The 64,970-nt window shown below is 40.5% G+C and overlaps 1 protein-coding gene and 2 pseudogenes across 1 annotated transcript; all 3 read right to left on the bottom strand.

Annotated features, from left to right (window-relative positions):
• Positions 1-12,972: 12,972 nt before the first annotated feature.
• Positions 12,973-31,379, bottom strand: LOC140851458 (uncharacterized; annotated as a pseudogene).
• Positions 31,380-37,016: 5,637 nt separating this feature from the next.
• On the bottom strand, positions 37,017-39,516 carry LOC105051778 (uncharacterized). The gene is given in 2 exon segments (XM_010932376.4): positions 37,017-37,641; positions 37,644-39,516. Coding segments are annotated over 2 exon segments (2,079 nt in total). The 5' UTR covers positions 39,289-39,516; the 3' UTR covers positions 37,017-37,207.
• Positions 39,517-51,265: 11,749 nt separating this feature from the next.
• LOC140851457 (uncharacterized) lies at positions 51,266-56,880 on the bottom strand (annotated as a pseudogene).
• Positions 56,881-64,970: the final 8,090 nt, after the last annotated feature.

Raw genomic sequence — 64,970 nt, 5'->3', positions numbered from 1 at the left:
CTACCCAGGACATTGGAGGGGAGAATGGAGTAGCTTTTTCGAAGCTTTTTGTGGGCTCGAGGTTGAGAGGCAGGGGTGGTGTACATCTATTGGTGTAGGAGGTGGTGTATCAGCCACTGAGGGATGAAGGCATCGGGCTTCAATCTCTAACTACTAGACAGGAAGCCCTCATTATACGACACGCGGCTAAATTTCTTCTGGATTCGAAGAGCCTTTAGAGTACGATGATGAGGTCCAGATATGGGATATGAACTATGGATAGGGAGATTCATGCTAGTCAAGGTGCTTCTTTCTTATGGAGGGAGATTTGTGCATACGCTCCGAAGGTGATATCCTAGACATGATGGCTAGTTGGTGATGGTCAATCGGTGAGGCTCCTGTGTGATCAGTGGGTCGATGACCTTCATCTCAGTCGTGGCTGACTTTCACCAGTCATGAGGTGATGGACTCCATGAGGTTTGTGACCTCCTCAGAGATCCTATGGCAGTTGCCCATCTCTTTGGGGGGCAGTTGGGGGAGCGGGTTCTAGCCCTTCCAGCTCCGATTCATAATAGTCCAGATGTAAGGGTTTGGAAATATTTTTGTTCTTCAAGAGCGGTGATGATAGATCTTTATCGCTTATATTGGAGCGGACCGACAAGGCAGATGGATGCCGGATAGATTTGGAGGATGGGGGTACACCCATAGATGAGCCTTTTTCTTTGGAAGGTGGCTTGGGGCTGACTTCCACGAGGACCATTATGAGGGGTCGAGGTATGAATATCCTGTCGACCTGCCCATAGTGTGATCTGGAGAACGAGACGGTGAAGCACATCCTGATTTTGTATTCAAGAGCCAGACAGGGCTAGATTTTGTCGGGTTGTATCAGTAGTTTGCTCAGGTTGCCGCTCTTATTCAGGCACTTCTAAAGTACTTACGGTGATGTGATGGAGGATCGAACCATGATGGGGGAGGTTCCTGGGCAGTGTATATGGCCTATCACATTTGGCTTGCTAGGAACAACTTGGTGTTTGAGTCTAGGAGTACCGCAACAAGGATTATTGTAGAAAGAGGCCGTATTCTGACTACAAAGATGATGGATGTGACCTCCAGACCCTCAGAGATATGAGATTCCATCCTTCTTGTGCAGCAACCCAATGGATGTTTATCACTTTGGAGCCCCCTCCTTCGAGGTATCTAAAGATCAACTTCCACGGTGGCATACGGCATGGATAGGGCAGGGCTAGTTTTGTGATCCGTGGTCACGATTCCAGATTGATTGCTGCTGGGAGAAGCCATCTCTTTGCACCCATAGTTCCTAAGGTGGACTTGCGAGCTGCTTGGGTTGAGATTTTGCATGCTAGGCGAGTCTTGGGGGTTGACCATCTCATCATTGAAAATAACTCGATTGTGGTGGTGACTTGAATTCAGGGCTATACTCGCGATAACTATGCTTACCCTCTTTTGAAGGATATATTTGTATTATTATCTGATTGTCGGGTGTGTATCGCTAGGCATGTCTATCAAGATGCAAATACTGCTGCTGATTGGGTGGCTACCTATATCATTGACCATTTGGATGGTCTATTTGGGTAGGGGGAAGGACAATCTGGCACCCGTTAGGGATATTTTGTTTTCTAATTCTTTTGATTGTATTTTCACTAGATTTGTTTGAATATACCTATTGGGATAATTCAACTGACTCCTCTAACTCACAGTCGGCCAATCAGATATCTATCAATTATGAACAACGAGCCATCAAAACTATATCACAGAACAAGTATCGTCTCAATTTCAATGTCATTTGACTTTCAATCGGCTTAATAAGCACAAACCACTGACTATCAATTAGTTGGTCAATCAATAGTCGGCTATTCTCAATCTCCTCGACAAACACCTTAACTATGTGACTCAACTGACTTCAAATCGATGACCATCGATATATCAGAGTTGGCGATCGATGGTCATTCAGACTTCTATATTTACCGACATATAGTTGATACATGCAGACTGCCGATATAGAGTCAGTATACCAGAAATCGTCAGTGTAAAAGTGTATAATGACCACAACATGATCAGTGATGGGTATAACCATCCACCCCATGATCACGTAGTATCGAAATAAGCAGGACCCATGTGTCTAATCATTACAAACGATTACCAATAACTCATCAATAAAAGAAGATATATGAACAACATTAGGTAAGAGACTTTTGGGCTGATGCTCTATCTCTCTAAAAATTATACCTGCTGTTCATCATTTTTCACTGACTTAAGCATCGAAAGTTCTTCGTCGGATATATTTCTGGTCAGTGCAGACTTTTTTTATTGGTGTTCTTCTCTGACGACGGACGCAGCAGGAGATTGGTTGCAATAGATTGATATGCCAGGTAGGAGAAGATAATAAAAAATTATAACAAAAATCAGAGCTCAAAATAATTCCACAGGATCCGCAAGACAATCTTCCCGTCATAAAGATCTTCCTCTTCCACCTTCAATGGCAGAGTCCAGCTCTTCACATCCTGTAGTTACTATGGATGTGCAAATTACTGTTTTGATGTAGCAAATGAAGGTACTAATGGAGATGGTACACAACCTTCAACAATAATAGACACAATAGCAGTAGCAGCAGTAACTGGTGGAGGAGCCGATGGCACATTCAGTGCATCTAGGCACAGCCGTCATCCTCCACAACACTCATCCTCTCTATCCCTAGAACAACGATCGTCTCGACATTCTCATCATGTCAAGCAACCATTTTTTTGGTATTCTCATCATGTCGCTCATTATTCGTGGTGATCTTTTTCTCCTTCCCATGTACATAGTATCAAGAAAGAAAAGAGACCACGTGCACCCTCTACTTCTTCATCCTCAAGTTCTTCAAGGAATTCTACCTCTGAATTTTTCCAACAATGGTGGCTCGATGACTACGAGTGAAAATTCAAGAAGATCGATTGCCAACTTGTTCGACTCCAGGTGAAAAGTAAAAAATCCTCCAATGACCTCGACTTCCACATTGCTCAACTTCTCTCTTAATGGATCTTGGATGAGCCGATTCTGTCTCAGTTCAAGATGCCACAGATGAAGCCATATGATGGCTCCACTGATCCAATTGATTATTTAGAGGATTATAAAGCTCTCATGATGATCCAGGGGGCAACTGATACCCTCCTATGCGTTGGCTTTCTGGCTACTATTTGGAAGGCTGCTCGAGCCTGATGTTCTAGCTCCAATCAGGGAGCATTAATTTTTTTGAGTAGCTGAAGCATTTATTTGTGATCTATTTCAGTACTAGCCGAAAGGTGCCACGAACATCAGGCAGTCTCTTCTTCATCAAGCAAAGTGAGACAGAGACATTAAGAGACTTTGTGGCTCGCTTTGACATGGCCACACTTAAGGTCAGAGATCTCAATGAAGATATGGCCATCTCGAATATGAAAAGAGATCTGAGAGAATCCAAATTTATTTATTCTCTAAACAAGACTCTCCCTCAAACCTATGCTGAATTTTTGAAGCACGCATACAAGTATATTTGTGTGAACGAAGGTGCTTCTAATCGATGTCAGACAGAAGAAAAAAGTTAGAAAAAGAAATAAAAAAAAGATGGAGTTTTGACTGAATTAAGTCGGTCGATAACTAATAAAGGCGCTTCACCCCATCGATAGAGTCCAAGGCCGAATAATTATGACAGTAGGTATAACTCCTATACTTCTCTTTCTGCTCCTCATGTGCAATCCTGATAAAAATCCAAAGAGAAGAGTATCTTCGACATCCCCCATCGATGAAAGCACCACCAAGGAGTCATGATTAGAAGAAATATTGTCGGTTTCATCGTGACCACGATCACGATATCGATCAATGTATTTAGCTCAAGGATGAGATAGAGGCCCGAATTCGATGTGGCTACCTCAAAAAATTTTGAGGAGATCGTCTGACTCAACTTCTCACCGATTGACAGCCTCAGCCACAATCTGAGGAGACGATCGACAATCAATCAATGATGAAAGTTATCAACATGATCTTCAGGCGACCAAAGGATTGGGGGCAACTTCTGAAGAACAGTCAGCAAAGAAGCAACGACTCGACAATGTCATCTCTTTTTTGAAAGATGATGTTTGAAGAATACAGACTCTCCATGTTGATCCTATCATCGTTTTAACGATGATAGCAAATTATGATATAAAAAAATTTTAGTTGATAATAAAAATTCAACTGATGTTCTTTTTTATTTGATTTTCTTTCGAATGCGACTACTGACTGACCGACTCAGAAGAATCTTGACGTCATTAGTTGGTTTCACTGAAGATGCAGTTATCGTAGAAGAAAAAATTACTCTCCCACTAATTGCAGGAACAGATCCACAATAAAGTATCATTCTCTTAACATTCACGATCGTCCGAGTTTCTTTGACTTACAATGCCATACTTAGACGATCAAAACTCAATGCCTTGAGAGCGGTAGTATCAACATATCATTTATTGATTCGATTTCTGACAAAAAATGAAGTTGAAAATTTACATAGAGATCAACAACTTGCTAGACATTGCTTTATGGTCTCTACGAAGAACAGTCAATCTGAAGATTCTTTGTCGGTTGATAAATTGGATCAAAAAAAAATGAAGAAAGGGGTGAACTAACCAAATAATTGGTTTCTATCCCATTAAGAGAAGATGATCTTAAAAAGATGGTCTAAATTGGATCGCAATTATCTGATCTAGAATAAAGACAATTGGTGAATCTGCTAAGGGCAAATATCGATATTTTTATCTGATCGGCAATCGATATTTCAGAGATTTCTCTGAAAGTAATAACTCACCGATTGAATATTGATTCCAAGGTTAGATCGATGAGGTAGAAGAAAAGATCTTTTACCCCTAAAAGATAGAAGATCATCGATGAAGAAGTCGACAAGCTCCTTGCAGTTGGCTTCATTAGAGAAGCTAATTATCCAGATTGGCTCGTTAATATAGTGATAGTGAAAAAAATCAATGAAAAATGAAGAATCTGCATTGACTATACTAATTTAAATGAAGCTTGTTTGAAGGACAGTTTTCTTTATCAAAGATCGACCAACTAGTTGATGTAACTTCGGAACATCGACTTTTGAGCTTTATAGACGTCTTCACAGGCTACAATCAAATTCAGATGGTACTTGAAGATGAGGAGTATACTGCCTTTATAACCGATAAAGGCATCTACTATTACAAAGTGATGCCATTAGGTTTAAAAAATACCAAAGCTACTTATCAACGGCTAGTCAATAGATTGTTTAAGACACAAATTGGATGCAACATGAAAGTCTACATTGATGATATACTGGTGAAAAATTTTAAAACTTCTAATCATGTTCGAAACTTAGAAGAAACCTTCGACACATTTCGACGACACCAGATGAAATTGAATCTGACTAAATATGCATTTGGAGTAACTGTCGGAAGATTTTTTGAATTTTTTGTATCACAATGAGAAATCGAAGCTAATCTCAAAAAAATAAAGACTAACATTAATATGAAGCATCCGAGCTCAAAAAAAGAGATACAACAACTCAATGGAAGGATCGCTGCACTCAGTCGATTCATTTCAAGGTCAGCAGAAAGATATCTATCCTTCTTCAAGATCTTATGACAAACAAAAGATTTTTCATGATCAGATGAGTACCGACAATCCTTTGAAGATTTTAAAAAAAATATTTGACATCTCCACTACTACTCACAAAATCAAAAGTGGGAGAAATATTGTATCTCTATCTGACAACTTCGACAGAGATGGTTAGTTCAGTACTTATCCAGGAAGACAAAAATCGAATTCAATGGTCGATTTATTATACTAGTAAAGTACTTTACAATGCCGAAGTATGATACTCAAAAGTGAAAAAGATGATCTACACTTTGATCATATCATCACAACGACTTCGACCATACTTTTAGGCACATCCAATAGTTGTCTTAACAAATCAGCCGTTGAAGGCAATATTGTACCGATCTAATACTTCTGATCGAATGATAAAGTGGGCAATAAAACTCAGTGAGTTTGTTATTCAATATCACCCATGACCATCAATGAAGGAATAAATTTTCACCGACTTTACCGTCAAGTGCACCGTGTTGGATGATAATTTTGAAGATGAACTTGATGGCAAATCAAAGTAAATTGAAACTCCTAAGGCCAATTTAGTATCGGTGTGGGTGCTACATGTTGATAGAGCATCCAATGCACAAGGTAGTGGAGCCAGCCCCATTTTCATCAATTTTGAAGGGATCATGACTGAATATGTCTTTGATTTAATTTAAAACCTCAAATAATCAAGCTGTGTATGAAGCTCTTTTAGCTAGCTTGAAAATTGTTAAAAAATTTGATATTGACAACTTGAAGGTCTTCACTGACTCACAACTAATTATCGGACAGGTCAAGGGCGAGTTTGAAGCCTGTGATCCCATTATAATGAAGTACCTTCCAGAAAGTAAAAGATCTTACATCAACCTCAAAATATTTTGAGATCTCTCACATCTCAAGAGCAGAGAATGCTCGAGTTGATGCACTTTCTCGACTCGTAACTATTTCATTCAGCTTGCTCGATCGAATGTTCATTGAATATGTTGAACGTATAGTCGAGTATTGATAAAGTTGAAGAAGTACTACAAATCAATAACGAACCAAGTTGGATGGACCCGATCATCCAATATTTGACTGATGGAACTCTATCTGTAAATTTTTTAGAAGCCAAATGACTAAGATGGATGGCCTCATAATATGTTTTGATGAATGGACAACTCTATAAGAGGTCATTCTCTCTTCTCTTACTGAAGTGTCTGAGACCTACAAATGCTGACTATGTATTTCGATAAGTTCACGAAGAGATTTGTAGAAATCACTTGGGGGGCAAATTATTGGCCTACAAAGTCTTGCGACAAAGATATTATTGGCCAACCATGAAGAAAGATATAGTTGAACTTATCCGAAGATGTAAATCATGTCAGAAGTATGCCAACATACAACATCAACTGGCTAGCCAGTGGACATCAATTATTGCACCTTGGTCCTTCATGTAATGGAGAATCGATATACTCGATCTCTTTCTTCCGGCATCTGGTCAGAGAAAGTTTATAGTGGTTGCCATTGATTACTTTATCAAGTGAGTAGAAGCTGAACTCTTGGCACAAATCATTAAAAGTAAGATGGAAGACTTCATTCAGAAATCAATCATATATAGATTTGATCTACCACACACTATTATCACCGACAACGATCGATAATTTAACAATCAAAATTTTAAAAAATTTTATGTGAAATTTCATATTATGCACAAGCTCACTTCAGTCGGCCATCCATAATCTAATGGTGAAGTGGAAGCGACAAATCAAATAATTCTACATGGTCTCAAGATCAGATTGAATGAAGCTAAAGACCTCTAAATAGAAGAATTATATCCGATCTTGTAGACATATCGGATAACTCTTTGTATACCGACAGGAGAATCACCATTCAACTTGACCTATAGAAGAAAGGCAGTAATCCCACTCGAGATCATATTGCCATCAATAAGAGTCAAATAATACAATGAATCGAGTAATTCTGAATGTCAGAGAGCTAATCAAGATTTACTCCTAGAAGTTCGACAATAAGCTCAAGTTCGGATGGCAGTGGCTCAATAGAGAGTATCCCGGTACAACAATACAAAGATTAAGTCAAAGGTCTTCCATCCAAGAGATCTGATCTTAAGAAAAGTAGAAGTTTCAAAGCCTCTAGACCAAGAAAAATTATCTTCAAACTGGAAAGGACCTTACAAGGTGACCGAAACACTTCGTCCGGGTGCGTATCAACTAGAAACTCTCGATGGAGTAACTATTTTTCAAACTTGAAATGTTGATAATTTGAAGATATACTCTCAATAAAGTTGTTCACATGTACGACATGTTCAGAATGAAATATTGAAATTCTGGATCTTCTTAAAATTTTCAATTATCTACAAGTTAGCTACAAAAATGGCATCAGACCGATAGATAGTCGGCCAATTTGTACCGACTACATCTTAATTTTTTACTACAAAAATAGACTTAGATCGAATGATCACTTATACCGACTTGGCTTTAGCTAAGCAAAATTTTATGTCGACTCGATTTCGATCGAGTAAGAAATATATTGACTTGACTCCGATCCGTCGAAAGATATTCAGCTTGCCACCGTCTATTAAATATCTAAAAAAAATTTACCTAAAAGCTAAGTCAGCTGACATCTGACTGGTAGGCAAACTCTACTACGACAATTAATCGATATTCAACACACCGATTGATAGTTGGTAATCCGATTGATATTCAATGACGTCGACAACACAACGAAATTGAGAAGGGATTTCATACTTAGAATTTTTTTTTCATTTAATGAAAAAATATTATAAAATTGGATCCAAGATCGATTATAAAATTAGACTATCTGATTATAAAAAATATAAAAAAAGAGATATTACATCGATCATCAGTCGGCTTCTTCTTCAGCTGTGTTGGTAACCGCTGCAGCTTCAATTTTGTGGCCCTTGGCATGCAGCAGCTAGCTCCGGTATAGCTTGAATGGCTGGAGTAGATTTTGGTGCAGTCGGTGTGATTTTAATTGGTGCAGTCTCCTCAGCAGTCTCTTAGACAGCCTCTTCTCCCAAACTAGGAGGGACGATGCTGCTCAGATCCAAGTTCGAATATAATTTTCTAATTGTATCGCTACCATCTTCGTACTCGACGTAATAGGAGATGAATCCATCCTCGAGAATTTCATCCTCATACTCACGTGATTCTCTAAAATTCTTGATGGCCAGATTCAAACATTCTTTACCGACTCTGCTTCTTCTCTAGCAGATGCCGACTCTACATCGGCTTGTGCCAACTTTTCCTTAGTGGCCCGATGCCTCCCGCGCTCATACTCTAATTCTTCAATACACCCATCCCTTTTCCTCCGAAGTTGATTGATTGTGTGCTTCTTGCTTTTAATTCGAGATTCAAGGGACTTAATTTTGTTAAACCGACTCCAATTCGGCTCTAGTCAACTCCAGTTCGGCTTTTGCACAGGAGATCTCCTCTTGAAGTTTCCACTCCTGTTTGGTTGCCATCTGGAGTTGTTCAACAGTGGCAGCTTTCTCGGCATTTGCAGCTACAGTTTCATTCGCCCATACTCGACGAAGCTCGATAATTTTTCGATATCCGCTTTCCAAAGGCATGCACGTTATGTGCGAACTGAAAAGAAAAAAAGACAAGTCAGATTAAAAAAAAGGAAAGAAAGAAGTATCGTCAACTTATGCCGAGTATCGTCGGATAAAAGGAGAAAAATATCTCGAATACGGTCCAATCTTTCCTATTCTCCCTATCAGTCAAGAGAAGAGTAGTCTCGATGAGCCGCTTGGCCAGCATCGGAGTGGCCAAGGCCAACACACCGATAGGAATTTGGATGTCGAAGAGAGTGGGGAGACCCATCGACGATCCATCATTGGTAGAAGTGGCCGGTGTCTTTCTCCTCTCTCCAGTTAGCGGTCGTTTGCTCGAAGCCACCATGACATCGAAGCTTGATGGTGCTCTAGCTAAAGGCACTGGAGGAATGGTTTGCATGGCAATAGATGGTTCTGGTTTGACCGCGACTATATACTAGGCTTGAACCCCCACTGTCAGAACCAAGATCGACATCGTCTCAGCCACTGCAACTGGCATGTTGACCGTGACATCCCCATCTCTCATCGGCTCTATCCCAATCGATGGCACTTCAATAGGAAGAAGAGTTGTTGGAGCCGACAATGCAATCACTGGCTCAGTGTCAGGAACCACCACTGATGGAATGTCAGGCTCTCTCACCGGTACCGACTGTGAATCAATCTGACTCTTTTTTGTCATTCAGGATAGTCCAACATTGGTCGCTGCTCTCTTCTTGGCAGCATATTGGCGAACGTCGACGGCTGAGATTCATGCTGTCAGAGGCATAACTGCAATCAAAAAGCAAAAGTTCAATTATAGAGTTCAAAAATAAATGACAAGCAAAATGACCGACTATGTTATACCTAAAAAGGTCATCAAACTAAGTCTGACATCATAGGGAGCTTGCTTCGTCATTAGCTCTCGCTGTGCTAGGACTTCCATGTCCTTTAGTCGGAGAAAATCTTTTCGATCAATAATATCGACCCGATTATATTCATTAGGGCCGATTCTTGGATTGCTCCAAGATGAAGGAAAGCCCCAAGATGACGAAGAAAAGATAAAGAAAAATTGATTCTTCCACCCATGAATATGGAAGATCGAAAATAAAAGATAAACCCTTCCTCGGGTTAAAGAACCACCAGTCCTTAGCTTTCAGATGGGGATGAAGGACAAAGAAAGCTCAGAAAAGAGAAGGATGAGGGTTGGTCAGGATCAGATGACACAATAAAGCAAACTTGATAATTAATCGAATGGAGTTTGGGGCTAATTAAGGAGGGCAAAGATAATAGTAGTCAAGGAAATTCCAGACAAACTCAGAAATCAGGAAGTAAAGACTAGCCTGAAGGTCCTCCACATAAAATGCTACCTAGCCTGAAGGAGAAGAGTTCATCTGACCATCCGGACCAGGAGTAAAGAGCTGAAATTACTTCAGAATATGATATTGTTCTCGGAGTCGATCAATATTGGATTCGGATAAGGAAGAAACTTCTATCTCCGGATTCGAAAGAAAATCATCAACCAAATTTTTCGGTCGACTATCTCGAGAAGTTGAAACCCTCCCTTTCCTACCCCTACTTGCCATTAAAAATGGTAGAAGAAGAAAGAAAACCTAGAAGGAAGAGGAACGAAAACTCAACCCGGAGCTAGAAAATGATGTGAAAAATATAAAGAAGACTTCGAAAAATCCTGAAGCTCTCAGCACCCAAGACGGAGCCTTCTGTTGTTGAGGAAATGACAAATGCAGAAATGAAAGATCCAAATGAAAGTGATATTATATATATAGAACCTTTCAACTGTCAGGATGAAGTTATTCAAATTAAGACCGCTCCAGATTTTGATATGTAGTTATGTCAAAATCGATCATCGATCGGACGGTTCGATGCACCTACCTCCAGATCATGCCACCTCACCTCTATCCATGTGAATGGCTCAGAGCCAATGATATCTGGATATGTGGCTGAAATCGACTAATCAGAATCAAATCAATCGGATTCTTCGAACGCAAACTATCTTTTCGAACCGACACCCCAATGATGGTCTCACGGTTATCGAAACGACAAGACGGCTGGAGACACTTCATTTTTCAAAGAAATCATTAATGTCTACAGTCGAACTGGAGCTCGAGATAGCATGTGATAACTCTCTTTATCCAACGTGTCAGACCATGTTACAATCCACATATCAGGCCACCTTGAACTTGGGAGAGGGGGGCAACTGTTGGGATAATTCAACTGACTCCCCCTACTCACAGTCGGCCAATCAGATATCTACCGGTTATGAACGATGAGCCATCAAAACTATATCGCAGAAGAAGTACCATCTCAATTTCAACATCATCCGACTTTCACTCGGCTTGATAAGCACAAACCATTGACTACCAATCGGTTGGCCGACCAATAGTCGACTAATCTCAACCTCCCCGGCAAATACCTCGACTATGGCGACTCAACTGACTTCAAACTGATGACCATCGACATATCAGAGTTGCTAAACGATGGTCATTCGGGCTTCTACAATTGCCGACATACAGTCGACAATTTAGACTGCCGACATAGAGTTGATATATCAGAAACCATCAATGCAGAAAATACATAATGACTACATGATTAGTGGTGGGTATAATCACTCACCCCATGATCACGTAATGCTGAAATAAGCAGGACCATGTGTCTAACCGTTACAAACGGTTACCAACAACTCATCTATAAAAAGAGACAAATGAACAGCATTAGATAAGAGACTTTTGGATTGATACTGTCTTTCTGAAAACTTTATCTGCTGTTCACTATTCTCCATTGACTTAAGTATCAGAGGGTCTCTGCTGGATATAATTTCGATCAGTGCAGATTTTTTTTGCAGGTGTTCTTCTCTGATGATGGGCGCAGCAGGAGTTGGCCGCAACAATACTGATTTTTATCCAAAAAAAAAAAAAATAGATGTCTTTCTCCTGAAAGTGTTTTTCGCTTGGCCCAACTTTTAATGGACTTTTTGAGCCTGGAATTTTTGGAGTCTTGAAAGTTGGTTTCCACCGATGAGAAGTTCATTGTGCACGCGTTGTGCACCGCGGGAATTTCTCTCCCACCGATACTCTGGGACAAGTATACCACCCCTTTTGATGCTTGGAGTTTTGAGTACCATTGAAGAGCATTGCTTCCTCTGTTCCCATTGTTGTGTTTTAACTGACAAGTGGCAGACAGGCCAGGCTTGGTCCTGCATGATGGACGTATATTATTTGTTATCTAATTGATGATTTAGCTAATCCAGAGCTTGGAAGTTTTGGAAGATTGTTTGTTTGAGAATAGAGGCTTTGGGAGTATGTATATATGCACATATATGTATATTTGTATGTATACGCGCGCATGTATATATATATATATGTATGTATTTATGTATGTATGCATGCATGCAGGTATGTGTGTATGTGTGAATATATATACAGTTTTAACATTTTGAAACATTTTGTTATTTTTAATCCTTAAAATCAACAGCGTACTTGGTAGATTAAAAAGGTTTTCTGAATATCGGATTCCAACCATACTCTTAGGTTAGGTCTTCTTCCTCGATTTCTCATTGACGGGCATTGCACTAGAACGAGTATTTTCTACAAAGAGGTACAACGTGATTGGCTCATTTATGCCAAGGTACAATTATTTATTCTCTTTAATTGAAAATATCCACCAAGAGTTAATGATTTGGAAATGTGGTACAAGAAGCGGTGTAGCTGGAGCTTTCAATACACTAAATATCCCGTGAAAAAGAGCAAAATTGCTTTTATTGGATTGTTTCTACCTTTACATGTGAACATATTCATCATATTTTTCATTTGTTAGCTTAGGTTTCTGGCGTATCGCCAGTGCTGGAACCTTCTCAATCTCTCAATGAGTTTTCAGGGAGAAGTCTGTTGGAGTGGAAAGCATGTCTCCTTGCATTTTGGCGGTTGCTTTTCCCCTGATTCAAGCACTGTTGAATAACTGCAGCCGCTGAGACTGAAACAATGAAGCCTCCAACAAAAGCCACAATCATAACCATAATAATGCGTAAAATATTTTGTTTTCCTTTCATTGGGATAGTTTCAGTGCTTGAATTTGAGATGATGAGATCCTTATTTCCAGTGGTTATGACTCTGACAAACGAAGGAAAATTTGGAAGCACTCCAGAAAGCAGATTGTCAGAGAGATCCAATTCTATCAAGCTTTGAATTATAGTAAGAGAAGTTGGAACTTCAACACTAAACTTATTGTTTGAGAGGTCGAAAATCTCCAACAGAGATAAATCACCGAGATAGGAAGGTATGCGACTGTTGAAGAGGTTGTAGGATGGATGTCTGGCCAGGATACAATTTTTCAGAACTTTTTCGATATCGTGCGATGCAGCAGGAAGAAAGAAGAAATAAAACAGAAAATAATCAAATATGGATCAGCCAAAAAAGGTCTCGTCTCTACGGGACATGCAAACTTTACTATAAGAAAAAGAAATATTACAAGAAGAGATCTCACCCTCAATCTTCGTACACCCAATTTCTCTCTCTCAGAAGTTCTTCCACATAAAAGCTCTCTCTCTAAAAAAATTCTTCTGCACCTCTGAAGCGACCGCTGTCCGTTGTCCAAGAGTCTCTCTGCTCCTTCTCTTCTCAGCACCGTGGTTCTCTCTCTCTTTGTAGGTTCTTCTTTGGTCTTCGGCCTGATAAAACCGCACCCACAACCACCAAAACAGTTTCGTGATCAAGCTTTAAAAAGGCTTAAAAACCCAATTAGATTAGGTTAAGGACTCCTAATGACACCCAAATCAAACTCCAGACCGTTAGATCATGATTGGGAACTACCCGTGCTCTTCGATCGCACGTTGGTCCACAGAACAGTACTGTAGACCACGAGAAATACATGAAAAATGCCCATGCGGTCCACAAACCTCCCTGTGCACCTCCCGATCCACCGTGGACCAGGCTGCGAGCTCCCAGCAGTGCGCCTGGGCTTGGGCTGGCCATGCGCTCGCGAGCTTGGGCTTGGGCCGGCCCGCACGCTCGGTCGCCTGGGCTGGCCAGCACGTGCTGGCGCCTGGGCCTGGGCCCAGGCCCAGGCACGCTGGGCTGCACTCTGTGCGCTCGGACCTCGCGCAGCCGCACCTGGGCCGCACCTAACTGAAGCGAAAATTCAGTGCAGGGGCAAAATGGTAATTTTAAATCTTTTTCAAAATTATTATTTTACAGTGAAATTATTAATTAATCTCATTAATTAATACTAATTAACCCTACACTAGGATCTAAATATGATACAACAACATGCATTTAAATTTGAAATTCAAATTTGAAATAGTAAACATTTTACTGTATTGTGTTCAGAACACATCACCTTTTGCGGGTAGTCGATCACCATAATCTGATCACTGTCGGAGGGCTCTGATCATCACATCGCAGCCACACTAGTGTCTGGCCTCTGCGGATCGTCCACACAAAGCTCCCGTCTGATCGGCTCCTCACGAATGCTAGTTCGTGATTTCACCCTTTTGATGGCCGATATTGATCGAACTCCTTCGATCGATGTGTGCCGACTCCTCGGATGCTCTGGATCGTCTGTACGATTGGTTGAGAGGCTGATGGATCTCTCCCTAAAATTTGGTGGACTCACGACACTCGTGGCACACCAATCTCACTTCCCGAACCCTAGGTAGAAACCCTAGGGTACACACCAAAAACCCTGCACCCAATTTTCTTTCTTTTTTTTCTTTTTCTCTCGAAAGTTTTGGACCTTCACATCATGCACAAGGCTTCCTCATGCCCCACTTTCTTTCTCAGAATTTTTCTACGCACGCTCCAGCTCCCTATCTCTTTTAAAATAGTTCAAAACGTGTCTTATCCATGTGAGAGGATAAAGACAAGTGGTTACACATTTGAATTCAAATCAAACTAAAATCAACTCATCCCTATCCACTTGGGTGTGACAAGAGAAGGTGCGAATCTACTTTGTGCGTGGAAAGGTTTCATGAGAAACTCTTTCTCGTGTGAGATGTGGGGTGCTAAAGTGGATAATGTCATGTATGCGCAAGAGATAAGTTATCCATTCAAATTCAAACACGCTTTGAATTTGAATGGCTAACTAATCATCTTTATCCAAATATTGGCACACAAGAGTAGGTGTGAGAAGGGCTTTGCGTGAGAAAAAATTTATGAGAAGTTTCTTCTTGTGAATTCAAATGGGCACAGAGATTTAAGGTGGTGTAGGGATTCAAATTTAAATGGTGGTTTGATCTTAATTGAACCAATCTAATCAAAATAGGTTAAGCACAATTAGACTAAATTAAACCCAACTTAATTAGGCTTAATTAAGCTCAATAAAATTTTAATCAAATCAAAAATTGACTAAGTCCAACCCCTGATCAAATCAGGGACTAAACCACCTTAGCGATTAGATCAACACTTAACCTAATCGGGTCAATCCAAACTAAATCCAATTCAATTGGACTTGATCCGAAAATAATTACTCAATCAAATTGAGTTAATTAATGATCAAATTACTAATAAAACCTCTCATAATTATTGAGTCCAAATTCGATGGGCAATCGGGTATCAAAGTCCATCAATATGAAACCTTGATCGAAGAGTTTAAATTTCAAATTCAAATTTGAAATTCAAAATTTTGACCCCGGTACCCAAAATGTGTGGAACTCATGATCAGAGAATCCTAATTCTCAATCATAGAGTCCATACACATAAGACTCATAATCAGCCATCAGATCAGAAAGGAACCTCTAATGTGTTTGACCATCAGGTTCGAACCTAAGCCGGTAGCACAGGAACCAATTCCTGTACTAATCGAAGTGACCATCTAGTAATGGTACTCGACGACCGGATAGGTCGAATAGTCACAATCGCAACATTCAGAACCTACGTGAATATGGTTACCATATAATTCATCCCTTTTGACCCCTGTGTTTAGGACGACTCAGGGTTAAACTGTCAACCCTGATGAGATCATCCGAATCGTGCTCAACTCAATCAGTCCTGTGACTCCTCACTAGGACTACCCTGGCCAAGATTTTGCTAAATTGAAACACGACTGTACACAGCTCCTAAACTGGAGTGGTCAATCCCATCTTGACACACGCACTGACAAGTCAAATACTTGACTACACCCAGCAGCCTTCCGTCACTGAATTAGAAATTCAGGTAGTCCAGTGCCTAAATGCAGTGAGTTGCTTGCAAGTCACCGTGGCGGTCTCAGGTCGGAGGGACATTTATACCCATATCCCATCGGAGCAAATCTTGACAGCAGAAATAGCTCCAGAGTCGGTCACGTTCAGTACAGATGTACCATTACATCTCACCTGTATGCCATACCAGTGTCTCCACACTCCTTGGTTATGAGGACAACCAACCCATATGGCACACAACGACCTATGCTCGATAAACATTGTCGTCCTTGGTAACAATTTATCATTTGATCACGAACAGATTTAAGGACTAAGCGACAAATCCTCCTTTGTCGAGTCTAAATAGTCCTAAGGACTTCACCACAACACAGGAGTTCATTAGAAGATGAAACATTTGTGATGAAAAAATACCAAAATAATTTTTATTTATTTATAATTCATATACTAATACAAAAGGAGCACTACCGTCAACAGGCTGACGATTGGCTTTGGGACACTATTCCCAACAATCTCCCACTTGGCCTAAAGCCAATCGGTGCAGTATCTAATACCCATCTTCGACTTATAGTCGTTGAACTCCTTCACTGCAATGGCTTTAGTGAATGGGTCGGCCAGGTTCTCCTTCCGTCGATCTTCTGAAGGTCGACGTCACCTCAATCCACGATCTTCCGGATGAGATGGTAGCGACGCAGAATATGCTTCGTCCGCTGGTGTGCCTTCGGTTCCTTCGCCTGAGCAATGGCTCCAGAGCTGTCACAGTAGAGCAAAACTGGACCAACAAGGAAGGGTGCTACTCCGAGCTCGGTGATGAATTTTCTCAGCGACATCGCTTTTTGGCAGCATCTGATGTAGCAATATACTCTGCCTTGCATACTGAATCAGCCACAGTGTGCTGCTTGGAACTCTTCCAGCAGACAGCCCCACCATTAAAGGTAAAAATAAATCCTGACACACTCTTACTGTCATCGTGATCAGACTGGAAACTAGAGTCTGTAAACCCTATAAGTCTCAAGTCCGATACACCATATACAAGCCACTGGTCCTTTGTATTTCTTAAATACTTCAGGATGATTTTAACAACCTTCCAGTGATTCTCCCTGGATCAGATTGGTATCTACTCACTACCCCTAGTGAGTATGCCACATCTGGTCGTGTACATGTCATGGCGTACATGATAGATCCCACTGCCGAAGCATATGGAATCCTACCCATACGCTCTCTCTTTTGAGGTGTTGTCGGATAATCCTTTTTCGAGAGAGAAATTTCATGGCCTATCGGTAGATAGCCTTTCTTGAAATTCTCCATGCTGAACCTTTTCAGCATAGTATCAATGTACGTGGACTGGGATAAGCCAAGCAACCTTTTGGATCTATCCCTATAGATCCTTATCCCTAGGATGTAGGAAGCTTCTCCCAGATCCTTCATGGAGAACTGTGACGACAGCTAAATCTTTATTCCCTGTAATACAGGGACATCATTCTCGATTAAAGAATGTCATCCACATACAATACAAAAAATACTACTACTGGACCATTAGCCCACTTATAAATGCAGGGCTTTTCTCCGTTCTTAACGAAGCCATACATTTTGATCGTCCTATCAAAACGTATGTTCCAACTCCGAGATGCCTGCTTAAGTCCATAAATGGATCTTTGTAGCTTGCATACCTTAGACTCATCTGTGGATGTGAACCCTTCAGGTTGTATCATATACACCTCTTCGTCCAGCTCTTCGTTTAGGAAAGCTGTCTTCACATCCATCTGCCAGATTTCATAGTCTAGATGGACAGCTATCGCAAGTATAATCCGAATGGATTTGAGCATTGCCACAGGAGAAAATGTCTCGTCATAGTCTATACCATAACGTTGACGATATTCCTTGGCAACCAGACTGGCTTTATAGGTCTCCACCTTTTCGTCTGCGCCCCTCTTCCTCTTGAAGACCCACTTACACCCTATGGTTTCACTCCTTCGGGTGAGTCAACCAATGTCCACACATCGTTGACCTTCATGGACTCCATTTCGAATTTCATGACCTCTAGCTATTTCTCAGAGTCAGGTCTCTGCATTGCATCCATGTAGGTGTTCGGATCCTCATCATTTTCATCAAGTTCGACAGGATCGCCATCCCGGACCAAGAAACCATAGTATCTGTCCGGTTGATGTGGTACTCTACCAGACCGCCTTAAGGGTGCATAATCAATGGACTCCGGATCTGATCTAATCAAATCCGGTTCAGGTTCAGTAACATGTGTCGGATTTTCCACCTGTCGAACTTCGTCAAGTTCGACTTTAGAGGCAACAGTTCCTTCACTAAGGAACTCCTTTTCTAAAAAGATTGTCTTAAGGCTGACAAACACCTTTTGCTCATCAGCAAGGTAGAAATAATACCTTTTGGTCTCTTTTGGGTACCCTATAAAATTACACTTGTCAGACCTAGGTCCAAGCTTGTCTGTAATTAAACGTTTAACATAAGCGAACACCCCCAAACCCTAAGGTGCGAGAGTACTGGCTTACGTCCTATCCATATCTCATATGGCGTTTTGACTACAGACTTACTCGGAACTCTATTTAGAAGGTAACAAGCCGATTCGAGCGCATATCCCCAGAGGGAGATCGACAGACCAGCAAATCCCATCATGGATCGAATCATGTCCAATAAGGTCCGATTCCTCCTTTCAGACACACCATTATGCTGTGATGTTCCAGGAGGAGTCCACTGAGAGAAAATCCCATTCTCCCCTAGATACGTCAGAAACTCATTGGAAAGGTATTCATCTCCTTGATCAGATCGAAAAATTTTAATACACTTCTCAGTTTGTTTTTCTACTTCATTTTGGAATAGTTTGAACATTTCAAACGACTCCGACTTATATTTCATTAAGTAGACATACCCATACCTCGATAGGTCGTCTGTGAAGGTTATGAAGTAGAAATATCCACCTCTTGCATTTGAGCTCATAGGTTCACATATATCAGAATGTACCAGACCCAAGAGTTCACTGGCTCGCTCACCTTTTTCAGTAAAAGGTGACTTGATCATCTTTCCAAGAAGACAAGACTCATAGGTTGGAAGTGATTCACAATCACCAAGTTCAAGAATTCCTTCTTGAGCCAACCTGTTTATTCTGTTCTTATTGATATGACCTAGCCTACAGTGCCAAAGATAGACTTCTGACACATCATCTATTCTAGGACGTTTACCGAAATTTTGAACCACATTAACAGGCTGTGATAGTAAGTAAATTCTATTATTTAATTGTCCAACAAACATTGTAACACCATTCAAAATGATATTACAAATATTTTTTTTTATTAAAAAATCATAACCGTACATGGCCAAAAGGCCTACAGAAATAATATTTAATAAAAAGCTTGGACAATAGTGACATTCACTCAGAATTACATTACGAGAATTGATTACAAAACTCATGATTCCTAAAGCTAGAACTGAAACTTTGCTTCCATCTCCAACGTTCAAGAACCTCTCGCCTTCATCAAATCTCCTACTGACCTGCAAATCCTGCATCGAATTACAAATATGATAAGGGCTTTCGGTATCCAATACCCAGGCAGTAGTATCACAAATGGAAAAGTTGCAAGGAGTTATCATATAATTACCTTGCTTCTTCTTCGGCCTGTTCGGTCCAGGGAGGCAATGTATTGAGGACAGTTCCTCTTTCAATGCCCCTGCTTCTTGTAAAAGAAGCACTCCACCTGGCTCTGATCGGGCTTGCGCTTCTTGGTCTGACCCTGTGCAACCGTCCTAGCATGAGGCTGCACCTTCTTGTTCTTCTTCTTCTTGTTCTTCTTCTCCTTCCCAAAGGGTCGACGACGAGAAGTAGACCCTCCCACTACATTCACCGACTCCTTATGGAGCTGGTAATCCTTTTCAAAGTTCTGCAGTAACCCCAACAACCCGTGGTAGTTTACTGCAGGCTTTGTCATTCGAAAATGAGTAAAGAATGGGAGGAAGGACTTGGACAAGGAATTAAGGATCGCATCCTTATCGAGCTGCTCGTGCAGAGAAAAACCCAATTTGCTTAGGCGCTCAATCATCTCGATCATGTACAGTACATGATCAGTGACTGAGGCCCCATCCCTCATCCGAGTATTGAAAATGGCACAACTAGTTTTGTGCCTTTCAACATCGTCAGGCATGCCAAAGGAGTCGTTCAACATTTGAAGCATCTCCTGTGGCTGGGCGTTCTCAAACCTGTGACTGAACTCGTCATTCATTACTGCCAGCATAATACATCGGATGGTAGTGCGATCATTGAGCCACTTCTGGTAAGTGTCTCGGATCGCCTTACTAGCATTCAGAGCTGGCTCCTCATGTGCTGGATCCGTTACTACATAAAGGATCCACTCATGCTCAAGGATGATTTTCAATTTTCGATACCAGCTATCGAAATTAGGTTCCATGAGCTTGTCATTATCTAATAATGATCGGAGCGACAGAGTAGTGGCCATAGCTGTATAAAGAAAAATCAGACCTCTATTAGTACATAAATTAATACTAAAACTTGAACTTTAGTCTAAAGTTTTTTCCAATATTTTTACGAACTGGTAGCCTCAACCTCCAATTCGAGAATTACTTTAATTCCTTAATGGGTACTAGAATCCACACAGACTACACATGAGCCCAACTTTGGTTGGTCAACCCATGTGCATCTATGGGTAGGTTCTTAACCAGTTGTTTCTCTAAACAACTTCTAGTAATTGATTTTGTCCCAGAACCTAATCAGTAGGCTTTGGCCTCCACTGAAAAGATCTGGTTAGGTCCAACCATTAACATGACTTGATTTGGTGAATCAGACCAATAAATGATCAGGCCCGACTTTGGCCGGCCAACCTAACCACCATTAGAAAGACTCAACCAAATTATCATATTATGAATGATAATTTCATTAGCCAATGAGCACCAGGCCTTTGGGCCTCCAATGATCATTGAACTAATGGACTCATTATCACTCACTTAATGGGAGGCATTGACTTAGTTATCATTATAACTTAATCATTTTAGGGACCTAATAATTTTTGAAGATTTTATTAAAGGATAGTAGAGAAGAAATCATCCAGCCAATTTCAATCCTCCCACTGACTTCACCAAGTCAGATTAAAAAAAAAAGATTTAATTAAAGCTGGCATTAGGAGCACCTAAATCAGTCACACTGATTTACCTAATGACATGGGTGAGCTCTAATCACCAAGTGATCTAATCAAAATCTAACTTACCAGATTGGCCAGGTAAGTGAGATCAGTGGTGGAGATTTGTCATTAACTCGTCAATGATCGAATCAATGCGAGTAGCTCCCGCTGAAGAACCACTGGTCAAAACTGCCGAACTTACCTTAGACACCAACCGGTTCATTAGTTTTAATTTTGATCAACTTAGTAAATAGGGCTCCACCGCGTAGCCATGAATTAAGTCCATCTTGGTTTAGTTAAAGACATGGACCCATTCAACTACAACTATTGAAGTTGAGTCTAGAGTATCCTTGACCTAATCTAATCCAACTTTTGATTAGATTTGACTAATTACTCCATTTAGTCCATTTTTTAAGCTAACCTTAGGTCTAACCCAATTATAGACCTAATTCATCTAACCCATTGACCCACAAGTTTATGTAATTGTCTTAGATCTTAATTCACAATTCTAGATCTACTAGACAACACTTAATTCTTTTAATTAAGTACTTGGACTGATGGGTCAGGGTTTGGCATTTCGAAAATAATTTTCAAATTTTGAAAGATTTTATTTTCTGTTCACCAAATGTGTTGACTCATTTCATAAACGGGTCAGCACAATTCATAAACAGCAATCCTATTGCTCATTTCATAACAGAAAATAACTCAAAATAAATCATGATTTTTTTTTAGATCTAATCTTACACATTCATGATAAATCTTATAATTAAGTCCTTTCGCTGCTTCATCGGCATGGGATATAATTACATCGGCACCCCTACCGCCATAGGAGACCCCATCGAATGGGAAGAGAGGGCCTTTAAACCCTACTTTTCTCCTATGATCGGACGGCCATGGCAACCAACCCAATTAGATTACTTGCTACTTGGATCAAGTATATCTAAATATACCAATTTCAAAATTTAAATTTTGAATTTCAAATTTTAAATTTCAAATTTTAAATTTCAAATTTTAAATTTGAGATTTTAACCAAATTTCAAATTTCAAATTTTCAATCTTTGAATTTTAAATTTTGAATTTCAAATTTTAAATTTCGAATTTTGAATTTCAAATTTCGAATTTCAAATTTTAAATTTAAAATTTTAACCAAATTTTAAATTTTGAATTTTTAATCTTTGAATTTTAAATTTTGAATTTTGAATTTCAAATTTTGAATTTCAAATTTCAAATTTTAAATTTCAAATTTCAAATTTCAAAATTCAAATTTTAAATTTTGAATTTCAAATTTGAAACTTCTAACAAATTTTAAATTTTAAATTTTAAATTTAAACTTATAGATTACACCTTAATCTACACATGCATATGTATATCATATTCTAGAACCATGCTCTGATACCATTTGAAGCGAAAATTCAGTGCAGGGGCAAAATGGTAATTTTAAATTTTTTTTTAAAATTACTATTTTATAGCAGAATTATTAATTAATCTCATTAATTAATACTAATTAACCCTACACTAGGATCTAAATATAATACAACAGCATGCATTCAAATTTGAAATTCAAATTTGAAACAGTAAACTTTTTACTGTACTGTGTTCAGAACACATCACCTTTTGCGGGTAGTCGATTACCGTTGGAGGGCTCTGATCGTCACGTCACAGCCACACTAGTGTCTGACCTCTACGGATCATCCACACGAAGCTCCTGTCTAATCGGCTCCTTACGAATGCTAGTTCGTGATTTCACCTTTTGATGGCCGATGCTGATCGAACTCCTTCGATCGATGTGTGCTGACTCCTCGAATGCTCTGGATCATCTACACGATTGGCTGAGAGACTGATGGATCTCTCTCTAAAATTTGATGGACTCACGACACTCGTGGCACACCAATCTCACTTCCCGAACCCTAGGTAGAAACCCTAGGGTACACACCAAAAACCCTGCGTTCAATTTTCTTTCTTTTCTTTCTTTTTCTCTCGGAAGGTTTTGGACCTTTACGCACAAGGCTTCCTCACGCCCCACTTTCTTTCTCAGAATTTTTCTACGCACGCCTCAGCTCCCTATCTCTTTTAAAATAGTTCAAAACGTGTCTTATCCGCGTGAGAGGATAAAGACAAGTGGTTACACATTTGAATTCAAATCAAATTTGAATTCAAACTAAAACCAACTCATCCCTATCCACTTGGGCGTGAGAAGAGAAGGTGCGAGTCTGCTTTGTGCGTGGAAAGGTTTCACGAGAAACTCTTTCTCATGTGAGATGTGGGGTGCTAAAGTGGATAATGTCATGTATGCGCAAGAGATAAGTTATTCATTCAAATTCAAACACGCTTTGAATTTGAATGGCTAACTAATCATCTTTATCCAAATATTGGCACACAAGAGTGGGCATGAGAAGGGCTTTGCATGAGAAAAAATTCACGAGAAGTTCTTCTCGTGAATTCAAATGGGCGCAGAGATTTAAGGTGGTGCAGGGATTCAAATTCAAATGGTGGTTTGATCTTAATTGAACCAACCTAATCAAAATAGGTTAAGCACAATTAGACTAAATTAAACCCAACTTAATTAGGCTTAATTAAGCTCAATAAAATCTTAATCAAATCAGAAATTGACTAAGCCCAATCCCTGATCAAATCAGGGACTAAACCACCTTAGGGATTAGATCAACACTTAACCTAATCGGGTCAATCCAAACTGAATCCAATTTAATTGAACTTGATCCAAAAATAATTACTCAATCAAATTGAGTTATTAGCGATCAAATCACTAATAAAACCTCTCATAATTATTGAGTCCAAATCCGATGGGCAATCGGGTATCAAAGTCCATCAATATGAAACCTTGATCGAAGAGTTCAAATTTCAAATTCAAAATTTGAAATTCAAAATTTTGCCCCCGGTACCCAAAATGTGTGGAACTCATGATCAGAGAATCCTAATTCTCAATTATAGAGTCCCATACACATAAGACTCATAATCAGCCATCAGATCAGAAAGGAACCTCTAATGTGTGTGACCCTGCAGGTTCGAACCTAAGCCGGTAGCACGAGAACCAATTCCTGTACTAATCGAAGTGACCATCTAGCAATGGTACCCGACGACCGGATAGGTCGAATAGTCGCAATCACAACATTCAGAACCTACGTAAATATGGTTACCGTATAATTCATCCCTTTTGACCCCTGTGTTTAGGATGACTCAGGGTTAAACTGTCAACCCTGATGAGATCATCCGAATCGTGCTCAACTCAATCAGTCCTGTGACTCCTCACTAGGACTACCCTGGCCAAGATTTTACTAAATTAAAATACGACTGTATACAGCTCCTAAACTGGAGTAGTCAATCCCATCTTGACACACGCACCGACAAGTCAAGTACTTGACTACACCCAGCAACCTTCCGTCACTGAATTAGAAATTCAGGTAGTCCAGTGCCTAAGTGCAATTAGTTGCTTGCAAGTCACCGTGGCGGTCTCAGGTCGGAGGGATATTTATACCCATATCCCATCGGACCAAATCTTGACGGCAGAAATAGCTTCAGAGTCGGTCACGTTCAGTGCAGATGTACCATTATATCTCACCTGTATGCCATATCAGTGTCTCCACACTCCTTGATTATGAGGATAACCAATCCATATGGCACACAACGACCTATGCTCGATAAACGTTGTCGTCCTTGGTAACAACGTATCATTTGGTCGCAAACAGGTTTAAGGACTAAGCGACAAATCCTCCTTTGTCGAGTCTAAATAGTCCTAAGGACTTCACCAAACATAGGAGTTCATTAGAAGATGAAATATTTGTGATGAAAAAATACCAAAATAATTTTTATTTATTTATAATTCATGTACTAATACAAAAGGAGCACAACCGTCAACAGGCTGACGATTGGCTTTGGGACACTGTTTCCAACACTAACCGCGTGTGGTCGTGCCGTCGTTGGCCCGCCGCAGGCCGTCGGCTGTCCTCCACCACTCTGAATTTCATGCCGACTTCTCTTGCGTATATCTCCTCCATCCGAGCTCCATTTGAGATAATTTTGATCTCGTTAGACTTTATTTTTTATCATGGATCTCGCTGTGGGCTCAATATAGATCGAATCTCGAGATATCAAATCTTAATAATCTCTATTTCGACTCGATATTTGATCTCCTCCTAACTCTGAGAGCTTCTGAATCTCCTCGCCCCCATGCCTGAGGCAATTATCTGCTGATTATGGATGGACAAACATGAGAGTCAAGTCAGATCGCTCGATTACATCTCTATCGTATGCGGCAATAAGAATCTCATCTTACGATGTCGCTTCTCGTCCTTCCGAGTCTCCTATCTCGTATCCGATCCACCTCCACTTGGAGCTCCATCTGGCTCCAGACTCCACTGGCTCTTGAAGCTCCACCTCGCATTGGGCTCTCCATTAGATAATAATGTCCTTTCCTCCCCTTCTTTCCCTCTAAAACAATCCTATCGTCGTATAGCACCTTCAGGATTTCTCCACCAGCTACCGTTCTGTAGTCTCTCAAATTCAGTCTGCTCAGTGAGATAAGATTCTATTTGAAATTGGGTATGTATCGGACCTCTCCCAATCTTCTCACTACACCATCATGTGTCCTCTAGCTGACCGTCCTGATACCTCGGATCGCACAGCATTATCCATCCGACAGATAAACAGTGCCCTCACTATTCTCCAGAGAGTCAAACTGCTCCTCTCTACAACATACATGATACGTGCATGCAGAATCTAAAATCCACTGCTGGGAGAAATAGATACCTCATCAGATATCTACAGAACATCTCCTTCGAATCGCTACTGGCCGTTGCCACAGTAGCCATCATCCTATCCTTGAGTTGAGAGCAATCTCTGATTAGATGCCCCAACTCGTCACACAGGTAACACCTGATCTTGCTCAAGTCCCTTCTAAACTTGGACCGTTCTCGTCGCAATCTCCTATCGCTCCGTCTACCGCCTCCTGCCCTTTCAAAAATCACCAAAACTGAGCTACCGTCATCTGAGCTCGAAACTGGGTTCTCTCTCCTGAGAATCTCATTCTGAAGTATCGCCACAGTGACCTCGTCCATCTTGATGGTGCTCTTCTCTACTAGAAGAGCAGTCACCAAGGACTCATACGAAAGGAAAAGCGACGCTAGCAAAACCAGTGCCCTGATCTTCTCCTCAATATTCTCACCAACATTGAGGAGGTCGGTGAGAATCTTCTGTAAGTGGCTGAGATACTCCGCACGCTCTGTCCCTCAGTCATCTGTAGCTGGTAAAACTGCCTCCAGATGAAAAGAGTGTTGGTGAGAGATTTCATCATGTACAACTTCTCGAGCTTCGACTACAGCACCGTCAAGAAAGTCTCGCTAAGCACATGGATTACCACCTCATCCGTTAGGTACATACGGATGGTACTCACCATCTGCATCTATAGCTGTTTTCAATCCTGCACTTCTATGGTGGTCCGCTTCTCCTTGCATAAGAGAGCATCAATCAACTATTGCTGGATGAGCACGTCCTTCACCCTTGCCTACCACAAGGAGAAATTGCTTTGTCCATCAAATTTGTTGATCTCCATCTTGATTGATCCTGTCTTTTCCATCTTCAGTCTTGCTCACCACCATTACAATCTGCATCCTTGTACCGCCTCACTCTGATACCACTTGTATGATGGATGTCTGGCCAGGATGCTACCTCTCAGGATCTTTTCGATATCGCACGATGTAGCAGAAAGAAAGAAAAAATAAAACACAAAACAATCAAATACGTGGATCAGCCAAAAAAGGATCACCTCCACGGGGCATGCAAACTTCACTATAAGAAAAAAAAATATTATAAGAGGAGATCTCACCCTCAACCCTCGTACACCCATATTCTCTCTCTCAAGAAGTTCTCTCTTACAAAAGCTCTCACTCTAGGAAGACCCCCTGAATCCTGAAGTGACCGCTGTCTGCTATTCAGGAGCCTCCCTGCTCTTTCTCTTCTCAGTGCTTCGCTGCTCTCTCTCTCTATGGGTTCTTCTTTGGTCTTCGACCTGATGAAACCGCACCCACAGCCACCAGAAATCAAGCCACCAAAACAGTTCCGTGATCAAGTCTTAAAAAGGCTTAAAAATCCAATTAGATTAGGTTAAGGACTCCTGATGACACCTAAATCAAGCCCTGGACCGTTGGATCGTGATTGAAAACTACCCATGCCCTCCGATCGCACGTCGGTCCACAAAACAGTATCATAGACCATAAGAAATGTGTGGAAAATGTCCACGCGGTCCATGAACCTCCCTGTGCACCACCCGGTCCACCATGGACCGGGTTGCGAGCTCCCAGCGGTGCGTCTGGGCCTGGGCTGGCCTGCGCGCGCTGGTGCTTGGGCCTGGGCCGGCCCGCGTGCGCTGGCGCACTTGGTCCTCGGCCGCGGCCCGCCGCAGGCGGCCGCGCCACCGCCGCTCTGTTAGCCCGCCGCCAGCTGTCCTCCGCCGCTTCGGGTTCCATACCGACTTTTCTCACGCCTATTTCTTCCGTTCGAGCTCCGTTTGAGATGATCTTGATCTCGTTAGACTCCGTTTTTCATCACAGACTTTGCTGTGGGCTCAACGTGGATCGAATCTCGAGACATCAAATCCTAACAGAGGTTGCTACCGAGATTTAGAGCTGTCCTCAAACTCTTTGGCATTCTTGGAACAGTTCCACTTAGGTTGCTGTTTCTGAACTGCAGTTCTATCAGATTCTCGAAGCTACTGATGCTGTCAGGTATTGAACCATAGAAGCTGTTGCTTTGTAAATTCAGAACTGAAAGCTTCTTTAAGTTGGAAATTGCTGGGGGTATCTCACCAGTAAGCAAGTTCTGGCTGAGATCAAGAGTGCTCAAATTCCGAAACTTCAAGAGTTCATCAGGTATTTCTCCAGTAAGATTGTTGTTTTGAAGCTTCAAGACCACTAATTGTTCAAGGTAACCCAATTCCTTTGTCAAATTCCCTTGCAACTGATTGGAAGATAGATCCAACAGCATCAGATTCTTACAGTCCCCAGCCCAGATGAAATCTCTCCACCCAATACATTGTCATTCAACTCTAGATATGTCAAATTGGAAAGCTTCCCAATTGTTGATGGAATGCTTCCATTGAGTTTGTTACCGCCTAGTCGCAGACGATAGAGCCTTTGTGACAAATTCCCAGGTATGGGTCCTTCAAGGAGGGTGCTGGAGAGATCCACAAACTCTAAATTCGGCGGCGACAGGAGGCCTGATGGGATCTCCCCGGTGAGACTATTATAGCTGAGGTCCAAAACACTCACATGAGTAGTAATTCCACGAGGAATCGAGCCATTGAAATGATTCTCGTTGGCAGTGAATCGAGACAGGGTCTTGATCGTTGCCAAACTAGTCGGGATTATCCCAGTGAGGTTATTGGAAGAAAGGAGGATAACTTCCAACTTGGAAAGCCTCTCGATCCCATCCGGAATAGACCCAGTTAGCATATTTTGACTGAGATCCAGCAAAGTGAGGTTCTTATAATCAAAAATACGTGGGGGGATTTTGCCATGAAAACTATTGATGGAGAGCACGAGGACCTCCAAGCTCGGAATTCTTGCACCACCAACTAGAGCTGGTATGGTGCTGTGGAAGAAATTGCCGGAAAGATCCAAACTTTTCAATATGGTGGGCTTTTCCAGCCCGGGATCCACGGTAAATTCAAGGACTGCAAAGCCCCAAATCCGAGAAAGTAGGCAGAAGACCGGTCAAACCATTGTAGCTGAGGTTGAGGGACTCTAATCCGGAAAGCCCGCTGCAGTTGGATAAGTAGGAGATGGCGATGGTGGTGAGGGAGTTCTGGGAGAGGTCGAGGGACTTGAGGTAGTGTAGGTGGCAGAGGAGGTCAAAGAAGTGAGCGACCAAGGAGGAGTTCGACCAGGGCCAGACCCAGAACACCAGCCCAGACCCACATGGGAGCGCGGCCCAGCGCGCAGCGCACGCCTACTGCATGTCACGGTCCACGATGAGGCACATGGATCGAGCACCTATTTCGAGGATGTTTCTCACGGTCCACGATGGATCGGCATCTATTTTTTTGATATTTCTCACGATCTACGCGAGTTCTGATGGACTGAAGGTACGATCGAATGGTGGATCTCACTCCCGGCGTTGATCGGATGGTTAAGAGCTTTTCCCGATTGATTTAGATATTTTTTGGATGTTTTCGGGCCGTGCGATGTAGATCCAATAGCTGAGCTTCTTTCTTCGATTCTACAACGGATAGGAGTCTGATTTTGACACGGTTTGACGGGTGACAAGCTCTATTTAAGGGGAGGACTTGGAAAAAGGTTCAGCAGACTGAGAGCAATGAAAACAATAAATAAAAGGGAGGGTTTAAGAGGAAAAAAAATAAGAGATGTGAGATTTTTTTTTTGAGAGAAAAATAAAAGTATTTTTCTTTGTAAAAGAGGGTTTTTTATTTTTATTTTTCTTCTTCTTTTTTTTTTTCTAATTTTGTACTTCGTTGTATCGTGGATTATTAATAGAAAAACATTGAGGAGGTCTTGTCTGTGAAAGTAGGCCAATAATCAGGCCGAACCATGTAAATCTAGTGTGCTTTCTTTTCTCTTATTTTTATTGCTTGATTATCACCCCTATTTTACGTTCTACGTTTATTCTAGTTATCTTTCCTCTACAAAACGATATTGTTTCCACTGTATTTGTATGCTGTGTGGATTGAAGTGTGCTCGATTATTCCATGGCCTGTTCTTTCAGAGAGAGAGAGAGAGAGCGATAACAACGGAGGAGGGCTGAGGGGAGCAGGTCACCCCAACCCAACGGCATGGATCCGGAATGGTGTTCCACAACTTATTAATTCGAGACGTTGGGAGGCTCTTAGAGAGATTAGTCATGATCTCCCTCTGTATTGGGACTAGTTGAGACGAATTGGCAGCCGAACCATAAACAAAGATGTTGGATGGATGTCTGGCCAGGACACCACCTCCCAAGATCCTTTCAGTACCACGCGATGCAGCAGGAAGAAAGAAGAAACAAAACAAAAAGAAAAAACAATCAAAATACGTGGATCAGCCACAAAAGGGCTCGCCTCCACGGGCATGCAAACTTCACTATGAAAAGAAAATTTTACAAGAGGAGACCTCACCCTCAACCCTTGTACACCCAATTCTCTCTCACCTGAAGTTCCCTCACAAAAGCTCTCTCTCTCTTGGAGACCCCCTGAACCCCTGAAGAGCCTGGCGACCGCTGTCCAGGAGCCTCCTGCTCCTTCTCTCTCAGCGCCCTAGCCTCTCTCTCTCCTCTGGTTCGTACGGCGGCGAGAAACCGAACCCACACTTCCCTCTGTTTCGTCTCAGGCCTTTTTAAAGGCATAAACAGGGTTTAAACTTGATTAGACACGGATTAGGAGTCCTAAACAAAGCCAAAAAATCCTCTGGACCGTCGGATCAAGACCGGGATCTCTCTGGACCGTCCGATCGCGCTCCGATCCACGGAATAGTACCGTGGACCGTGAGAAACGCATGGAAAATGCCCATGCGGTCCACAGACCGCGCCGTGGACCACCCGGTCCACGGTGGACCGGGGCAAGGGGCCAGTAGGCCTGGGTCGCGCGTCCCGCGCGGGCCTGGGTCGCGCATCCCGCATGCCGCCGCCTGCGGCCGCGCCGCTGCCGCCCGCCGTCGGTCGCCGGCGGTCCTCCACCGTCTCGATTCTCGTGCCGACTTCAAAAGCTCGTATCTCCTCCATCCGAGCTCCGATTCAGGTGATCTTGGTCTCGTTGGACTCCGTTTTTCGTCGCGAACCTTGCTGTAGGCTCAATGTGGGCTGAATCTTGAGGCATCAAATCCTAACAAAAGAAGAAAGAGAAACAACACAAGAAGAGGAATAAAGGAAGGAAGAAGACACGAGCATACCTCTCCATTTCTCCTGGTTTTGTTGCGACAGAAGAGCTTAAGCTACCTATCCTGGGCTCATCTCCGTCGTATCTGAAGCTAGCTATCTTGCGAAGGAAACAGCCACCACATCGATTGCAAAGTTTTTTTTTTTAAAAAAAAAATCAGAAAACCTTTGTACTCGAAATGGAGACTTCGCAGACACTAGAACACCGAGAGAAAGGGCACGTAGGAATGAACCACAGGAGACGTAAAAGCAGGTGCCAAAAGCGCTCTCTTGAATCCCAAGAAAGGACATATTTTGTGAGTAAAAAAATCTATAATAATTTTCTAGTCTCCTTCGAAGTTGAAAATTTTTATTTAGAAAAAAACTCCAATTTAAAATGCTTTCCTAAAAGATGGGGGTTGTATCTTTGACATGAAAGAAGAATTCATCTTTATTAATATAAATCCATTGTTTGTTGGGTCATTCATCGTATGGACCTTAAAGTACTCCGCACACCATCATTCATCTATTTGTATGGACCTTAAAGTACTCCGCACACCATCATTCATCTATTTGCATAAATATCAAAGTGACCACTGGATGATCCGATGGATTTGTGTGAAGGAAGATGACTGCATTTTTAACACAAAAGATATCCCCCAGACCTTACTCCAAAAGCACTTTCGAATTTCATTGAAAAATTATTTTGAGTGAGTAAAATAATAAAATATATTATATAATCTACTAAAATAATAATGTCACATTCTTGTATTTAACAATATTATACCTTATAGTAATATATTAATATATAATAATTGTAATACTTTATATGAAAATATTATATTATAACTATTAATTGATAATACATACATTACATTATATTAGATTGTTATAATAGTACAATAGTATATTATTATATTATATTATATTATGCTATGATATAATATTATATTAATTATATTATATTATATTATATTATATTATATTATACTAATACTATGATTATTACATTATATATAATTTATTATTATTTTTTCATACTTACAGTATTTTTTTAATTTTGTTGCCAAATAGATTTTAAAATTTTTTGATATTTTAAAAATATAGTTATCAAATAACAAGTAAATTTTTTTGTTAAAATCTTTACAGGTAAAAGCTTACTTTTAAAGATTCTACCACCACTAGCAATTCCAAATTGGGGAATTGAAAGGAATGGAAAGAGAAGTGGAAAATGTGTGGATTTTTTCTTGGGTCATAGTTGACTGACTTGACTGACCAAGTCTACAAACTTTAAAATAATTTTTGGTTTCTAGATGTTTATAATGGGCTGAAAGGAATCTGAAAGGAATTTAAAGTTTTCATACAATTTTGTGGCCTTGTGGATCTTGGATTTATTGGACCCAAATTCACCAAGTGTAACAACCAACTGGGGGGGCCAAAGTCTGGGAGAGAATTGAGAGAGTCTTGGCCATGACTAGTTGGATCCAACAATATGTAGGCTATCAGATTCATCACCTACTGAGGATTATCTCGGACCATTGCTCGCTTTTGCTGATCACAGACATGTCTCCCTCCCATCAGAGCCGGTTCATATTTGAGAAGTTTTGACTCTCCTATCCTCGGTCTTCAGACATAATGTGAGAGGTGTGAAGGCTATTGGTTCATGCTGATACTAGATATCGGATGATCCGGAGACTTGAGCTAACAAGGTGATGTTAGATGAGGTGGAATAGGATCGAGATTGGAGATATTTTCAAGAGATTTGAGGTGGTTGAGGCTTTCATTGTTGAGCTTCAGGAGCATGAGGATCAGAATGGGGGTCTTGTTGAGGGGGAGCTGGTGGACCTTTGGGGTTTGCTCTCTTCCAACCACTCCTTTCTCAGGCAGCAAAAAATTCTTTGGAGATAGAAATCCAAAGTGTAGTGGATTAGGGAGGAGATCAGAATATGAGGTTCTTCCACCAGTCCACCATCATCAAGAGGTATAGGAATTGAATCTGGGTGATCAAGGATACCAGGGGATAGTGGCTGACGGGCGAGGATGAGATTAGATAGGAGGTGAAGCGGTTCTTCAAATCTTGTTAGATGACGAATTTGGGAGCAGATTGGGTGAGCCACTTTCCTCCTCCTGATGATAGCTTGATTACTATGTAGAACAATAGAGACCTTCTTTGCGAGGTGACAGAGGAGGAGGTGCAGAGAGCAATGTGGTCTATGGCCGAGGATAAAACCTCGGGATTCGATGGTTTCCCCCTATTCTACAAGAGATATTGGCTGATCATTTGCTCGAAGGTGGCAACTACTTTGTAGGAGTTCTTTGTCATCGACCACATGCCAAACATTTGGAAGCATATCTTCATCACTTTGATACTGAAGAAATAGCTATAGAGCCAGGCCACTTTAAACCGATTAGTCTTTGCACAACCTTATACAAAGTTTGTGCAAAGTTGATGGTGATCAGGATGAAGCCTTATCTTTCCCAATTGATTTGCCTGGAACAGGCAGCTTTTGTTGGTGGTTGCAATATATCTGACAATATTCTCATTGTTTAGGAGTTTATGCACGATCTTCGATGTGCCTCCATTCAACACAATCTAATTGTGGTCAAACTTGATATGGAACGAACCTACGATTGGATGAGTTGGGATTTTTTAGAGAGAACCTTCATGGCCTTAGGCTTCCATCCTCTCTGGATTGGTTGGATATTGGAGTGCATCTAGAGCCCCTCCTTCGTTATTATCATCAATGGGACCCTGTCGACATTCTTCCACTCCATGGTTGGACTGCGGCAAGGTTATTCTCGAAATTCTTATCTTTTCATTATATGTGTTAGTATTCTTTCACGAGCTTTACATACTGTGGTCCAGGGTCTGATGCTCAATCTTTATGCATCGGCCTCTAGAGCCCAACCAATCTTGCACTGCTCTTTGCAGATAATTGTATTCTGATCGATCGGGCCATGGCTCAGAACATGACTAGTTCAAGAGAATCCTGGAGGAGTATTGCTAGGCATCTGATCAGAAGGTAAACCTCTCCAAATCTACTATCATCTTTAGCCCTAAGATGCATACCCAAATTCATCATGGGATTAGCGAGAGTCTAAGGATTCGAGAGCACAGTGGGACACTGCAATACCTGGGCATTCTGATTTTTGGCTGTCGGTTGAGAAGAGCTGATTGTGGTGTGGAGATGATGATTCAGGGGTGGCTCAAGGGCTATCAAGCTCGTGCCCTTTCTATGATAGGGAGGGTCACTTTGGTGAGATCTGTTCTCAACTCCATCCCAATTTATTTGCTTTCCCATATTATTCTACCCTGGACATTGGGGGGTGGGGGGAGGGGGGGCAATGGAGCAGCTTTTTTGAAGCTTTTTTTGGGGCTCGAGGTCGAAAAGCAGGGGTGGCATACATCTGCTAGTGTGGAAGGTGGTGTATCAGCCACTAAGGGACGGAGGTATTGGGCTTCAGTCTCTAGTTGCTAGACGGGAAGCCCTCTTTGCATGACATGCGATTAGATTTTTTCTAGACCTGAGGAGCCTTTGGAGTATGATGATGAGGGCCAGATATGGGATATGGACTGTGGATGGGGAGATTCATCCAAGTCAAGATGCTTCTTTTTTATGGAGGAAGATTTGTGCATACGCTCCTAAGGTGATATCCCAGACACGATGGCTAGTTGATGATAATCAATCGGTGAGGCTCTTGTGTGATCAGTGGGTTAATGATCTTCGTCTCAGTCGATGGCCAACTTTCATCAATCATGAGGTGATGGACTCCATGAGGTTTCTGACCTCCTCGGAGCAGATGATGGCCAGTGGGATCCTGTGGCAGTTGCCCATCTCTTTGGGGGGTAGCTGGGGGAGTGGGTTCTAGCCCTTCCAGCTCTGATTCATAGTGGTCCAGATGTCAGGGTTTGAAAATATTTTTGTTCTTAAAGAGCAATGATGACGGATCTTTATCACTTATATTAGAGTGGACTGACAAGGCAGATGAATGCTAGATGGATTTGGATGATGGGGGTACATCCGTGGGTAAGTCTCTTTCTTTGAAAGGTGGCTTGGGGCCGACTTCCCATGAGAATTATTCTGAGGGGTCGAGATATGAATATCCTATTGGCCTGCCCATGTCGTGATCTGGAGGACGAGACGGTGAAGCACATCTTGATTTTGTGTTCAAGAGCCAAACAGGTCTAGATTTTTGTCGGCCTGTATCAGCAATTTGCCCAAGCTGCTACTCCTATTTAGGCATTTTTGGATAACTTATGGTGATGTGATGGATGATCGGACCCTGATGGGAAAGGTTTCTGGGCGGTGTATATAGCCTATCATATTTGGCTTGCTAAGAACAGCATGGTGTTTGAGTCTAAGAGTACCTCAGTAAGGATTATTGTAGAAAGAGGTCGTATTCTGACTACGGAGATGATGGATGCGACTTCTAAGCCCTCGGAGATATGGGATTCCCACCCTGTTTGTGTAGCAACCTGATGGGTGTTTATCACTTTGGAGCCCCCTCCTTCGAGGTATCCAAAGATCAACTTCAACGATGGCATATAGCATGGATAGGGCAGGGTTAGTTTCGTGATCTATGGTCACGACTCCAAATTGATTGCTACTGGGAGAAGCCACCTCTTTGCACCCACAATTCTTAAGGTGGAGCTGCGAGCTGCTTGGACTAAAATTTTGCATGCTAGGTGAGTCTTGGAGGCTGACCATCTCATCATTGAAAATAACTCGATCGAGGTGGGGATTTGGATTCAGAGCTGTACTCACGATGACCACGCTTACCCTCTTTTGAAGGATATATTTGTGTTATTATCTGGTTGTCGGATATGTATCTCTAGGCATATCTATCGGAAGGCGAATACTGCTACCGACTTAGTGGCTGCCTATGTCGCTGACTATTCTGGATGGTCTATTTGGATAGGGGGAAGGACAATCTTGGGGCTCCTTAGAGATATTTTATTTTCTAACTCTCTTGATTATATTCACACTAGATTTGTTTGAATATGCCATTTTTTATCCAAACAAAAATTGACGTCTTTCTTCTGAAAGTGTCTTTCGCTTGGCCCAACTTTTAATGGACTTTTTGGGCCTGGAATTTTCGGAGTCTTGGAAGTCGGTTTCCACCGATGCTCTCGGACAAGCATACCACCCCTTTTGATGCTTGGAGTTTGAGTACCATTGAAGAGCATTGCTTCCTGTGTTCCCATTGTTGTGTTTTAACTGAGAAGGGGCAGACAGGCCAGGTCTGGTCCTGCATGATGGACGTATATTGTTTGTTATCTGATTGATGATTTAGCTAATCTAGAGCTTGGAAGTTTTGGAAGATTGTTTGTTTGAGAATAGAGGCTTTGGAAGTGTATATATATATATATATATATATATATATATATATATATATATATATATATATATATATATATATATATATATATTTGTATGCATGTGTGCGTGCGTGTGTGTGTGTGTGTGTGTGTGTGTGTGTGTGTGTATGCATGCAGGTATGTGTGTATATGTGAATATATATACAGTTTTAACATTTTGAAACATGTTGTTATTTTTAATCCTTAAAATCAACAGCGTACTTGCTGGATTAAAAAAGTTTTCTGAATATCGGATTTCCAACTATACTCCTAGGTTAGGTCTTCTTCCTCGACTTCTCATTGACGGGTATTGCACTAGAACGAGTATTTTCCACAGAGAGGTACAACATGATGGCTCATTTATGCCAAGGTGCAATTATTTATTCTTTTTAATTGGAAATATCCACCAACAGTTAATGATTTGGAAATGTGGTACAAGAATCAGTGTAGCTAGAGCTTCCAATACACTAAATATCCCGTGAAAAAGAGCAAAATTGCTTCCATTGGATTGTTACTACCTTTACGTGTGAACATATCATATTTTTCATTTCTTAACTGAGGCTTCTGGCGTATTGCCAGTGCTGGAACCTTCTCAATCTCTCAATGGAGTTTTCGGGGAAAAGTCTATTGGAGTGGAAACCATCTCTCCTTGCATTTTGGCGGTTGCTTTTCCCCTGATTCAAGCACTTTTGGATAACTGCACCCGCTGAGACTGAAAAAATGAAGCCTCCAACAAAAGCCACAATCATAACAAGGATGTCAGAAATTTTTATCATAGTTTCAGTGTTACTTGAAGCTTTTTTCAAAGGTTCAGTGCTTGAATTTGAGATGATGATCAGATCCTTATTTCCAGTGGCTATGACATTGACAAATGAACGAAATTTTGGAAGCACTCCAGAAAGCTGATTATCAGAGAGATCCAATTCTATCAGGCTTTGAATTGTAGTAAGAGAGGTTGGAATTTCACCACTAAAATGATTGTTGAGAGGTCGAGAATTTCCAACTGAGATAAATCACCGAGATAGGAAGGTATGAGTCCACTGAAGAGGTTGCTACTGAGATTCAGAGCTATTCTCAAGCTTTTTGGCATTCTCGGAACTGTTCCTCTCAGTTTGTTGTTTGCCAACTGCAGTTCCATCAGATATTCGAAGCTACTGATGCTAACAGGTATTGAACCATAGAATCTGTTGCTTTGTAAATTCAGAACTGAAATCTTGTTTAAGTTGGAAATTGCTGGAGGTATCTCACCAGTGAGCAAGTTCTGGCTGAGATCAAGAGTGCTCAAATTCCGAAACTTCAAGAGTTCATCAGGTATTTCTCCAGTAAGATTGTTGTTTTGAAGCTTCAAGACCACTAATTGTTCATGGTAACCCAATTCCTTTGTCAAATTCCCTTGCAACTGATTGGAAGATAGGTCCAACAGCATCAGTTTTGTACAATTCCCCAGCCCAGATGGAATCTCTCCACCCAATACATTGCCATTCAACTCTAGATATGTCAAATTCGAAAGCTCACCAATTGTTGATGGAATGCTTCCATTAAGTTTGTTACCGCCAAGTCGCAGACGGAAGAGCCTGCTTTGTGACAAATTCCCAGGTATGGGTCCTTCGAGGAGATTGCTGGACAGATCCACAAACTCTAAATTCGGCGGCGAGAGGAGGTCTGATGGGATCTCCCCGGTGAGACTATTGTAGCTGAGGTCCAAAACACTCGCTTGAGTAGTAATTCCACGAGGAATCGAGCCACTGAAATGGTTCTCGTTGGCAGTGAATCGAGACAGGGTCTTGATCGTTGCCAAACTAGTCGGGATTATCCCAGCGAGGTTATTGGAAGAAAGGAGGAGAACTTCCAACTTGGAAAGCCTCTCGATCCCATCCGGAAGAGACCCAGTTAGCATATTTTGACTGAGATCCAGCAACGTGAGGTTCTCATAGTCAAAAATCCGTTCGGGGATTTCGCCGTGAAAACGATTGGCGGAGAGCACCAGAACCTCCAAGCTCGGACCTGTTGCACCACCAACTCGAGCTGGGATTGTAGCGTTGAAGAAATTGCCGGAAAGATTCAGAAGTTTCAATCTGGTGAGCTTTTCCAGCCCGGAATCCAAGGCTCCGTATAAGGAATTATAAGATAAATCCAAGGACTGCAAAGCCCCAAAACCCGAGAAACTAGGCAGAGGACCGGTCAAACCATTGTTGCTGAGGTTGAGGGACTCCAATCCGGAGAGCCCGCGGCAGTTGGAGGAGAAGGAGGAGCTGGGGATGATGGTGGTGAGAGAGTTCTGAGAGAGGTCGAGGGACTTGAGGTCGTGTAGGCGGCAGAGGAGGTCAAAGAAGCGGGCGACCAAGGAGGAGTTGGCGGTGGAGAGGCCGAAGCCGGACAAGGAGAGAGCGGTCACAACGGAGGAGGGCGGAGGGGAGCAGGTCACCCCAACCCAACGGCAAGGGTCCTTCATGGTGTTCCACAACTTATTAATTCGAGACGTTGGGAGGCTCTTAGAGAGATTAGTCATGATCTCCCTCTGTATTGGGACTAGTTGAGACGAATTGGCAGCCAAACCATAAACAAAGAAGAAAGAGAAACAACACAAGAAGAGGAATAAGGGAAGGACGAAGACATGAGCATACCTCTCCATTTCTCCTGGCTTTGTCGCGATAGAAGAGCTTAAGCCACCTATCTTGGACTCAAATCTCCTTCGTATATGAAGCTAGCTATCTTGCAAAGAAAGCTGCCACCACCTCGAATGCAAAGTTTTTTTCTTTAAAAAAATCAGAAAAGCTTTGAACTCGAAATGGAGACTTCGCAGAGACTAGAACACCGAGAGAAAGGGCACGTGGGAATGAACCAGAGGAGAGCAGGTGCCAAAAGCGCTCCCTTGAATCCCAAGAATATATATATATATATATATATATATATATATATATATATTTGTGAGCGTTACATGTATGTTGATTAAAAAAATCTAAAATAATTTTCGAACCTGAAATTTTCTATTTAAAACAGCTTCAATTTAAAATATTTTTCTGAAAGATTGGGGCTGTATCTTTGACACAAAAGAAGAATTCAGCTATCTTGACACACGTTTATTGTTGGACCATCATTCACGAATGAAAATGATGTAGCTAATATTCATTCAAATTTATTTTTTTAAATTTATTTTTATATTTAAATTAATGCAAATATAAATAAAAATTTATGAATTCGATTAATATCCATATTCATATTCATATCCATCAAAGAAAAATAGATATGGATATACAACTATCGGATTCGTATTTAAATATCCAAATTTATCTATAATTTTATATAATTTTATATAATATTTATTAATTTTTTAAAAAATAATATAATCATGTAAACATGCTATTGACTCAATTTAGCATCTATTTAGTAATATTTTTGATAATATAATTATAAAATTTAATTATAAAATTTATATTTATAATTATATTTATATTTTTAATATCTAAATTATATCTATATTTATTTAAAATAAATATAAATATAAATATTTTGATATCTGACCTATATTTATTTCGGTTTCAGCTCTACAACTATCATATATATTTTAAAATACTTCGCATACCATCATTTATTTGCCTGCACAAATGTCAAAGTGGACCCTTGATGATCCAACGATGGATTTTCACAGGGGAAAGTGACTGCTTTTTTTATCCGAAAGATATACTCTAATCCTACTCCAAAAGCACTTTCAAAAGTCCATAGAAAGTTTGTTTGAACCGGCAAAATAATAAAATATATTATATAATATTATATTATTATACTATCATATAATATAATATTATATTATTAAATAATATATTATATTAAATTATGATTATTATATTATATATAATTTATTATTATTTTTTATATTTAAAATAATTTTTTAATTTAATTGTTAAAATAGATTTCAAAATTTTATGATGTTTTGAAAATATAGCTATCAAATAGTAAATAATTTTTTTATTAAAAACTCTTCTGACAAAAGCTTACTTTCGAAAATTTTGCTGCCACATGCAATCCCAAACTGGGAGGGTTGGGGAATCGAAAGGAAAGAGAAGCGGAAAACGTGTGGATTTTTCCTTGGGGTCAGAGTTGACTGACCGAGCCTGCAAACTTTAAAACAGGTTCCGGTTCCTAGGCATTTGGGAAGGGCTGAAAGTTACGTGGGGGTTTGAGAGAGAGTGAAGCTGGACTTGGTGATCTATAGAAGATGAAAAGGTAGAGAAAACAGAAATTTTTTGTGCATGTAAGTAGTATCAAAAATCTGACGTAGGATATATTATTTTATTTAATTGATTTATATAATTATTATTTTTTAATATATATTTAATATTTATAAATTATTTTTTTTAAAAAAAATTTGTATGACAAAACTATTTTGTCCTTTGGTTATAACATTCTTTTACAAAAATTATGACATCTCTTCAAAAAAAAATATGACACCTCTGGCCTTTGAAAAAAATTATGATAAATTATGACACTCTTTCATAAAAATTATGATACTGCTTCAAAAAAATTATTACACTTATTTTTAATTTTTTATTTAGTACTAGGACATCATAATTTTTGTGAAGGAGTGTCATAATTTTTAAAAAGATGTCATAATTCTATTTTCATATATATTCATCATTTTTTTTTCTTCTGTGGCATACTATGATATTCTGAGAGTTATAATTCAAGCCATAGATGACAGGAAGTATTAGTAGAAGTGGTTAATATCTTTGATTTTTTATTTAGTGTCGGGGTGTCATAATTTTTGTGAATGAGTGTCATAACTAAAAGATAAGGATATTTTTTTCATACAAAATTTTTAAACGAAAAAAATGATCTGCAGACATTAAATATATGTTAGAAAGTGATGACTATGTAGACCAATCAGATAAGATGGTGCACTCCACATCGGATTTTCTATACCGCCCGCAGTGCACAAAGAATTTCACACAGGGAAAAATAGGGATGCTGGAGATGTCTTTGTCCTGAAAGTGTCTTTCACCTGACCTAACTTCTAATGGACTTTTTGGGCCTAGAATTTTTGGAGTCTTGGAAGTTGGTTTCCATCGACGAGAAAGTTTTTGTGCACCATATATAGTGCAATAAAATTAATATGGAGTACACTGTCCAATTACATTAGAGCATGTAGCATACTTAATGATAGGATAGATATTTAATACCATTCAACTTTTTTTCTTCAATTTTTAGTGATAAAAATATCCTCTCCTCCATAGAACAAAGAAGGAATAGTATTATTACTTCTTAATGCCTTGCATAACTTTTCATGAATATATATGACATTCTGAACTATATATATAATTTTTTATATATTTATAACATCTTGAACAATATATATAACTTCCTGATATCTTGTATAATTTTTTATAAATATATATAAAATTTTGAATAATATATATGATTTTTATGAATATACATGATATTCTGAATAATATATTTGACTTTCTAATATCTTATATGACTTTCTGTGAGTATATATGATATTCTGAATAATATAAATGACTTTTTATGAATATATATGATATTCTGAACAACATATATAACTTTTTAATATCTTATATGACTTTCTGTCAATGTATATAATATTTTAAATAATATATATAATATTCTATTAATATATATAATATTTTGAATAATATATATAACTTTCTGATATCTTATATGACTTTCTATTGGTTACTATAATCAATATGGATCTATATTTATTGTTCAGAATGTCATATATATTCATAAAAAGTCAAATAAGATGCTAGAAAATCATATATATTATTCAAGATGTCATATATATTCATAGAAAGTCATATAAAATATAAAAAAATTATATATATCATTTAAGATGTCATATATATTCACAGAAAGTGATATATATTGTTCAAAATATTATAAAGACACATGAAATTATATATATCGTTTAGGACATCATATATATTCCTAGAAAGTTATACAAGATATCAAAAAGTAATAATATTATTCTTTCTTTGTTCTATAGAGAGAAAGATATTTTTGTCACTAAAAATTAGAGAAAAAAAGCTGAGCGATATTAAATGTCTATCTTATCTAAGTATGTTTCATGCCCGGATACTTGAGTACCATTGAAGAGCATTGCTTTCCCTGTTCCCATTGTTGTGTTTTAACTGATGAGTGATAGACAGGCCAGGCCTTGCCCTGCATGATGGGCGTATATTATTTGTTTTGTAACTGATGACTTATTTAGCTAATCTAGAGCTAGCTTGGAAGTTTTAAAAGATTGTTTGTTTGAGAATAGAGGCTTTGGCAGTATGCATATATGTATATATATGTATGTATGTGTGTCTATATATATATATATATATGTATGTATGTATGTATTTATGTATGTATATATGCATGCATGCATGTATGTACGTGTGAATATATATATAGTTTTAATATTTTGAAACATTTTACTATTTTTAATCTTTAAAATCAATAGAGTATTTGCTAGATTAAAATAGTTTTCTGAATATCGGCTTGCAACTACACTCCTAGGTTAGGTCTTATTACGGGGTCGTGCCACCTCAGTCGTGATTTTTGAGACACATTCTTGACTACAGAAATACCATTATGACAAAGGACACCATCAAGTTCACCAAAGATGTAGCAACGAAGTAATTGCACCAACTCAACAATAACCTAATCCTCAGATCGGACCACAATCGATCTTTGGATCGACACCTCAGCGCCAATGGGAATGAATTCTACAAGCTTCACCAATCTTTGGGTCAGAATATTGCCGACTACTAAGAATAAAGTCCTGCGGACCATGTTGATGCAAAACAGAATAGGACGGTACCTCGAATATGTGCCGACCTCTCCTACTTACCATGAGGGCGATCTGTTAGAATCTTCTGACAAGCTCTCAAAATATGGCCGTGTAAGCATAACAGACACCCATGACTTTCTCGATTATAGAAATGCCATTATAACAACAAGTACCATCGAGTTCACCAGAGATGCCGCAACAAAATAATTGCACCAACTCGACAATAACTTGATCCCTGAATCAGACCACAATCAACCCCCGAATCGACATCTCAACACCAATGGGAATGAATCCCACAAGCTTCACCGACCTCTGGGTTGGGATATCGCCGACGACTAAGAATAAAGTCCTATAGGGCATGCTGACGTGGAACGGAACAAGACGGTACTTTGGCTACGCACTGACCTCACCTACTTATCATGAAGACAATCTATTGGAATCTTCTGACAAACTCTCAGAATATGGCTGCATGGGTATAACAGACAACCATGACTAACAACTTTCAGATTCAAGCCTAATAACCTATGAGTTAGAGGATAACAAACTCCAGCATCTCCCTTAATAAAAGATAACAGGGGAACCTTCGAGAGGAGGACTCGGGTATGCTCATCTAAGTCATGCGATACTCTTTTTCTTTTTGTACTCGAAGCTTCGATTGACTTAAGCATCAAAGGATCTTCCAATGAAAGCCCCCACCATCTCCTCAACATGAATGGATTTTTTTTTTTTTTGCAGATCCATCCATAGGTCTCGATGTAGTGGGTCACGCCTCCGTCATCAACCACATCAATGCCCCAGAGCCTCGAGGCAACAGTTCTTCTTTCTTAACTCCTCATTGTCAGAGTATTGCACTAGAACGATGATTTTCCACAAAGAGGTACAACGTGATGGCTCATTTATATCGAGTTACAGATATTTGAAGGGTGCAAAACTTTAGTTTAAACCCCACCTACCTCCGGTAACATTATTCAAGAACAAGATTCATTCACATTTTAAAGGTAATTATTCATGCATCAGGAACACGCCCATGAACTAAATGCCACAAAAAAAAATCTATCTACAAGGTCTTCAGTTCTCTCTAACTGAGCATCAATAATACGATTCTGTTGAGAGCTTGGGTGTAATCCCACAAAGAGCAGGGAAGGTGATCTTAGTGGTGATTATATACACCTACGAGTACTTTAAGCTTTTGCACCTCAACAGATTCTCCTGATTGGAAGATTCAACTAGGTGGAATTAGGCAGCACCAACTTACTATCACCCTTTTATTTCTCCATATTAGAAACAATAATCCGCACAACAGCTTTTCTTTTCTTTTCTTTTTCTTTTTCTTTTTTTTTATTTACTATTCAGCATTTTCCCCTGACCCTACAGCCCACCACTTCGTCATACATTGTGACAAAGAGTTGTTTTCGATCTGTGAGCTGTATTGCTTTTACATTTAGACTCTTCCATGCAAAAAGTCATAGTATAGAATTTTTTTTTTCCAACGGGATGTGGCCCCAAGTGTCTGATTTAGCTAAATTGACTTCTTGGCAAGACTCTGCTGTAGTCAAAATCTCTCCATTATATTGCTGAAATTTAGCATGCGTCCCCACACGGCTTTGAACTTCTCCTCTCCACTAGATTCTTTCCAATCTGTCGAACCACATCATCCCATCTACGTGGGACGCTATCTCCTGTGCCCCATTTGTTTTTTGTTTCAAACTTCATAAAGAAGGAAGTATTTGATATTGATGTCACTTCTGTAACATCCCGGCCCAATTGGGCCCAGAATCAGCCACAGCCTAAACACAAAAAAAAAAAAAAAAAAAAAAAGAAAGAAACAGGGGAGAAGACTCCCTTCGGGAGTCTTCTTCCTCCGTTCACCAGCTCCCAATAGGAGTCGGAAAAGAGCCCCTCCAGCTCTATTTAAGGAGGAGATCCCTCCTCTCTCCCTTCCACTAAAGATTCGAACCCAGTCGGCGGCAATCGCCGGAAAACCACCGCAGAGCCCCTTACTGTGCCCATCCCAGTTTCTCGCCGGAAAGCCTCGTCGGCGTCAAAGGTAAGCCCTTCTCTTCCTTCCTCTCTTCCTTCTCCTCCTTTCCATGGCCTCGTGCACCCTCGCCGGCCGTCGGGATCGCCGAAAAATCTATGAAAATAGTGAATCCTGTTTTGCTCTGTTTCGGTCGGACCCTTTCCTCTCTTTTTCGGTCACCGGCGCCGTCGGTTGCGGCGTCTCATCCCTAGGATAGGATCCTCATCCCTTTATCTCTCTTCCCTGAAGGTATTGGTCGCCAGTGACCGGTCAATGACCGAAAAACAAAAGAAAAGTGGCAGTCCTCTGTTTTTTCGATCTCTTCTTGATTTCTCGCCAGCCGAACCTCATCGTCGACCATCCTTTGCTCCATCGCCGCCTCCACCTGCTATCGGATCTCCGGCCATGCTGCCGCCTTCGTCGGAGCCGAGCCACCCTCTGGTCTTTCCCCTGTTTCGGCCCAAAGGAAGCCCGGGAAGACGAAAAAAAGAGAAGAAGAAGAAGGAAAAGAAAAGCAAAAAGAAAAGAAAAAGAAAAAGAAAAGAAAAAGGAAAAAGAAAAAGAAAAAAAAAGAAAAATAAATAAATAATAATAATGACAAAAAGAGAGTTCTCTCTCTTTCCTCTCTCCTCTCCCTCCTTTTTCTCTCTTTCCTCTCTCTACCTTCTCTCTCTAGATTCTCTCTCTAGATCTTTCTCTCTTTTTGTGAATTTTATCTCTCTAGAATCTTTTTACTCTCTCTCTGATTGCATCACAGACCCTAGGATAAATTTGAAATAAAAATATGATGATTTGAGATTGCTCCAAAATTCGTGCAGTAGATCTGATTCCAGTCCGATCTTATTTGAAATTTATAACATTTAATTCATATTAAGTCATCCTGATAGGACCTCTGATGATCTCGATCATGATTGTCTCATCTGAAGGATACGAAGATTCTCTCTCTACTTTCTCTCTCTATTTTCTCTCTCTATAATTTTCTCTCTCTTTATGGATTTTCTCTCTCTAGAAGTCTTATGGATCAGTGGAGGATCCAGATACTTAGATAAATCCTAATTTTGGTTAATTCTGAGAGAGGTCCTAGATTTGTGTTATTAGGATTGATTATCGGATAATTTTTTTCATATATGATTTTTATATTTTATTAGGGTTATGAAGAGATGGATTGTCTGCATATGATATCGAGTGAAATATTTTGTTAAAGAAATTCATAAATTAAAGAAGAACATTGATTTCTGTGCTTGGATCAGTCACCGGTAAAGGTAAGAATCCCTTTTATAAAAATGAAAAGAAAGAGAAATATAGTTTGGATTGGCCTTGTCATGTGGAATAGCCTGCCAGGAGTTTATGCTTGGGACAGCCCCCACAGGCTTATGTGTGGAAGAATATGATCCGAGAAAGATCATAAAGAATCTGATCCGAGAAAGATCATGAATGATTTGATCCGAGAAAGATCATGGCTATTTTGATTCAAGAAAGATCATGAATATTTCGATCCGAGGAAGATCACAGAAATCGATCCGAATAAAAGATCGTCGCATGATCCTGGTAGTCCAAAGCCAAAGCCAAAACCAAAGCCAAAGCCAAAGCCAAAAAGAAAAAGATTAAAGATGATGTGATAATACAAGAAAATAGAAAGATTAGACATGAAACAATCGTTGAATAAAATTATTTCACTTATTTAACATATGATAATGCATCTCTTTTGATAAAATAGATAATTTATAAATGTTTGCAGTATTCTGGACAGTGAACATTGGCTTTTATGTGTTATTGCTTATCTTTATCTTCAGATTATATTATTATATTGGTGTGATATGGGAATTCTTACTGGGCTGTAAAGCTCACATCCCTTCATCTTTCTTTTCTTCTCAGAGTTACAAGATGTCCATGGTTGGCTATGGTATGGATTTGTGAGTGAGTGGATGCATAGATAGAGTATCGTTGATGCCTGATCAGAGAATTGAAGAAATTTAAATTATAATTATATAAGATTTTATGAATTATTGTTGAAATTAAATATTATGGTTGATAAGATTGTAATGATTTAATTTGGTCTTGCATATTCTTTAGGGCTTGCTCTAAGGAGTGTGCGGCGATCATGTATCCAACCCGGGAGTTGGGTTCAGGGCATGACAACTTCTCCACAATCAAATTGCTCAAACTATTCCGTGATTCAATCTCAAGTAACAGAGAGTGCTGGCTCCAAATTCAGAGAATGTACAGATCTCCTCCCCTGATCGTGCCTGTCCACCTTCCAATAAATATTTAGTTGCTACACCTCCCAAAGACTCTTATCTCAAATAAAAAATCTTCCCAACCTTCCAAACTCTAGATTAGCTAAATCATCAATTAGAAAACAAATAATATACTTCCATCATGCGTTTAGTGCCGGCATCGACTGCCACTCCTTGCCAAGTTTCAAGACGACAGCTATTGCTACATAACCATACTACGAATTACATGAATAATATAATAGATACAGAATCAAGATCCAAACCGCACTCCAAGGTCTGTGGGTAGACCACTGTACATGGAACTCCTGCTGACCCATCTCCGCAGGGCACGGCCTGGCCCTGTCTACCACTTATCAGCTGACACACCACAATGAGAACAGAGAAAGCGATCCTGTCCCATGGTACTCGGAACTCCAAGCATCAGGAGTGTACATGGGTATCGGACCATCTGTGGCAAACCAACATCCAAAACTGCGAAAAATTCCAGCCAAAAAGTCCGTTCAAAGTTCCAGTCAAACGTCGGCCAACCGAGAGGAACTTTTGAGATGAAAACCTCTGTGGCACCCCTAATTTCCCCTACCTTTGCATCAACTGTAGACCTCTCCACTCGGGAACAGATTGTGGCCAAGGTGCAGCACTCTTGCATTCATCAATTTTGCCGAACTCGCAAGGAACTTCTCCACTGAGATTGTTCATTGGAAGCTCCAAGAACTCTTGTTGTTTAAGATAACCCAACTCTAGTGGCAATGTTCCTTGTAGCCAATTCGAAGCTAAGTGCAATACCATTAGATTTTACAATTCCACATCTCCCATGAAATCTCTCCATCCAATTCATAGCAGTCAAGCTCTAGCTTCTCCAATTTGCAAAGCTGCTCGATTGTTCTTGGAATGCTTCAGGCTAGCGAATTTGTGCCGAGCCACAAAAGATATTATCCTGAAGACAATTTTTTGGGGATGGACCTTTGGAGGTTATTGCTGGTGAAATCCACATACTCCAAGGATTTCAGAGGAGGTCTACTGTGATCTCCCTGCTGAGGTTATTTCAGTTGGGGTCCAAATATATTTCACATACTAAGTAATAGCAGGAGGAATCAAACCAGTGAGGTTGCTTTGAACAGCTTCAGAAAAGTTGAAGTTCTGATCATGGATGAACTTGGAGGGTTTCTCTCATTAAATTATTGAAGAAAGCTCAAAAACTCCTTGATCGAAACCCTTTTAAGTTATTTTATTTCAAACTCCTCATCGGCAAGAATTCACTTGACAGAAGCGGTCGAGCAACAGTCAGGCAGCTCTCCAATTTGGAGATGCTACGTCTTGACAGCAATGAATTGGATTGAGAAATTCCATGGGGAGCTGCGAAACCATACAAACCTAATGGTTTCGAAGCTAGCTTTGGATCAACTACAAGGAACATTGCCATCATAGTTGGGTCATCTTAAATAATTGAAGTCCTTGGAGCTTCAAATAAACAACCTTCATAGAGAAATTTCTAATGGATTCAGCAAATAGTTAAAAACATATTTGTGCTGCATTGTGGACACTAGGGGTGAGCATGGTCCGGTTTGGACCGGTTTCATGCTCAAACCTAAGTCAAATCAATCCTAAACAGTTTGGTATTTCTAGAAATCAAATTGGACCAATAGAAGATTGAAACTAAACCAAACCAATATGATTTAAACAGTCTGATTTGATTTGGTTCATCGATTTATATTATTATTATTATTATTATTATTATTATTATTATTATTATTATTTATGATTCATAAAGATTTGTTTCTTTTTCACATAAGAATACCACCAAGAGAATTTATTAGGTAAAATTATTTAAGTTGATATAAAATATTGTCACTCAACAAAATGAAATTCTTAAACAAACACCACCATTAAAGATTAAGATAAAAATGTCCAACACATTATAAAAAAAATAAATAATCTAGTAAGTAAGTCATTTAGGGTTTAAGGCTAATCAATACAAAATCAAATTGATAAACAACATGATAAATTCAGAATTATTTTCTAATACATTAATACTCCAACATAAACAACACCCAAATCAAAATGATGTCATTTTATTAAAACCGATCTGATTTGGTTTGAAAATAATTTTATTTACTGACAAACCTGAATCAATCCAACCTTATTTTTTATATGTCAAAAACCAACCAAACCAAACTGAATAAAATTTTAAAACAAACCAAACCTATGGTTTGGTTCGGTTTCACCAATTTGATTGGTTCAGATTTGATTTTTGCTCACCCTTAGTGGACACAATTTGCTCATTGGCAAAATTCCAACTGAATTTCATAACTTACTGCAGCTTTCATATTTGAAATCACCGTATAATGACATCTTTTGGTTCCATACCCAACATTTTCTTTACTAAAACTATATTTTTGCATCTTGGTCATATGGACAGTGGCAGGAACCAACGATACCTTTCTTTTCTGATTGCCAGTGGATGATGGATCCTGTCCAGCTATGACTATGCCTGGTATTTTTCAGGTACGGTGATATATGGCAAGAAGCATAATCAGAATAAGTGTCCAAGTGTTTGTACATTGGCATCCTAGAAATTTGGGAAAGCATGGAAAAGGCTCAATTGGTGCTCAAATGGCTGTGATCAGGATTCTTAGCGTCAAGGCAATTCGTCACCTCAATGATCACATCGTCAAGGCTGCACAAACACAAAAGCGACGTACATACAGTCCATGAACACTAATCAAATTTAAACTATTACCAGTCCCTCACTTTTTTTCAGTAATATCATCGTTCTGGATTTTTGCCTAAATTTGGTCAATATTCTTAACTGATACAAGCCATATTTGTAGCACTTGTCAATCTGTCTGGTGAATTTTCTCATGTCACAAGCTAATGAGTGGCATGAGTTGGTTATTGCTTCAAATAATAGTAATAATAATAATAATGACATGAGTTTGTTGTAAAAAAATGTCACAGCTCATTGGCTCGCTATAAAGAGAGAAGATCCCGTAAGAGTGGTCTGACCTAGTGTCCATTGGAATTAGGTGATAAATACCACTGCTGGGGTTTGTAATTGTATAGCTAAATTACATATCACAAAAAAAGAAAAAAAAAAAAAAAAGAAAGAAAAGAAGAAAAGAAATCGTATATCCATATTATTTTCAGAAACAGAGGTTGATGGGTCGTAACGATCTCCGCTTATCAAAAGATAGCATCCGAAAGCTTCTATTTATTGGGAAGCCGACCTGCTGTGTGATCTAGTCATCTCATTTTATGTTTGGTTAGCACTTCTGTGCTTGCATAATTGCACTTATCTTGGCACCCAAAAGTTAGTGCCCCTTCAAGCTTGAAACAGAGAACTTCCAAGATGCATGACAACTTGGAACTTGCATGTTCTCGTAATTTCTGAAAAGTAGTTGAATAGGAGAAAAAAACTTGTAGTAGAATCTCTGAGTTGATGAGGATATCCAAGAGTAGACATCGCAATCATATTTGGTCCTTCAAATATATCCAAAAAGGTTGGTAGGACAGGTTTTTGGAGGATTTATATAGTCATTTTCTACCTTTACATGTGAACATATATATCATACTTTTCATTTCTTAGCTGAGGTTTCTGGAGTATTGCCAGTGCTGGAACCTTCTCAATTTCTCAATGGAGTTTTCAGGGAAAAGTCTGTTGGAGTGGAAAGCATGTCTCCTTGCATTTTGGCGGTTGCTTTTCCCGTGCTTCAAGCACTTTTGGATAACTGCACCCGCTGAGACTGAAACAGTGATGTAACAACCCAGATTTAAAAAAAAAATAAATAAAAAAACAGAGGAGGAAGACTCCTAGCCGGAGTCTTCTTCCTTCCCGTCTCCGGCAAAATCGGATGGATAGAGTCCGATTAGGGGTAGGAAATCACCTCTATAAAACCCTCCTTCCCTCCCTTATGTCTCTGCAATTGGTTTTGGAGAGATTTTTAAGAAATTTGAGAGATTTTTTTTTCCAAGAGGATCCGCGGGTTCTTAGATGGGAAAAAGAGGTTCGCCGGAGCTCTTCTCAACCGCCGCAGCAAGGTAAGCCCCTCCCCTTCTTCCTCTCCCTCTTCCCTTTCTCTCCTGGCCCAAAGCCTCACCGCCGGCCACCGTTTTTGCCGAAAATCAGTCACGAAAAAATCCCCCTGTTTTCCGATCTCTTCTTGATTCTCTCCGGCCGAACCCTGCCGTCGGCCGTCCGCTGCTGGCCACCGTCGGCCGAACCCCATCGCCGGTCGTTGTCGGATCTCCGGCCAAGCCACCGGAGCTCGAGCCACCGAGGGGGGGGACCTCACGGTCCTCCCCTGTTTCAGCCAAGGGTGGCCGCGGGAAGAAAAGAAGAAGGAAGAAGAAGAAGAAGAAAAGAAAAGAAAAGAAAAAGGAAAAAGAAAAAGAAAAGAAAAAGGGAAAAAAAAAAGAAAAGAAAAAAAATAATAAAAAAAAGGAAAAGAGAGAAAGAGAAAAATAAAAATAAAAATAAATAAAATAAAATAAAAAGAAGAAGAAGAGAGAAAAATTTTCTCTCTCTCCTCTCTCTATCTTCTCTCTCCAGTTTCTCTCTCTAGATTCTCTCTCTATTTTCTCTCTCTAGATCTTTCTCTCTTTTTGTGAATTTTATCTCTCTAGAATCTTTCTACTCTCTCTCTGATTACATCACAGACCCTAGGATAAATTTGAAATAAAAATAAGATGATCTGAGGTTGCTCCGAAATTCGTGCGGTAGATCTGATCCCAGTCTGATCCTATTCGAAATTTGTAACACTTGGTTCATATTGAGTCACCTTGATAGGACCTTTGATGATCTCGATCATGATTGCCTCATCGAAAGAATACGAAGATTCTCTCTCCACTTTCTCTCTCCACTTTCTCTCTCTAGAATTTTCTCTCTCTTCATGGATTTTCTCTCTCTAGAAGTCTTATGGATCAGTGGAGGATCTAGATAATTAGATAAATCCTAATTTTGATTAATCCTAGGAGAGGTCCTCGATCTGTGTTTTTAGGATCGATTATCGGTAATTTTCTCTATATATGATTTTTATATTTGATCAGGGTCATGAAGAGATACGATTGTCTGTATAAGATATCGAGTGGAATATCTTATTAAAGAAATTTATAAATCAAAGAAGAACATTGATTTCTGTGCTTGGATCAGTCCCCGGTAAAGATAAGAATCCCTGTACATGATCATCATTATATATGTTATTTTATCGTTGGTTTTATCTCATTGGTTTTGCATCGTTGGATTTGAGATCGATGAATTTGTTATATTTGAGATATTGTTATTTATTTATGTGATATTGAGCATGAGTATGCTATATCAATACAAATGTATCAGCGATTGATGGCATGATTATGTGTATGACATATTTATTTCACTGCAAAAGATGAATTGATTAATGAAGTTAAATATCATAATTTCATGAATATGAAAAGAAAGAGAATTATGGTTTGGACTGGTCTTGTCATGTGGAATAGCTTGCCAGGAGCTTATGCCTGGGACAACCCTCACAGGCTTATGTGTGGAAGAATATGATCCGAGAAAGATCATGAAGAATCTGATCCGAGAAAGATCATGAATGATTTGATCCGAGAAAGATCATGGCCACTTTGATCCGAGAAAGATCATGAATATTTCGATCCGAGGAAGATCACAGAAATCGATCCGAATAAAAGATCGTCGCATGATCCTGGTAGTCCAAAGCCAAAGCCAAAGCTAAAGCTAAAGCGAAAAAGAAAAGGATTACAGATGATGTGATAATAGAAGAAAATGAAAAGATAAGACATGAAACAATCGTTGAATAAAATTGTTTCACTTATTTAACATATGATGATGCATCTCTTTTGATAAACAGATAATCTATAAATGTTTGCAGTATTTTGGACAGTGAACATCGACTTTTACGTGTTATTGCCTATCATTATTTTCAGATTATATTATTATATTGGTGTGATATGGGAATTCTTACTGGGCCGTAAAGCTCACACCCCTTCATTTTCTTTTTCTTCTCAGAGTTACAAGATGTCCATAGTTGGCTATGGTATGGATTTGTGAGTGAGCGGATGCATAGATAGAGTACCATTGATACCTGATCAGAGGATTGAAGAAATATTAATTGTAATTATGCAAGTTTTATGAATTATTATTGAAATTAAATATTATGGTTGATGAGATTGTAATGATTTAATTTGGCCTTGCATATTCTTTAGGGCTTGCTCTAAGGAGTGTGCGGCCATCACGTATCTGACCCGGGTGTTGGGTTCGGGGCGTGACAGAAGCCTCCAACAAAAGCCACAATCAAAACAAGGACGTCATAAACTTTTATCTTAGTTTCAGTGTTAGTTGAATATGTACTGGTGTTAGAGCTTGAAATTGGGATGATGAGATCCTTATTTCCAGTGGTTATGACTTTGACAAATGTAGGAATATTTGGAAGCACTCCAGAAAGCTGATTATCAGAGAGAACCAATTCTGTCAGGCTTGGCATTCTAGTAAGAGAAGTTGAGAGGTCGAGAATCTCCAACTGAGATAAAGCACCGAGATATGGAGGTATGGATCCACTGAAGAGGTTGCTACTGAGATTCAGAGCTATCCTCAAGCTCGTCGGCATGCTTGGTAGTGTTCCATTCAGTTTGTTGTTTGCCAACTGCAGTTGTATCAGATTCTCGAAGCTACTGATGCTATCAGGTATTGCACCATAGAATCTGTCACTTCGTAAATTCAGAACTGAAAGCTTCTTTAAGTTGAAAACTGCTGGAGGTATCTCACCAGTGAGCAAGTTCTGGCTGAGATCAAGAGTGCTCAAATTCCGAAACTTCAGGAGTTCATCGGGTATTTCTCCACTAAGTTGGTTGTCTTGAAGCTTCAAGACCACTAGTTGTTCAAGGTAACCCAATGCCTTTGTCAAATTCCCTTGAAACTGATTGGAAGATAGATCCAACAGCATCAGTTTTGTACAATTCCCCAGCCCAGATGAAATCTCTCCACTCAATACATTGTCATTCAACTCTAGATATGTCAAATTGGAAAGCTTCCCAATTGTTGATGGAATGCTTCCATTGAGTTTGTTACCGCCAAGTTGCAGACGATAGAGCCTTTGTGACCAATTCCCAGATATGGGTCCTTCAAGGAGATTGCTGGAGAGATCCACAAACTCTAAATTCGGCGGCGACAGGAGGTCTGATGGGATCTCCCCGGTGAGACTATTATAAGCTGAGGTCCAAAACACTCACATGAGTAGTAATTCCACGAGGAATCGAGCCACTGAAATAGTTCTGGTTGGCAGTGAACTGAGACAGGGTCTTGATCATTGCCATACTACTTTTTGGATTCTCCCATTGAGAAGACTGAAAGAAAGGCGGAGAACTTCCAACTTGGAAAGCCTCGCGATCCCATCCGGAATAGACCCAGTTAGCTTATTTTCACAGAGATCCAGCGACGTGAGGTTCTCATAGTCAAAAATCCGTTCGGGGATTTCGCCGTGAAAACGATTGACGGAGAGCACCAGAACCTCCAAGTTCGGAACTGTTGCACCACCAACTCGAGCTGGGATGGTACCGTTGAAGAAATTGAAGGAAAGATTCAAAAGTTTCAATCTTGTGAGCTTTTCCAGCCCGGAATCCACGTCTCAGTATAAGGAATTATAAGATAAATCCAAGGAGCTGCCGCCCGCCGCCGGCCACCGGCGGTCCTCCGCCGCCTCGGATCTCGTGCCAACTTCAAAAGCTCATATCTTCTCCATCCGAGCTCTGTTTCGGATGATTTTGGTCTCGTTGGACTCTATTTTTTGCCGCGAACCTCACTGTGGGCTCAATGTGGGCTGAATCTTGAGGTATCAAATCCTAACAATCTCCACCTCGACTCGATATTCGCCTCCTCCAAACTTCGAGAGCTTCTGGATCTCCTCGCCCCCATGCTCTGGGGCAATCACCTGCTGATCATGGATGGGCAAATATGGGAGTCGAGCCAGGCTATTCGATCCCATCTCCATCGTATGCTGTGCTCCTCCTGACCTGAGACCTGCTCGGGGCATCATCCTGCGGCAATAGGAATCTCACCTTGCGACGTTGCCTCTCATCCTCCCGAGTCTCCTGTCTCGTGCCCAATCCGCCTCCTGGAGCTCCACCTCACTCTGGGCTCCCCTGGCTCCCGAAGCTCCACTTCGTACTGGACTCCTTGTCTGATAATAATGTCCTCTGCTCCCCTTCTTCCCTCCAGCATAATCCTATCGCACGTAGCACCCTCAGGATTTCTCCACTAGCTACCGTCCTGTAGCCTCTCGAATCCAGTCTACTAAGTGAGATAAGATTCTGTCTGAAATCGGATATGTATCGACTCCCCAATCTCCTCACTGCACCGTCATATGTCCTCCAACTGACCGTCCCAATGCCTCTGATCCACAGCTCGATCCATTCGACAGATATACAGTGCCTCACTGTTCTTCAGGAGTCAAACTGCTCCTCTCTGCAACATACATGATAGGGGCATACAGAATCTAATATCCACTACTGGGAAGAAGTAGATACCTGTCAGATATCTCCAGACATCTCCATCTGAATTGCTGCCGACCGTCGCCACAGCAGCCACCGTCTGATTTTTGAGTTGAGGGCAATCTCTAGCTAGATGCCCCAACTCCTCACACCGTAACACCTGTTTTGCTCAAGTCCCTCTTGGACTTGGACCGCCCTCGTTGTGATCTCCTGTCACTCTGTCTACCGCCTTCTGGTCCTCCAGAAGCCACCAAAGCTGAGTTATCGCCACCTGAGCTCGAAGCTGGATTCTTCCTCCTGAGAACCTCATTCTGAAGTATCGCCGTGGTGACCTCGTCCATCTTGATGGTGCTCTTCCCACTAGAAGAGCAGTCACCAAGGACTCGTACGAAGGGGGAAGCGACGCCAGCAAAACCAGCACCCTGGTCTTCTCCTCAACATTCTCGCCAACGCTGAGGAGGTCAGTAAGGATCTTCTGAAAGTGGCTGAGATGCTCCTGCATGCTCTGTCCCTCAGTCATCCCAGTTGGTAGAACTGCCTCCAGAGGAAAAGAGTGTTGGTGAGAGACTTCGCCATGTACAACTCCTCGAGCTTCGACCACAGCACCATCGGGGAAGTCTCGCTCAGCACATGGATCACCACCTCATCCGTCAGGTATATGCGATGGTACTTACCGTCTGCATCTGTAGCCATTTCCAATCCCACACCTCCATGGTGGTCGACTTTTCATCGCACAAGAGAGCATCGATCAACCCTGTTGGATTAGCACGTCCTTCACCCTTGCCTGCCACAAGGAGAAATTGCTCTTACCATCAAACTTGTTGATCTCTATCTTGATTATTCCTGTCTTCTCCATCTTCAGTCTTGCTCACCATCGCTGCAATCTGCATCTTTGTACCATCTTGCTCTGATACCACTTATTGAGTGGATGTCTGGCCTGGACACCATCTTCCAAGATCTTTTCATTACCACGTGATGCAGCAGGAAGAAAGAAGAAACAAAATAAAAACAATCAAAATACGTGGATCAGCCACAAAAGGGCTCGCTTCCATGGGGCATGCAAACTTCACTATGAAAAAAAAAATTTACAAGAGGAGACCTCACCCTCAACTCTTGTACACCCAATTCTCTCTCTGTAGAAATTTTCCTCTAAAAAACTCTCTCTCTCTTGGAAGACCCCCTGAACCCCTAAAGTGCCTGGCGATCGCTGTCCAGGAGCCTCATGCTCCTTCTCTCTCAACGCTTCCGCCTCTTTTTCTTTTAAGTTTCGTACGGCTCTGTATGATGCAAAAAACCGAACCACACTACCTCTGTTCCATGTACAGGGCCTTTTATAGGCCTTAATCACGACTTAGACCATGATTAGGACTCCTTGATCAACCCAAAAAATATCTCAGACCGTCGGATCAAGATCAAAGTCACCTGGGCCCTCTGATCGTACTTCGGTCCATGAAATAGTATCGTGGACCATGAGAAATGTGTGAGAAACGCCCATGTGATCCACAGGCCCACCCATGGACTGCCCAGTCCATGGTGGATCAGAGAACAGGGCCCAGGCAGGGTGCCTGGGCTTGGGCCGGCTTGCGCCTGCACGCGGGCCTGCCCGCCTGGCTGGGCCACCTGTCCGTCTGGGCTGCGGGCCTGGGTCGCGCATCCTGCATGCAGTCGTCTGTGGCCGCGCCACTACCGCCCGCCACCGACTGCCGACGGTCCTCCACCGCCTCGGATCTCATGCCGACTTCAAAAGCTCGTTTCTCCTCTATCCGAACTCCGTTTTGGGTGATCTTGATCTCGTTGGACTTTATTTTTTGTCGCGAACCTCGTTGTGGGCTCAATGTGGGCTGAATCTCGAGGTGTCAAATCCTAACAAACAGCACAAGAAGAGGAATGAAAGAGGGAAGAAGATATGAGCATACCTCTCCATTTCTCCTGGCTTTGTTGTGACAGAAGAGCTTAAGCTACCTCTTTTGGGTTCCAACTCCATCGTATCTGAAGCTAGCTATCTTGTGAAGAAAGCTGCCGTCACCTCGATTGCAAAGTTTTTATTTATTTAAAAAACAAAAAACCCCTTTGTACTCTGAATGGAGACAATGTACGTATGGACAAAAACACTGAGAGAAAGACCAGGTAGGAACCAATCACCTCAAAATTATCGCAACCCAATTAAAAATAAAAAATCGATGCCTAATATGAGACATCATTCATAAGAATTAATAAAATATACAGTATTCAGTAAAATATAGATATTTTTATTGAATTGTGATAAATTTAACATTGTATCCTCACTGTAAAAAATATTTTCTCATCAGAATGCCAAAAGTGCTCCCTTGAATCCGAAAAAAAAAATATTTATGAGATTTAGATAAATATTTTATGAAAAAGATCTAAAAAAATATAAAATTTTTATTGAAAATAATTTTAATTTAAAATATTTTTTTATAATATAGGGGCCATATCTTTGACACGAAAGAAGGATTCATCATCATCATCATCATCATCATCTTCTTCTTCTTCTTTTTGGCACAGATCTATTGTTGGATCATCCAACATATAGATTTTAAAATACTCTGCATAAGATCATCCATTTGTCGATATAAATATCAAAGTGATCACTAGATGGTTTAATAGTGGATTTGTACCAAAGAAGGTGACTGCTTTTATTACATGGGAGATATACCCCTGGCCTCACTCCAAAAGCATTTTCAAAAACATGTTGAAAGATTGTTTGAATGAGTAAAATAATAAAATATATTATGTAATATATTAAAATAATAATATTCAATTCATATTTTAATAATATTATACTATATAGTAATATATTAATATAAAATAATTATAATACTTCATATGAAAATATTATATTATAACTATTAACTGATAACAAATACATTATATTGTATTATATTGTTATAATGGCATAGTAGTATATTATTATATTATTTTATATTATTATGCTATCATATAATATTATATTACATTATATTATATTATATTATATCATATCATACTACTATGATTGTTACATTATATATAATTTATTATTATTTTCTCATACTTATAGTATTTTTTTGTTGCCAAATAGATTTTAAAATTTTATGATATTTTAAAAATATAGTTATCAAATAACAAGTAAATTTTTTTGTTAACATCTTTACGGTAAAAGCTTACTTTCAAAAATTCTACCACCACAAGCAATCCCAAATTGGGGAATTGAAAGGAATGGGAAGAGAAGCGAAAAACGTGTGGATGTTTCCTTGGGGCCAGACTTGACTAACTTGACTGGCCAAGTCTCCAAACTTTAAAATAGTTTTCGATTCCTAGATGTTTAGAATGGACTGAAAGTTACCTGGGATTTGAGAGAGAGAGAAACTTGTTATTGTTATTACGGAAATGGATGGCTTCACTGGGCTCTTCTCCGAAGTGTATGCTAGTACTGAGTATAGAGATAAAAAATTTCTTTGATAGGAGGTGATGATTGTGATTGATCAGAATCTTCCTATGAGTATTGCTGATGATTTCAGTTGTATGATTGGTTCTCATGAGAAGAGAGGTGTAGACCTTTTGTGGATGATGTGGGCTCCAAAGAATTCAAGATTTTCATATAGTTTTGTGGCCTTGTGGATTTTGGATTTATTGGACCCAGGTTCACCAAGTGTAACAATCGATTGGGGGGGGGGAGTTTAGGAGAGGATTGACAGAGTTTTGGCCATGACTAGTTGGATCTAGCGATATACAGGCCATCAAATTCATCATCTACTGAGGATTATCTCGGACCATTGCCCGCTTTTGCTGATCACAGACATGTCTCCCTCCCATCAGAGCCCATTCAGATTTGAGAAGTTCTGACTCTCCTATCCTCAGTCTTCAGACATAGTATGGGAGGTGTGAAGGCTACCGGTTTGTGGTGATGCTAGATATCGGATGATCTGGTGGCTTGAGCTAACGAGGTGACGTCTGATGAGGTGGAACAGGACCGAGGTAGGAGATATTTTCAAGAGACTTGAGGTGGTTGAGCTTCCATTGTTGAGCTCCAGGAGTGCGTCGGAATGGCTGTCTTGTTGAGGGGGAGTTGGTGGACCTTTGGGGTTTGCTCTCTACCCACCACTCCTTTCTTAGGTGGCAAAAAATTTTTTGGAGGTAGAAATCCAAAGTGCAGTGGATTAAGGAGGGGGATCAGAATATGAGGTTCTTCCACCAGTCCACCATCATTGGGAGGTATAGGAATCAAATCTGAGTGATCAAGGATACCAGGGGACAGTGGCTGACAGACGGGGATTAGATTAGACAGGAGGTGGAGTGGTTCTTCAAATCTCGTTGGACGACGAAGCTGGGAGAGGATTGGGTAGCCACTTTCCTCCTCTTAATAGCTTGATTACTAAATAGGAGAACAAGACCTTCTTCGCGAGGTGACAGAGGAGGAGGTGCAGAGAGCAGTATGGTCTATGGCCGAGGACAAAGCCCCAGGATCTGATGGTTTCCCCTATTCTATAAGAGATATTGGCCTATCATTCGCTCGAAGGTGGTGGCAGCTTTGCAGGAGTTCTTTATCGCCGGCCACATGCCAGACATATGGAAGCATACCTTCATCACTTTGATACCAAAGAAATAAGATGCTATAGAGCCAAGCCACTTTAGATTGATTAGTCTTTGCACAATCTTATACAAAGTTTGTGCAAAGTTGATGGTAATCAGGATGAAGCCTTATCTTCCCCAATTGATTTGTCTGAAACAGGCAGCTTTCATTAGAGGTTGTAATATATCCGATAATATTCTCATTATCTAGGAATTTATGCATGATCTTCAACGTGCCCTCATTCACCACAGTCTCATGGTGGTCAAACTTGATATGGAACAGACCTACGATTAGATGAGTTGGGATTTTTTAGGAGCTCTCAAGGCCTTAGGCTTCCATCCTCTCTAGATTGGTTGGATATTGGAGTGCATCCAAAGCCCCTCCTTTTCTATTGTCATCAATGGGACCCCGTCGACGTTCTTCCACTCCATGGTTGGGCTACGACAAGGTTATCCCCTATCTTTTTATCTTTTCATTATATGTGCTAATGTTCTTTCATGAGCTTTGCATGTTGCGGCCCAGGGTCTGATGCTCGATCCTTATGCATCAGCCTCTCGAGCCTAGCCAATCTCGCACATACTCTTTGCATATAATTGTATTCTAGTGGATCGGGTCATGGCAAAGAACAGACTAGGTTCAAGAGGATCCTGGAGGAGTACTATGAGGCATCTAATCAGAAGATAAACCTCTCCAAATCTGCTGTCATCTTTAGCCCTAAGATGCATTCCCAAATTCATCATGGGATTAGTGAGAGTCTGAGGATTCGGGAGCATAGTGGGACACTGCAATACCTCGGTGTTTTGATTTTTGACTGTCGGTTGAGGAAAGCTAATTGTGGTTTGGAGATGATGATTCGGGGGTGGCTCAAGGGTTAGCAAGCTTGTGCCCTTTCTATGATGGGGAGGGTTACTTTGGTGAGATCTGTTCTCAACTCCATCCCAATTTATCTGCTTTCAAATATTGTTCTACCCAGGACATTGGAGGGGAGAATGGAGTAGTTTTTTTGAAACTTTTTGTAGGGCTCGAGGTTGAGAGGCGGGGTTGGTGGTGTTGGAGGTGGTGTATCAGCCATTGAGGGATGAAGGCATCGGGCTTCAGTCTCTAACTACTAGACAGAAAGCCCTCATTGTACGACACGGCTAAATTTCTTCTGGATCCGAAGAGCCTTTAGAGTACGATGATGAGGTCCGGATATGGGATATGGACTGTGGATAGGGAGATTCGTGCTAGTCAAGGTGCTTCTTTCTTATGGAGGGAGATTTGTGCATATGCTCCGAAGGTGATATCCTAGACATGATGGCTAGTTGGTGATGGTCAATCGGTGAGGCTCCTGTGTGATCAGTGGGTCGATGACCTTCATCTCAGTCGGTGGCCGACTTTCATCAGTCATGAGGTGATGGACTCCATGAGGTTTGTGACCTCCTCAGAGATCCTATGGCAGTTGCCCATCTCTTTGGGGGGTAGTTGGGGGAGCGGGTTCTAGCCCTTCCAGCTCCGATTCATAATAGTATAGATGTAAGGGTTTGGAAATATTTTTGTTCTTAAAGAGCGGTGATGATAGATCTTTATCGCTTATATTGGAGCGGACCAACAAGGTAGATGGATGCCAGATAGATTTGGAGGATGGGGGTACATCCATAGATGAGCCTCTTTCTTTGGAAGGTGGCTTGGGGCTGACTTCCATGAAGACCATTCTGAGGGGTCGAGATATGAATATCCTGTCGACCTGCCCATAGTGTGATCTGGAGAATGAGGCGGTGAAGCACATCCTGATTTTGTATTCAAGAGCCAGACAGGGCATTTCTGAAGTACTTACGATGATGTGATGGAGGACCGGACCATGATGAGGGAGGTTCTTGGGCAGTGTATATGGCCCATCACATTTGGCTTGCTAGGAACAACCTGGTGTTTGAGTCTAGGAGTACCGCAATAAGGATTATTATAGAAAGAGGCCGTATTCTGACTACAAGGATGATGGATGTGACCTCTAGACCCTCAGAGATATAGGATTCCCATCCTGCTTGCGCAGCAACCCAATGGATGTTTATCACTTTGGAGCCCCCTCCTCCGAGGTATCTAAAGATCAACTTCCATGGTGCCATATGGCATGGATAGGGTAGGGCTAGTTTTGTGATCCGTGATCACGATTCCAGATTGATTGCTGCTGGGAGAAGCCATCTCTTTGCACCCATAGTTCCTAAGTTGGACTTGCGAGCTGCTTGGGTTGAGATTTTGCATGCTAGGTGAGTCTTGGGGGTTGACCATCTTATCATTGAAAATAACTCAATCGTGGTGGTGACTTGAATTCAGGGTTGTACTCGCGATGACTATGCTTACCCTCTTTTGAAGGATATATTTGTATTATTATCTGGTTGTCGGGTGTGTATCGTTAGGCATGTCTATCAAGAGGCAAATACTGCTGCTGATTGGGTGGCTACCTATATCGTTGACCATTCTGGATGGTCTATTTGGGTAGGGGGAAGGACAATCTTGGCACCCCTTAGGGATATTTTGTTTTCTAATTCTCTTGGTTGTATTTACAATAGATTTGTTTGAATATACCTATTGGGATAATTCAACTGACTTCTCTAACTCACAGTCGGCCAATCGGATATCTATCAGTTATGAACGACAAGCCATCAAAACTATATCACAGAACAAGTATCGTCTTAATTTCAACATCATCTGACTTTCAATTGGCCTAATAAGCACAAACCACTGACTATCAATCGGTTGGTCAATCAATAGTCGGCTATTCTTAATCTTCTCGATAAACACCTTAACTATGATGACTCAACTGACTTCAAATCGATGACCATCGATATATCAGAGTTAGCGATCGATGGTCATTCGGACTTCTATATCTACCGACATATAGTCGACACATGCAGACTGTCGATATAGAGTCAGTATACCAGAAATCGTCAGTACAGAAAGTGTATAATAACCACAACATGATCAGTGATGGGTATAACCACCCACCCCACGATCATGTAGTATCGAAATAAGCAAGATCCATGTGTCGAATCATTACAAACGATTACCAACAACTCATCAATAAAAGAAGATAAATGAACATCATTAGGTAAGAGACTTTTGGGCTGATGCTCTATCTCTTTAAAAATTTTATCTGCTGTTCACCACTTTTTCTTGACTTGAGCATCGAAGGGACTTCGTCGGATATATTTCTGATCAGTACGGACTTCTTTTATTGGTGTTCTTCTTCGACGATGGATGCAGCAGGAGATTGGTTGCAATAGATTGATATGCCAGGTAGGAGAAGATAACAAGAAATCATGATAAAAATTAGAGCTCAAAATAATTTCACAGGATCTGCAAGACAATCTTTCCGTCAGAAAGATCTTCCTCTTCCACCTTTAATGGTAGAGTCCAGATCTTCACATCTTGTAGTTACTACGGATGTACAAATTACTGTTTTGATGTAGCAAATGAAGGTACTAATGGAGGTGGTACACAGCCTTCAACAATAATAGACACAATAGCAGTAGCAGCAGTCACTGGTGGAGGAGTCGATGGCACATTCAGTGCATTTAGGCACAGCCGCCATCCTTCACGACACTCATCCTTTCTATCTCTAGAACAACGATCATCTCGACATTCTCATCATGTCAAGCAATCATTTTTTTGATATTCTCATCATGCCGCTCATTATTCACGATGATCTTCCTCTCCTTCCTGTGTACATAGTATCAAGAAAGAAAAGAGACCATGCGCACCCTCAACTTCTTCATCCTCAAGTTCTTCAGGGGATTCTACCTCTAAATTTTTTCAATAATGGTGGCTCGATGACTACGAGTGTAAATTCAAGAAGATCGACTGTTAACTTATTCGACTCCAGGTGGAAAGTCAAAAATCCTCCAATGACCTCAACTTCCACATTACTCAACCTCTCTTTCAGTGGATTTTGGATGAGCCGATTTTGTCTCAGTTCAAGATGCCACAGATGAAGCCATATGATGGCTCCACTGATCCAATTGATTATTTAGAGGGTTATAAAGCTCTCATGATGATCCAGGGGACAACTGATACCCTTCTATGCGTTGGCTTTCTGGCTACTATTTGGAAGGCTGCTCAAGCCTGATGTTCTGAGCTCTAATCAGGGAGCATTATTTTTTTGAGCAGCTGGAGCATTCATTTGTGATCCATTTCAGTACTAGCCGAAAGATGACATGAACGTCAGACAGTCTCT

Source organism: Elaeis guineensis, chromosome 9 (assembly GCF_000442705.2).
Source record: "Elaeis guineensis isolate ETL-2024a chromosome 9, EG11, whole genome shotgun sequence".
NCBI classification, from domain to species: Eukaryota; Viridiplantae; Streptophyta; class Magnoliopsida; order Arecales; family Arecaceae; genus Elaeis; species Elaeis guineensis.
Note: the sequence above shows the minus strand (reverse complement) of the source record. Positions and strands in the feature narration are given on the sequence as shown.